We start from the raw sequence: 72089 nt of genomic DNA on the forward strand, positions 1-72089 counted from the left end.
AAATGGCGCCCTCCCCTCCAGCTCCAACCTGTTCAGTCAGTAGCCAGGTAGCTCGAAGCACTGTCTAGGCCACACACCTATTTATTTGTCTGTTATTCTTGTTGAGGAAAACACCACAACCATTGTTGCTAGAGAGTTGATGACCAGGAGAAATCCACTGATAATTAGGTGTGGCTAAACAGTGGCTTTCGGAGCATCCACTACACCAGGTAGGAGAGTCGTGCTCCATAGCCCAGCACATCAGCCAGATGAGTTGCAGCCAAAGACCCTGACCCTGAGTCACCTTGGGGCCCTAAGAGGAGGAGCTGAAAATTGCCAGATCTGCTTTACAAATGGGATGTTGTTTGTGATATAAACGCAAGGACAGTTCTGGGTGTCCTATACTGAGCATTTGCTGGTTCTCTTTAAGGGAATCGAAATCAAGTGACCTGTAATTAACCCTCAGAAGATCTGTCTTCTGTGCACACTGGTAGGTGTAGGGGTGTGTCTTGTGTGTGTGTAAGGGGGTAACCTGGGTATGCATCCTTTCATGCATGTGTATGAATGTATGTAGGGAAGCAGGAGAAATGGAAGAGCTCTCTCTCTCACCCTCTCTGTTTTCATCTTGTTTCTCACTAACCCAGAACATTCACTAAAATAATCATTCTTCCTGCTCATCTTATAATCACTCTCACAGCTCTATAATGTTTGTTTTTATCAGGTATCAAATAGGATGAACAAAGAAACTTTGACACTACAACAGGCTGGATTTGCTACCAGGTATATAAATGAAGAAGGCTCCAAGAAAGAATTAGTGGGGATCGAAATCTAGATAAAGCAAGTTATCACTATCTGCATGACCTTGAACAAATCAGGGATCTTTCTCTAGTTCATTCATTAAAGCATTGTTTTACTTAACAAATATTTATCACATGCCAGGCGCCTGCACTAACCACTGGGGATACATTCATTCATTCAGCAAATATTTATTAAGTCCCTACTATGTGCCAAGCACTGATCAAGGAGTTGGGATACAGCAGTGAATAAAATAGGCAGTGTTTGCGCCCTTATGAAGCTTAAGTTCTAGTGGTGTGGGCTGGGGGGAGATTGTAAACAAGTATACGCTCAGTGTGGCAGGTGTTGAATGCTATGAAGAACAAAGGAGGTAAGGCATAAAGAAGGCCATGGGTGGACTTTATATAGAATGTCTTGAAAGGCAGGTCTCTGGGGAGCTAACATTTAAGCAGACATTAAGCTTTCTTCCCGAAGAAAGCAAAGGAAGGAGACATACAGGTATGTGGAGAAAAAGCACATGACAAAGAGTACAATTGGAATGACTCAATCTATTATACCTCAAGAAATGTGGGGGGGGGGAAGGAATGAATGACTCATTATATATAAAAGCCTTCTAAGTTCTCAAATCCCTTCTGGGAAGAGGAAAAGTGTAAATCACCCATAAATGCCTTACCTACCCAACATGGACAAAACAACCTAAAATAAGGATAAAACGAGATGAATGTTAAAAGATTTTTAAAGGTATAGAAGGCTATATAAATATACAGTAATGCTATTTACTAGTCACTAGTTTCCACTAACAATCAAGATCAAGTATGCATCTATATTTGAAGATCTAATACACAAATTGGTGCCAGCCTGAGTTCAAGAGCTAATACAAGTGCTAAAATTGTCCTAGGATTTGGTGGTTATAGTGAGTAACCGTCTAACCTGCCTAGAACTGCACTCTTGGCCTGTAGTCTGCACACAAATGCAAAGGTAGTCTCATAGTATACCATTTCCTGCTGCATTTGATTAGGCAAAACTGAAATCTTCTAGGCAAGATGTGACCTGAATTTCTTTATTTACAAGGAAATCCCTGGTTAGAAAATTCCTTAGCTTTTGGCAATTAGTCAACCAAATTCATTAGCACAGGTCGATATTTTTCCAGGATTGCTGAAATTTTAATTGAGCTTGAATCTTCCAGCTACAAGGAGACTCTCCTTCAAAATGTTGTTCTAACTTTCCAGCTTCTCTTTAAATCTAACTTAGGGGGATAATCGAGAACATACACACACGAATTCAGCCTGAATGTGGCATTTTGGAGGAAAACCCCAGCTGAGTACACATGAGTGTGTTTCAACTTTGCCAGAAGAAAAATAGTTATGCATTATACATGGACTATAAAGACATTTTTTGTAAGCCTTACTTTAAAATGTTTGAATTTTAGAACTTAAAATGTTCCATGTGTTTAGTATTTCTTGTTCAGTTAGAAGTGGTTGAAAATTTAGTCTCAGCAAACATATTCCAAGAATGTTTCATATATTATTATTTTTGTAGCTATAGCATTTGTAAACATGGCTTTTACATTCATCACTGGTTGTAAAGGGTCATTTATTCAATAAGTATTTATTACCTACTATGTGTCGGGTCCTGTTACAGGTACAGTAGATAAAACAGCAAATAAAGTTCATACATTAGAGGAAACAGGCATAAATGAATTTATAAATAAATATAATATGATGTCAGGTAATGAAGCAATTATTCTTTCTGTTTTATTTAGGAAAAGGGAATGTGGGTGGGGCTGCTGGCTTCCCGGCAAAGCCTCTCCCTTGCAGTGTCATTTGAATAAAGATCTTAATGATTGGAGAGGGGGAGGCTTTTGGTGACTTGGGGAAGAAGTACCCCAGGCAGATAGAGTGGGCCAGGTCCTGTTAGAGCCAGTTCAGTTTTATATGCAACCCCATGTCACAGGGTTCTTGTGCCCACAAAGTGGAATGATCACTGAATGATCTGGCTTCAGTTTTTGGAGGTTCAAGTGATGATAATGAATTGCAAGAAGAGCCTGCTATCAAACTACAATCTCCTCATTAAGTTTCACATTAACACACAAACAAATGGACATTTGCTGTTTTCCGTTCCAGGCCTATTTACCTTTGCATTCCAACAGCCTGAAAAGCCCTTTTTACACCTCTTCCTATCTAACTTCTCCCAGATTTCAAGGTTTAATTTAAACTCTGCCTCCTGGGAGAATCATCCCAACCCTCTGACTGATGCTAAGTCACTCTTCTCACTTTGTAAATGGAGATCTTAACCTAGGACTTCCCTGCCATCAATAGATTGGTCTTCAGAGGAACCCTAACATTGTATGTGAAAGAGTTCGTGTGTAATTCTCTGCTTGTTTTCCCAAAAAAGGGTGTTCATAAATCTCGTGAGATTTTAAAATGAGTTTGTGACTTAAAAAGGTGGAGAATCACAAGCATTCTTGGCCAGTGCTTCTCAAACATTAAATGTGCACATGAACTGTCTCTACTTTATTAAAATGAAGATTCCAATTCAGTAGGTTTGGAGTGAGGTTTGGCGCTGTTGGTCCCAGGACCACACTTGGTAGAAAGAGACTAGAGTGTCAGCAGCACGTGCTTGTGTACACTGGCATGTTGCTCACTGCCCCTTAGGTAGACTGTAGGTTTCTGGACAGCAAGGACACTGCCAACACTACTTGGCTCTTCTCCCAGGTAGGGACTAATAAACAGCCTACTGATGGGCCCGACAGGTGTTCTACAGATATTAGTCTTAACTAGGCTTCCAAGGCTACCACCAACTTTTTTAGGCTAAACCTTTCCAAAATTCAGAGTGGAATCTCCAAAGTCCTAAAATCTCCCTGAAGCAATACTTATTCCTCTCTTTCAGTAGTCCAGTCCCCTAACATATTGAAATCTAAATCCATCAATTCTAAAAGCCATAATGTTTAGTACAGGGAAGGCACCCATTGGAAGAATAATTCACTAAATTGGGGCATTTTTTTTTTTTTCTCACTGAAGGTGGTTGGTACAAATAAATAATGTGGGGCATTAAAGGAATCAAGATAAATCAGTCAACAGTACCAAGCTCTCTCTGGCAGATTCTGGATAAACTGTTAAAAGCCCAGAAGCGAAGCCTCCTTTAAAACGAGCAAGGAGGGAGAGAAAGCTTCTAGAAGGTGAGGAATGGTGTACAAAAGTGAAAATAGGGTTTTAAGATAAAATTGTCATCTCAAACAACTTGCCCACTATATTTGCACAAACTGTAAAATAAGTTATTTACTTAGTCCTGTGGAAATAAAGTGGTTTTAACAGCAGCTAACAATAAAGCAAATGAAAAAATTACAAGGCATATGTGTAAGGAATGTCTTTATGTGTGCAAAAGGAATTTTTCATGTGGTATTTTATAAATATATATACACATACTATTTGGATTTATAAAATACCTTATGTCATGAAGCTATACATAAATATAAAATACCTTTTCTAAGTATGCCAGTAACATTTAATATTTTTCAATAAATTAATATATAAAATATATACATTAGTGCCAAATGGAACATATATTTTGAAACATGAACCCCAAGTTAAACTCTCAGGAATCTGGAGTAGTATCCAGGTACCTGCCAAAGGAAACTTTGGACCAGTTGTCATTTTGAAGAAAGGAAACAATGCCGGGTCTCTTATCTTCATGGACTGTTTTACTTGTCAAACTTCTAACATCCCTTCAGCAACGTTTTGTATTTGACTTCCAACCTCATGGCCGTTTGACCTGCCAACTATTATTTTCTTTGAGGTTTTTTAACGCTCCACCCAAGTATTTTGCTTTCCAGAACAGTTGTGTCCGTTTCCTTTTCTCTTCACCTTAACGTCAGCCTTGGTTTACAACGTCGCCGGCTTAACGTGCGCCCTCTAAGGTTTCAGACAGACCCAGGGCATCGCGGTGATGACCAGAAGCTGATACCGCCCTGGAAAGCCAAGATCCCCTGGAGGTTCTCTGCTTTGTGCCAGGATTTTCATCCAACCTGAGAGTCCCAGCGCAGAGGCCAGGCCCAGAGAGTCCAAATCCCCCGGGTCCCCAACCCCCTCCCCAGGCTGACTGTGCAGGCTGGGACCTCACGCCGGAAAACACCGCCCTTTCCTGTCGCCTACTTCTTCCCCAAGCGGACGACAAGAGGAGGAAGGGAAGGAGACCGATTGAGAAAATTAACATTAATTAACCGGGTTCACCCTCGGCCCCGGGCGTAGGGGCGGGGCGTGCTGCCGCACTGGCCAGATGACCGGCGGGCGCAGGTGCTGCCAAGGGCGGAATTTTACGCTCCCGAGCCGGCAGCTGCGCCACTTGCGCCTCGTCGCACGTCTGGGGCAGCCGCCACCCGCTTGCCCTAGCTTTAGGCAAATCCCTTTGAAAGACCCCCGAGGGAGAAGAAACACCTTCCTCTGGACAGGAAAAACCTGCAGCGTCTGCGGTTCTTCGCGTGCACACTTGCTGGGCCCGGAGCCCCTGGCGTCTCCAGTGTGCCAAATCCACTCTCCGGGTTTTGGCCGCAGCTCGAGGGGAGCGAGCTACTAACTGACAGAACGCGACCCTCCCCCTTCCCCGCCCGGACTGCTAGTGGCCTGGGGAGCGGTGGCTAGGCAGGAAGGGTGGCGCGATCAGGTGGCCCCGCTTCCCTTCACGGCTAGGTCGGCTTGTTGGGGCCGGGAGAGGTGGGCGCACGAAGTTTAGTGCGGGTGTCCGGGATGCGGGCGGAGTCCTTTTGTCCTCGTGCACCCGGGAGGCAGCACCCCGGGATCTCTGTTTGAGCCCAGAGTCCCGCGACCTTTCTTTGTGCCCAGGGAGCCGGACGTGGCTTGTCCTCCGAAGGAAGCCGCATCCTGGAGGTGGCGCTGGGACGGTAACAGGGAGCGCCTATTGTCCTCCGAGGTCCCGCGGGCCCCGCAGCCCGTGACTCCCGAGCGCTTGCGCCCGGCGGCTGGGTAGCCGGGGCCAGGGCACAGGTAGCGCGGCCCGGAGGGTCAGCGCGGCCGCCCGCGCCCTCCGCCCCGCCCGGGCCCGCCCCCCGCGCCGCCGGCCCCGCCCCGCCCCGCCCCCCGCAGGTTCAGTCCTCGCGTCCGGCCTCCGCGCGCTCAGTCTCGCCCGCACCTTCTCTCCGGGCCGTGGGGCCAGAGCGGGCGGGGAGCGCGGCGGTGGGGCCCGAGCTGGGGGCCAGCCCGGAGACCCGGCCGCCGGCCTGGGGCGCCTTCACGCCGTCTCGGAGCGGTTAATGCTGTGAGCAGGCGCCGCGCCTGCCGACCCGGCTGGATCTGCGCGCACCGGCCGGAGCTGCGGCGCCCGCGGGAGGCGTCGGGCAGTGGCTGGGCTTCTCGGCGACTGCGGGTGAGTCGGTGCCAGCCCGGGGCTCCTTCTCTACCTGTCTGTGAGTCTGTCCGACCCGCGGCCGTGGCCGCTTCCGGCTTGTGCTGGTGTTAGGCTTGGAAACCAACAGGGAGTGGGCATACTGAGGGCATCGCTTTCCAAGCCGGTGTCCAAAGGACCGAAGGGTGTGACATAAGGCAAGCCCGGAGGGGGTCGGCACGACCAGGACGCAGAGCTCCACTATTTGTGCCCACCAGTTTTCGGGGTGGGGCTGCGCGGCTGCACTGCACCCTCCAAGCCATTGAAAGAGCCATTCTGGGCGGGCATTGCGTTTTTCCATTTGAGAACAAGCCGCACTTGGCTACCGCGCCCCTCGCGTGGTGGATGGGCACCAGGGCCGCACATGGGTGCACCCTGCAGATCTGCAGTGGCAGTGCCCGCCGGGTGCCTTCTTCTCTCGTGGCGGAGATATTGTAGATATGAGGCTCCAACCTGCAGACCTGACAATGAATATATGTGTGTGTGTGTGTGTGTGTGTATGTATTTTTTTTTTGACGGTGGTTTCTGAACAGCTGAAACGTTTACAAGATTTTTTTTTGCCCTCTTTCTCTTTGAAACTAAGTGTCTTGACACAGGCAAGTATCAGACATGTGAGGACGAATGGATCTGGCCAGTCATTTTTTCGTTATGAATTATTATGCTCCATCCCCCTCTCGACTTTGGGAGGCATGTGTTTCATCTTATAAATAGAAAGTAGCATATTTTTTGGCAGGACCTCCTTTATACTGTGCAGTCTAGGAGAGGTCAGTTTAAAAATAAATATGCACTTGAATGTTACATTACCGAGAGCCAGGCTGTGGCTGGGACAAGCTGCGTGGACAGCAGCATCAAAGCTGGGAGCGCAGCTGTGTTGAAAGGAATAAAAGCACCAGAGTGCAGCCCAGGCTGACAGTCAAGTAATTACATTTTGTTTAAAGAAAAAAAAGTGAATGAATTAAAATGAGGGCGGGAATAGGAATGTCAGGAGGGTACTGCAACATGAATCTTTCCAGCCCTGGTGTATTTGGGGGAGTGGGTTACTGCTGTGTGCTGAGGGTGTGGGAGTTCTGGGAAGGCAACTGATGAATGTGTTAGGGAGACAGAAATTGCCTCCCCACCCTCCAAATCTTAGTCTTCACACTATCAGAGAGTTTCTTGGGGGTATTGCCTTTGAAAAGGAACAAAAATTAGGAGAGTAGCAGATGTCTGTATTTTAATAGCAAAGCCAGTCTTAGGGACTTCCCCTTAACATGGCAGGGAATAAAAAGCTCACCAGGAATCATTGATGATGCCCCAGGGGTATCCTTAAGGCGATTTAAAAGGCTCGTAAAATGTTCGAACTTATAAAAGAGCTTTCATCTTACAACCAGGAAACGCAGCTTCTCTTCTTTTCTGGACAGTTCCAGAAGTCTTCTCTTTGATACCACCTGTATTTTGTATGAGCTCCAGCTAAGAATAAGCTACACTGGTTTGTGTGTGACACAAACCCTTTTCAGAAAAGATCCAAACCCTCAGAACTAAGTTGGGGCAGTTGTGAAATGTTTAACACTGTCACGTGTGAAATAAATGACGAAGGCTGTTTGTATATTCAAGAAATGGTTGCAAGTTCTTCATTAAGTCTCCCAAAGAATGTAGGTTTCCCAATAGGCCTCACCCATTGAATAAAACACTCAGCACCAGCCTCTGGGCTCACCGATAAGAACTGGAGAGGGGAAATTTGGAAGCGTTTCTGGACCCATGGCAGTTTCTGTTTTCTAGTGGTATCATCTGCTAGAGATTTACATTATGAATTCCATGATTGGAACATGGTGCTGAGGCTGTGGCAGTTACAGACTTGAAATAAGATGAGCTCCCCCTTCCCTCAGTCTGAGGAGTGAAATTGTTTTCTGTCTCAGTAGAACATGGAAGGGCAGCTAGAGTAAGAAGTATTGCACAGTTTTTGTTTTTTATTGCAAATTTAAGTGTGGTGCAAGATGAATAAATACAAAGCCATAACCATGATTGCAGAAGGGCTCACATGAGTTAGTTTGTCTTGTCTGTTTCAGTTTTTCCTTTAATGCGCTGCTTTGTTTTATGTCCAACATGTTCCCAAAAGCTGCCCTTTTTCACTTATAAAATTCCTGGTATTCAACAGTGTTGGGGATAAAGTTGCTTTAACCTATATCACCCCAGGATTTTTTTCCAGGCTATAAATTTTTCACAAGCTCTTTGCCCATCAGCCATAGCATTTATCCAGTGGATGGAATATAATTCATAACCTGAAAACCTCCAAGAAGACTGCTCTGATTTATTATTATTTTAGTAGCAGTAGTAGAAGTAAGGTCCTTGCTTTTAGTCTAATTTCATCTAGTTCCAGCCTGATTTCTTTCTAACCAGAATCGTGTGGACCTGTTTTTTTTTTAATTGATTAAGAACTTAAATCTATTTTTAAACATGGTATATCTGCCAGGGAACAAGTATAGCCATTTGAAACTACCAGATAAAGCCAGCCACAAAATCTTTTGCACCTTACCAAGCACAGACCACCAAGAAGTCTCCTAGTATATCATACTGTTCATTACTTTGGATGTTAAAAGTACTTCCTACATGGAGCCCCTTCTAAGTGCCAAGTACTCTTCTTAACCCTTTATTTCTATGAACTCACATTTTTCCAACAATTATTTTATGAAAGAAGAACTGTTTGAGAACAGACCAGTTATATAACTTACCCAAAGTTGTACCGTAAGGAGAATACCTCAACATGCATATGCAATGTGACAACACAGTATGTGCATGGATGAGTGGCTAATCCTACATGAAAGCTCTTTGGGTTAAGGGGATGGGAAAGAACCCTGAGGTTATGAAGCTTCCCCAGGTCAGATTGCCTGGGCGCATGTTCTAGCTCTGGCACTTAACACTTGTGTGACTTTGCGCAAGTTTCTTAGCCTGTGTGTCTCAGTTTATCAGTTGTAAAATGGGGATAATATGTTACCTGAGGATGAAAAGAATTAAAAAATATAGTGTACTTAGAACAGTGCCTGGCCAGAGTAGGCACAATGAAAGGTTGATGTTTTCATTCTTGCTCTTGTTGTTTTCCTACATGCTTAATACTGTTTTTTTCATTTAATATGCGTAAGTATTCTTTGAGGTAGATAGTACAGTAGCTCCCTCTTCTCCGTGATTTTACTTTTTGGGATTTCAATTACCCACAGTCCACCTAAGTCCAAAAATAAGTGAGTACAGGACAATAAGATATTTTGAGAGAGACCACATCCATATAACTTTTATTGGAGTATATTGTATAATTTTTCTATTAGTTATTGTTAATCTCAAACTGTGCCTAATTTATAAATTAAACTTTATCATAGGTATGTATAATATGTATAGGAAAAAAAATAGGATACATAAGCTTTGGTACTGTCCGAGGTTTCAGGCACCCATGGGGTGGGGAGGAGTCTTGGAATGTATCCCTCAAGGATAAGGGGACTATTGTATTGCTCTTCTTCTCCAGATAAGAACACAGGCTCAGAAAGCTTTAGTAACTTGGCCAAGGTCACACAGCTAAGTAAGTAGCAGAATGAGGATTTGAATTCTGGTCTGTTTGACGGTGTACTAAGCACCACAGCCAACCACGGGGAACGAGGGCCACGGAAGCTATTACATCTAATTCTTGGTATGTCTTTTGGCCTCCAGCAAGGAAGTCATTTGTATTACCCTGTATCTCAAATGGAAGATGACAGTAATTCCTCAGGGAATACTCTGTGAATTATTTTATTATTAAAGATGGTTCAATCCCACATGTATGGTAACATTCTTCTCCTACAGTGGATCCAGTATGAAAACTGCTAGAGTTAACATAAGCAGTTTAATTTATACCATAAATGAGATTTACTAGGTGAAAATGGGAGACTTCGGAATGAAGAAAGCATGTTATGTATGCCACAGCCAGGGATGAGGATTTGGGGGGCCAGGGATGAACTGGAGCTCTGGTGTGGACCATATCTTTGTTTCCAGGTTCTAGATGGTCAGGGGTGTAGGATCCAGTAACCACGTCTGGATAGTCACCTCCTTGAGGCCAGGAGCCCCATCCCCGGTGCCTGGTCCTTCAGTACCTGGCACTCAGTGGACGTTTAGTACATGTTTGGTGCTGATGTTACCCCAAGAACTGAACCAAGGAGGAGCCACAGGTGAGATGGGCAGGAAGGCTCTGGGCTCTGTCCTTGGCAGAAGTCAGGCCCTGTTACAGCTCTGCATACGCCCCGGACCCTGCTAGATAAGCTTCTGGTGTGGAAGATAGAGCAAGGAGGCCTTTGAAACCCAGAGGGGTGCTCTGGGTAACCACGTGGCCTGCTAGGCCTTCACTGCCTTTCATGCTCTGGGTTTGTGATTAGCTGTGGGAGTCTGCTCAGGGGCTGCTCAGACTGAAGTGGGGGTTCTGGAAATAACTCATGTTGCCTCAAAATCCAGAGTAATAGCCTTGGAGCTGTCCAACTCCATTTGGAATCTACTCTTCTCCTGTCCCCACCCTTTAAAGGCTGCAAAACAAAACAACGCCCCACAAACCAGAATAAATAAGCAGCCAAATAGTTCTACAGCAACAGTCTGGTGTGTTTCTTTCCTTTTAAAAAAAAGCCTTCTTTGGCCCTGATATACTTCAATGCCAAATTTCGCCAGAGTCACATGATGATGGACTGAGTTTGACAGTACCTCTGGTGGAAAAGCAGTTTTCAGAATTTAACCATACAGTTTTATAACACGAAGCATGACATTGACATTAAAAAGATTATTTCTAAATAGCTAAGCAAACTGAAAGCTGACAGATTTCAAACTACTGTTTGCTTAGTCCTTCCTGCTTGCCTATGTCATGAATTAATAGCAGAATTCTAGAATCCCAAATTTAAAATTAAAAAAAAAAAAGAATTTTTAGTGATTTGAGTTTTATTTGCATATTTGAGAAAGTTATTATTAATATTAGCCTTCTAGGCTTTGGTTCTTTGTTAAACAGTGTTGCAGAGTTCACACACCTGTGATTAGTTAGTAGGGCCCCCCTAAAGTGTACATGGAGACATGAACAGCATCAGAAAAGGATTCTTTGGGACCCCAGTTGACGAAGGTGTCTTTCTGCAGGACTTCTCAGAGCATAAGCCAGTGTGTACGGAGTTTCTCAGGTAGTTTTGCCCACAGCAGCTGAAGGACTAGCCTGTCAGGAAACACGCCCTGGGAAATGCAGAGCAGAAGCCACAGACTGCTGTGTGCCCTGCAGAGCTGAAGGAACCCAGGGACATTTAGGGAACCACAGGCTGTATATATGGGAAGAGAGTCCTAAGAACATACCAGAAGATTCTGGCAAACTATCAAACCAGTTTTGCTGTTTGATAAAACCAATGCAAAACTAAATAGGGGACAATTAAAAGATACTTAACGGACTAGAGATCAACAAACATAGGTTCTGGTCTTAGCTTTTACCCAAATTATGTAACTTTGACCTCTCAGGGTCTTTTTCCCATCCCTAAAATGTGACATTTGGTGCAAGATCATCTCAGATAATCTCTAGCTTTAGAATCAGTGGGCCAGGATCCATGCACCTATTACCATAGCTATCTTACTGCTAATAATGTAAGACCCTGGGTTGAAAAACAGACCAGTGCAGATCTCTGGCAGAGCAGCCCGAGCAAGCATGGAAGGCGGGGAACTTCAAAGTCTAGCCTCTATTTAGACAGCTTCCACCTTTGGGAATCCGTCATGTCCTAGTGACATCTCGAAGGTCCTATTTGTAGACACATCATGCCAGTGATAGATCACCATCATGTGTTCAGCTGAAAAAGACTTGTTCTGTTCAAATACATCATAATCATTTAGGCTACACACATTTTTAAAACAAGCAAAGGCATTTCTGGTGAAATGCAGCTTTGCCATTTCGGAATGTGTTTGATTTCTCTCCCCTTTATTTATTTTTAAAACTTTATTTTTGCCAAGGGTCAGTTCAGAATTAAAACATTGATTTTAACACAGCAGGAGATGAGGCTCCAAGCCTTTGACCAGCTAGTCACAAAGCAAATCCCTCGCCTTCTCTGGGCGGGCTCCATCCCCTCCTCTGTGAAGAAGTGGGGGAGGCCAGAGGCAGTGAGTGGATATTCTCCAAGCTTCCTCCTGACTCTAAACTGTAATCCCATTCCTCCTTTTCCTCATCTCAGAGGTGTTTCCGTAGTGTTTTGTACCTTCTCCTGTCTTAACTGTTACTGTTTACATCATGGTTTGATTCATGTGGCTGCCTGATTGGACTGCTAGCTCCTTGAGGGTAGGGACGGAATCTAGTTCATCTTGGCAGTTGTCTTTTTTACAGTAGGACTTAATGAAAAAGCAGGCACTCTAGTCCTTGCCATATTATCTGATTCTTCCAGTAGCATCATCTTCTTAGTCGTTATCAAGTCAGAAATCGTTATCACTTTCCTTACTTATTTTCAAGTCCTGCTGTAGTGCAGTTATCCCTTCCCAGGCTACTGAACATTCACCTGCAAGGGGAGTCACCCCCAGTCCTTGGTTCTGATGGTGGTGATCATCCAAGGGCACCGTGAAAATCAGCCAGACCCCCACTGGAACCTTCTCAGAGTCTTCTCAGCTGAGAGTCTTTCTCACGCCCCAGAGGTGGTTGTGGCAGCCTGGCACCCATGTGTCCACTCGGATCGCAGAATAAGGGTGGTTGTATTTCCTAGTGCTGCCTGGACCTCTCGCCAGCTGTGACCATGTGAGCCATTTATTTATTGGTATATTTACTTAGCATCAGTCTCTCCATGGTGGAGTGCATCACTGCCATAGCCTCAGTTTCTAGAATAGGGCCTGGCCCGTAGTAAGCCCTCCGTAGATGTTTGTTGTTGAATGAACAGTACCCCAGGGACCAGCCAGGGGCTGGAGGAAGGTTGTCTGTAAAGCCTGCCCCTCACTGCGTGCCTGTCATATCACCAAACCGGAAACTGTTTTCTTGCTCTTAGATGACTTCAGAATGGAATGTCTTCCAAAATAGTGTTGACTTTTGGCCTTACATGAAGTGTGGTGTCACTTTATGCTGGTGAGCAGGCTTTGTTCTGTCTTCCTCGAGGGCTCACCCTCGGGGGGAAGGGGGTGTTTCATTTGCCACCCGGCAGGGCAGAGCGAGCTGCAGAAGTGGAGCAAGCTGCAGAAGTAGTTTAGGGTGGCGTGGGGAGGAAAATAGGACTTCTTTCAAATTCCAGTTTTCTTCTTAGAGTAGGGAGTTAGACTTATCAGAACAAGAACATTGGGGAGTTTTTCACACGATATTTGAAACAATCAGTTTAAGCGGACAGATCACAAGTTCTAAAGGAAATAAGGCTGGAAGACATTCCCACAGTGAGCTTCCGGCCCATCTCGTTCCTTATGCAGCTCTAGGTTTTCTTGCAGTAATCAGTAACAATCGCTGCCTCGTTGCCTGCCAGGTCTTTGCCAGGCACTTGATGTGCTTTGTCTCCTAAGAAGACTCGCCCAGTAGCTATTTCCACTTCACAGATGAGGAAACTGAGGCTTCTAGAGGGAGTCGCTGGCATCGCTCGGGACCCTGAATACCAAGAAAGATGCGAAAGGATGATGAAAATCGTGTAAGCTGATAAAAAGTATTTTGAGTCTAAGAGTAGTCTTACTTTTATTTTTAACGTTACATTTTTTTCTTGAAACTTCCCAGAAGCTAGATGTTTCCACAGATACTAAGAATCCCAGAGCCCCAACATTTCACAGATGGAAGGGACCTTATCTCAGCCCCAGGCTCTCATTCTGACCTGATAAAACGGAGGCCCTAGAAATGTTCAAGCGACAGGCACGGGAGCATGCATTTTCATTCTTGGCCCAGCTCTCTTTCAAACTTTTTTTTTTTTTAAGCTGAGGAAAAGAAAGAAAATCTCAAGCCCTGTGTATGAGCAGATAATAACATAATTTCTTTGGTTAAAGAGGAGAGAGGTTGGCCCTATTTATTAAGTAGTTAAAATAGCAATATGCCCATCCATATTTTCTCTTCTCTCACACGTCACCGATTCTGGTGGGGTCTGTCCGGAGAACCTCAGATGGCTGTAGCTTTTTTTCCAGGCTGTCGGCTCACAGCAAGCACGTGGTGGAGTGAAATGCTCAGGTCCACTTTTATAGGAACTTGCCGGCCCACACCTGCCCCATTCTGTGCTAATGGGATTATATAATTAATTTTAACCCAAACACAGCACTTCCCATTTATCTCCATTCAGTTTATTCCTGTGGGTGTCATCCCACCCCTGCTCTCATCTGTCAAGGTAGTTTTGGACCCAGTTTGTCATCGGCACATTGACGCCCTCCCCTCTTGTCTCATGATATCCATAGGTTTGATGAGTGTGTCCTCTGTGTCTTTCAAGTCAGTTGGCCTGTCAGTAAGATTCCCTTGATGCTTGGCTAAAATCAGCCTATGACAAGTAATCAACCATCTAGCAACTGTGTCACAAAGTAAGCAAACCAAGTGAGGTGCCGGTGAACTTCTTGTAAGTGCCTATTGGGCATACATGTCCTCAGTACTCAAAACCTGGAATTATGCCAAAGATAGATGAGATAAAACCCAAGTAATTGTCTCTTCTCTATTTTTTTGGAAATCACGTCCTTTGCCTATGTATTTTTCCCCCCGAAGGTTCTAGAAAATCATTCCATGATCAAAAGGAGACAAGTATTTGTAGGACCTTAGGATGTCACTTCCTCATCAAGCCTGGAAATCTGGACTCATATAAAGTCCTTTCCTATAATTATTGCTCCACGTTGGGCTTCCATTTTCCCTTGCTGGGGTCAATTATGCCCACCCCACAGCCCCACCACTCCCAGTACCACCAATTTGAGGGTCATTCCATTTCCTTTCCTTCCCTTCCCTTCCGTTTCCCCTTCCCTTTCCCTCCCTCTTCGTTTTCCTTCCCTCCCCTCCCCTCTCCTTGCCTTCTTTTCTTTCTCTCTTCTTTCCTTCCTCCCTTCCTTCCTTTCTTTTCTTTCTTCTTAAGATAGAAAAAAATAGAAGTTGAATAAATCAGGGAACATAATTCACCTCTTTGATCTCAGCTTCCTTTTCTATAAAAAGTTAAACAAAATGAACTGTAAATGGAATTAAATGGATTCCCCCCCAAATCATCCATAAGGTACAGCAGGTCACCAGTAGGAGAGAAAAATATTAGACCATTTGTATGTATTTATGTCTTAAGGGGGGGCTACTATAAGAAATCCCAGTTTAGTACTAACACCTTCATCTGACCGAAAACAGTTGATTGTAATTTTCCCAACTCAAGGAAGTCCTGTTTGTTCCCGAGGAGGAATAACTGCACCTGGAGGTAACAGATGCACGTACAGGTGTGTGAGAAGCTAGCCCAGTCCTGTGTCCCATTGACAGAGGAATTAACTTCTTATCAAGCTGCTGGTAGGAATCTCTTCTAATTGTGGAGGTTGTTCACAGGGTGGATACAAACCATTTTAGCCTCATCTGCAACCATTTTATTGATGACTGATATAGACGACATGTAAGGAGCATATGAACGTGGTTATTTTGGCATTTAGAATGGTTTCCCTCCACACTGCATTTTAACAGATAGTCTGGTTTTTCATTTGGGAAAAAGATAATGCCTTGTGTTTGCATAACGCCCTGCAGATCTTCACACTCAGTTCCTGTAATCTCCTATGGTTATGATAAGGTTTGGGATCATTATCTCCATTTTACATGGGCGGTAACTGGAGCCCAGATGTGTCAGGGGTTCTTGCAGGGCTGGCTCAAAGTTTCAGCCCAGCCTTCTCCTCCCGGAAGGCCTGGAACAGCAGTGAGATAGATGTTTTGTTGACCCATGCAATAGAGGTTGTGTTTGGTAGATGTTTCAGTAGGTTTTTTGTTTTTTCCAAGTATCTGATCTGTGCCAGTCACACACTGATCTTCGAAATAACCCTTTTCTATAGAATGTCCATTGTAGTTTATTGAGGTTCCCTTGTATATTTTATTCGTATAAGCCAAGTTCCCCCCTTAACCCATTTCCTTTTGAAAGGAAAGGTCAGAAGAGGAGGCTCGTTGTTTTTCTTGGGCCTCGTTCTTTAAGTTTGACTTAAGTATTATATAACCAGTGAGTCTGAATCCAGTCTGAATTCAGGGGAATGTATCATCAAATTTTCTTTGAGTCTTACCTCTCTAAGACACTATTTGCACATTGTAGTCATGAATAGAAGTCATTTTCCTTTCCAACAGCATGTCCACAAATACTTGCCCTAATCCCAGAGATCCGTATGATCCTGCAGATTTACTCTGGCTTGTGTTGATACACTGTTAAATCATTACCCTGCTTGAATAGAGGAAGGTTAACATGTCTTATTGATGGAAAAATAAAAGAACACCTTTGCCACAAGAAAAGAGGCGACAGCTTCCTTGTTAAATGATTTGTTTTGGTTTGGTTTTTTCTGTAGGAGTCAGATTAATAGAAAGACTCCATCTTGCAGTTTCACCAGGGCAGGCAGTGTTAAAGAGGAAGAGTTGCATCAGTCTCTTTCAGGCAGCTTTTTCATTTGTTTATTCATTCAACAAACGTTTATTCAGCACCAGCTATGAACAAGATACAATTCTTCCTCCCAGATGGCAGCCCAGTGGGGGAGTGAGTAGTGATTACAGGACAGTGTGATAGTGGGTCTGAGGTGCTGTGGGAGCTGGTAGGGGATGTCCCTGCAGGGGTGGGTGGCCCCCAGATTGCTGAGATGGGCCTCACAAATTGTTTTATATTATCTCCAGGCTACAAGGGCAAGCCTGCCCTGAAAGGATTTTAAGAGTAGAGTGACAAGGTTACGTGAGGATTCTGGAGCGTTCATTCTGGTGTAGGTCAGGAGGTAAAGTGGAGGGCTGGGGGAGGTGCATGTTCTCGTGCAGAAGCGAGATCATGGGGGCCAGAAGTAAAGTGGAGGCAGTGAGGGTGCACCAGGGGACCAGGGGAGGGGCAGTCCAGACAGACTGGCAGGACTGCAGGACTTGATGTGGACGGGGAGGTGAGGAGACAGCTGGGCTTTGGATTCAGGTGCTTGCTGTCACTTACTAAGAGAGCAAAGTGCAGGAGGCAGATGCCTGGGGCAGGCAAAGGGAAGAAAGATGGCAAGTCCCATCTGGGACAAGGTGAATATGGAGCATCTGAGGGAGGCAGAGTAGAGAAGTCTGGGATATAGAGGGAGGAATGTCCAGGGCCCTTCTGTCTGGGAGGGGCCACGTTTGTTTGTTTGCTTGCTTGTTTCATGATGCTACTGTGCATGGGGAATATGCAGCCTGGGCCACATACAGCAGCCTTGCAAGCTCGACAACCCACAGCTCCCAAACTTGTCAGTAGCCTATTCGATGAGGAGAAACCTCCTGGTCACATGCTTGATTGTTATGGCAATGTCAGAAAGTTTCTAAGAGCTTACTTTCAATTTCTGTGCTTATCTCATCATGGACTGGCCGTGGTCCATAGACCCACTTTGAGTAGCACTTGTCTAGACTTACGTAGGTCTGTATGGGATGAAGATACTGATTTGGAAGTTATCATCAGAGAGGTAGTTGAAGCCATGTACAGTGGAATTGTTGAGGGGTGGTGGATGGACAACAGTGATCCAACCTTGTAGAAATGCCAACATCTAAGGCTTTTTCTGTAAGAGTTCAGTTAATATTTTAGGCTTTCAGGACCACATAGAGTCTCTGTCACGACTACTCAACTCTGACCTTTGAGGGCAAAAGCAGCTGTACTAGGGTTTTTCAACTTCACTACTGGATTTGAGGCCAAGTAATTCATTGTTTTGGGGAGTTGTCCTATGCATTGTAGGACATTTAGCAGCATTTGTGGTCTCTACACACTGGATGCCAGTAGCACCACCACCCCCAATCATGAGAATCAACAATATCTCCCAGCATTGCCAGATGTCAAAATCACCCTCAGTTGAGAACCACTGAGCTGTGGACAGTACATAAATGAATAGGCTTGGGTGCGTTTCAATAAAGCTTTATTCACAAAAACAGGCAAGGGGCCAGGTTTGGCCCAACTACTGTAGTTGGAAGACCCTTGACCTAGGGATGGGCAGATGGAAAACTAAAAGAGTTTATTCAGTAAAAGTGAGGGACTTCTGTGTTCCCAGCTCAAGAGGAAAGTTCTATAAGTGATCCAGAATAAAGAGAAGACTTTTATCAGCAATTGCTCTCATTTGTAGCACTTTTACTTACCTTATTCTTTTTGAGCTTACCACATACCTGGAGATATCCGATATTAAAATGACAAAACCAGAAAACAGGAAAATAACAAATCACATAATACAAGCTCTACAGAAACCCTAAGAAGACCTCCAAGCAAGGCAGTAGTGAGGCTGGATGACGTGAGGGGAATTAGAGACTTCCTCCAGGAAGGAAGTGACTGAAGCAGGTCTCAGAGGATGTTATGAATGGTGTTTGATGGGAAGAAGGTGGGAGAACAGTCCATGTAAGGAACACAGGGTTCTTAACGTTCAGAAAGGAGGGAAGTGCGGTGTCAATAGTGAGGGAAGGCAGCTATTGTCCCCGGTGAAAGCCGCGTGACCGTGCGCCGTCCCATGCATGGGCTTCCTCTGGGAAAAGAATTAACAGCACTTAACTAACACTATTTTCTAAGAATAGGATGTTTGTTTTTCTCCTCCAGGTTCAGGGGGCTTTCTTACTTTAAAATTTTCATCTTTTTACTTTAATCCCAAAGTCCAGAACCCTTGTTGAGATTCTTTTTGACAATAGCAAAAATATTGAAAAGTCCTAGTGAGTTAGAGCTGGAGGGGCCAGTGTCCAAGACCCTTTTTACTCCTTCTTGGCCTTGGACAAGGTCAAGTTAGCATCTCCGCCTCTTACCGATTTTGAGATCCTAGCGCGTCATTTCCTCTAGGTGCAGCTGGACATCAAGACAGATAGTCCTAAAGGTGGCAGTCCTCACGGTATCAAATCGGCAGTGGTTCATGAGTGCGGATGAAATCCTAGCTCCTCCACATTTTGGTTGATTGCCAGAGACATGGGCTTCGTCTAAGACTGTTTCTGAAGAGGTGTATTCTGAGTGTGACATGAGATAATACTTACCTGCTGGCCCCTAGCAAGCACTCAAATGTTGGCCATTATTCTTCGCATGTAAATTCCTTAGAGAACCAGGCATTTCAGATTTGCCACTTTCTCGAGAGCCTGTGCAGACTTGCACTACAGAGCAGACCATGTGCAGGGGGATTGTTGAGGGGTGTGGGATGGACAACAACCAGGAGCAAAGCAACCCATCTCTCATGCCAGCAGGTCTAGCGGACATTATGGATTTAACACTTGTAATTTGAAATTCATTGGGTGTCATGTGTTGTGGGAGGCAGAAAGATGACCGAGGCCCAGCTCATGCTTACAGAAGAGCTTTCAGCCTAGTCAGAATTGATTCATTCATTCAACAAATATATGTGTACAGACAAGTATACAAATACTACTAGGGAGTGTGCCATGGAAGTGGGTTGAAAATGGAATGGCAACCACCAGATTCCAAATATACCCAGTGCTGGCTGCTATGATAAAGAGAAGCTATGTTTCAGCCCATCCAAAAGGCACAGATGATTGTAGAGGGCCTGAGCAGGATGGCAGGTTAGCATGAAAATCCCACATCTGTCCCTTCATCCTGTCAGAGAAATGGAGTATTCAAGGGACCTAAGTTTGAGGATGTGGCATAAAGGCAAAAGACTCACAACTTGGCTAAGATGGTCTGGGTCGAGTGACCATAATCTGAATTTCTGGACACCGTCAACTTGTTACTTTGGATATTTGATTTTGCTGTTGCCAGAACTAGAGTTTTGCATGGAATAATTTCTGACTTAAATATTAGTAGTTTGTTGAGGGCAACTAAGCAGCTTTACAAGTTCTTTGCTTTTGAGCAGAGTTTAAAATGAATATTCTGGCTGAATATTGCTGAAAACTTCAGGGTCAAGTTCTTTTCCTGTATTGATATCGGCCTCGCAGCCTTGTAGACCAAGTCAGATCCACTAGTTAGGGAAGCATGTGAGCTGTTCACAGCAAGGGCCTTATTAGATTCATGTCCACCCAGGGTGCCTGCTGGGTGCTTCTGTCCAGCCCGAGGCTGAGTCCCATGGAAAACGAGTCATGATAAATGAACCAGGCATGAGAGAACCTGCCCTCCTCCTGCTTTGTTGTAACTGTCAGGGATCGATGTCCTCATTGAGTCCTCCTCGGTAACTCATTTTTATAAGGAGAGAAAGGTCCTAATGGCCTGTCTTCAAAAGTGCAGACTTTGTACTTTGTGAGGTGGATGTTCTGGCTTCCAATTTTGATCTTTCAAAGTAGATTCTATAAATGAGAGGAGTGTACGCAAATTAGGAATGAGTCTCCCATATGGCATTTGTGGGTCTCTGTATAATCAGAGTTGTAAAGAACAATAAATTCAGGCTGTAGCTGAGTCATAAACGAGAAGTCCATTTATAAATAATGGAAGGTGAAATGTGTCAGACTTTCAGAGTGGGTCTGTAAAATACTGCCTGCCAGGGTCTAGCTAAGTTCATTTGCATGACAGCACCTAGCAGCTGGGAACCCAGCTAATAGTTTCACAGTCTTATGGCATACAGCTATGTCCTCAGTTTAGATGCTATGGAGAGAGGATAAAGAATCTAATAATAGAAAAGGCATCCTCCTATCTTCTCAAATGGGTGGAGTAAAATAAACTAAAAATACTAAAAGTATCCTGCCGTTTACTGGGCATTCATTCTTTGGTTACATTGATTTCTGTCCGAAAATTTCATTTAAGTTCAAGGCTAAATTTCCAATACTATAATTTTTTTTTGCTTGAATTTTAAAACTCTTTGTCTGATTGGAGAAGCCCTCCTCCAGAGGTTTGCAAAATGAGTGCTGACGTCTTAGTGATATTTTAGTGTTTCTGATCCCAAAGGTTGGTTGGTTGTCTCTATACTGGTAGAAACACGGCCGTGTTTAAACAGAAAGCCTCTTTAAGGGAAAGTCTATGAGTGTTTTTATATGGGAATGTGACTTGGGACCATAAGGAAATTGGCAGTGATGGTGTCCCCATCTGGGAGACTCAGAATGAACAGGGACATGACCATCCCCCTTTGCACACCGTCGGGGAGGCTCAGGGTGACTTTGCTCCTCTGTGAGGTCCTCGTCCCATGTCCATACTTTCTGTTCCCTCCTGGCCCTCCCCACGGCAGCCCATTCCATCTTCCAGGAAACCTGGGTTCTTCCCTGGAAAAGCCAAAATCTGTCTCCTTGTAATTCCTGCTTGGTGGCCTTAAGGCCTCCCAGAACAAGTTAATCTCTTTCTCATTACTATTAAATGAATCCTTCAGATCCCTAAAGATTAGTTTTCCCTCTCTATGAGTTTTCTTTAAGCTGCTCTACTCCCTCACCTTCTTCTCACATGTCCCAGTCGACTTCCTTCATCTCCCCGGTGCCATCCTCACAACATGTGGGAACATGTTACAGGTCACCTTTATCCCGTCTAAGTGTGGAGCCCAGGATCAGATATGGTTTCCCTGGGGACTGAGCACAATGGAATTATTGTCTTCTCCTGCTTGGCAGTGGAGAGAAATACCCGAAAGATGGTTGTGGGGTGAGGAGGTGGTAGAGGGTGCTTGACCGAGTCATCATCCTTCCCCAAACCTTCACGTTGGTCCGGATGTGAAGGAGGAATCACTGAACATGTTGGCACGGGCCCAGGTCGTGCAGTGGTGCTGTGGCTGGGTGCTAGAAGGAAGGCTGCCTAGATACGTACTGTGCTAAGGCAAAGTGAAAAGTGATGGAGTGTCCTTGAAGGATGTGACAACCAAGCCAGAAAGGGGATGTGATGTGGTGCGCAGGCTCACTTCCTGCAAGGAGGAGAAAGGTCCCTCAGGACAGGAGCACCCTTCACCCCACCTGCCCGTTTTCATACATGTGTGTTTTATATTAACATTGCAGCATTTTGCAGGATGCAAGAATTTTTTTCACCTTTTCTCTCCACTAAGAATTACCCTAAAAACAATTAGTAAGCAAACCAAACATTCCTTTCTTAAAATGAATGGATTTTTTTTTTTTTTCATCCCAACCTCTGTTCTTTTCAGAGACCTGTGAGTTGCCAATCCAGTCAACTCTAAGTAATTCAGGAACTGAGTTTTCAGTCTGTGATGACCCCTGGCTTTCCCACCTCTTGGCTGCTGCCCTGTTTTGGTGTTTTCAGCATCATTCTTGTTTGCCAAAAGGATGGTAAGGAAATGAAGCAAAGGACCGTTTCAATTATTTTGTTAACTGAGGTATTATTGCTGTGATTATTTCTGTCAGTATCACTGTCATTTATGCTTAAGTCAGTGACAAGAATCTAGAATTGTCAAGCCTAGTGCGGGAATGACAGTTTGGCTCCGTTTCTTACCAAAAGCATGGCTGTAACTTCCTCTCAGGTCCTTTTGTGTCGGGAACCCCTTGGATCTCTCATAAGTACCTGTAAGTGGGAACGTGACCGTTTGCAGCTGGACTCTGTGCCCACACGTCTACGTGCTGGACGTTCTCTCTCACCTTGATAGAGGGTGTCTGACTGGCAAGCCAGACCCTTTTGTTGCTGAATCTTCTCTCTAGTTCCTTGTTTTCAAAGGAATCTAACTTCCCCGATGAATGTTTTCACGAGCATCATCTAAGAGGAGCAGACCATGATCCTAGAACTAGGAGAAAGGGACGAGCAGTCTTGGAACGTTTAGATTTCAGGGTCAAGGGACGGGAAGGGTTTCTGAGAATGGGCTGTACATAGGAACCCTCTGTCTGTCTGTCTGTCTGAAGATTTGGGGACAGTAGCAGGAGTATAAGAAAGATGGCCATGCCAGAAAGCTGGAGAGACAGAGTAAAGTGGAGACTTGGATGCCAGAAAGGGACTAAGGGTGGGGAAAGGAGAGGCCCCAAGCGTGGGTGCCCAGTACCCTGGGATGGCTCGATGCGAGTGAGTTAATGCTGGTGGTAGGGTCTTGACTATACACAAAGCTACTTTCTCTTCCTCTGGCTCCTGGGACACCCGGGAGGGCTCACTCTCCGTCAGTAATTCACTTCTGGCCTGTAAGCCCCTCCTGTTAGCTCTTCCTTTTCTCTTCTCTCCTCTTCCCCCTCCTACAAGCAGGTCCCTCCCTTCTGGACAGAGAGCAGAGCCCCGGGGTGGTCCCGGCTCAGGCTCTCCTGCTCTGTCTGACTGATTCCCAGCCCTGTCTCCTGCCACATTGGTCAGCCACCAGCAGCCTCCTGGAACCCAAGTCTTCTTTCCTTAAAATGATGAGGAGCGGTAGGATTTCGTGTCACAGCACTTGGTGCTATTCTGCAGTAGAAGGTTTTCTGTGTCACTCACCGCTGCCCACCAGAGCCTGGGCGGCTCCACCTGCCTGTGCCTCCCTCCATGCGGAAGCCCTGCCTTCCTGCCGCCCCTCTGACATCCATGTGCTTTCCCTGTCTTGCCCTTTCTCCTTTTCCTCCTGACTAAAAGCACTTCTCTTCTGAGATCTTTTCCATTCGGCAAAATCCAGGTCGATGTTGCTTCTTCCGCGAATGCCCGATCACGGAAGGAAGAAGTGATCAGTCTGTCCCTTGGCCAAGCTCTGGTGGGAGTAGCTCAGCCCTCTTGTGAGGTCTTCATATGTCCACACACTGCCGTCCCCAGTGTTGCTTTTGGGCACATTTTCCTGTACACATGGTGGCATTATGATCAGTAACTCATGGGTTCAATAGGCTTTTCAGGACCTAATGGCCTTGTGTAAAATTGGCTCTCCAAGAAAGCGTAACCTGAACTCTACACATTTATTTAGCTAGTTTTTATTTTTTTAAACAGCTAATTTATTCACATGATTTGAAAATCCAAAATCATAAAAGGATATATAGTGAAGTTTCTTTCCCACCTTTGTCCACTTCGGGGAGTCACTATTATTACTTTCTTGTGTGTGTTTCCAGAAATATTTTATAGATACACAAATCAATACAAATGTATTTACATAGTCCTGCACCTGTCTTTTTCACCTTTGAAGATGTACATCTTTGGGCTTTTTCCATATGAGCATATTAAAAGCCGCTTCATCCTTTTTTACACCCTAATAGTATTCATTTGTATGAATGCACCAGTCCTCTATAGATAGACAATTAGGTTGTTTCCAACTCTTGGCTGTTACAAACTCTGCTGGGTTGAGCAACCTTGTGTGTTGTTTCTCACATATGTGAGTTGGATAGATCCCTGTAAGTGGAATCTGGGGTCAAAGGGCATGTGATTTGCAGTTTTGGTAGATACCAGCAAACTGCCTTGCGTAGAGGTGGGCTGTGTTCATGCTTCTGCCATCAGGGTGTGCACAGGCTACGCCCACCGTCATCAACCCAGCACATTGTCATACATTTGTTTCTGAAACAGACTTTGATAATACGGAAATTCTGAATTCCCAGGGACTGAATTCCCAGGGAATGTGCTCATTAAATGTCACGTCAAGGCTTCAATTCTGGGAGCCTGGCCACCTGGCTTAGTGCATGGTAGCTGTGCGGCCTTGGCAGGGTGGCTCGTTGTATGTGCCTCAGTAGGGCCTCGTTTATAAAATGGGGAGAGTAACAGCAGGGGCGTCATGGGATCTCCTGGGCAAGCTAGTCCATGTCAAAGGTCGGGACAGTGCCCAGCTCACAGAGGAGCCCTCAGTACATACTGACTGTCGTATTAATGGCCACCGCTTCCCAGGAGGTGCTCACACCCTCTCCGGGACCAGCCACTTCTTGCCAGGGAAGAAGCCACCCCGTTAGGTTTCTATATAAGCAACTGGCAGAGACGAAGCTGAAAGAGCAGTCGCTCTGGAGAGCAAGAAGGGAAAACTGACAAAGCTGCGTGGACTTAGCCCCGCGTATCCGGAAGGGAGAGGAGGAGGAAGCGTCGGTGTAAGAAATCATGGGTGTCAGGCTGCCTCCCCGCAGCCAGCACAGCTGCGCCTGCGCTGGAGGAGCGAGGATGACAGCCGAGGTGGAGGGAGTAGGACCAGGTCAGAGCTGCCAGCGTCGCAAGCATCAACTCATCTCAAGTTGTAAAACTGATGTTTTTGCCCCAAATTCCTTCACTTTCTGTAACTTTCAAAGTATTTGGGAGGCATGTAGTGGAAATTCAATGCAAATTATGATTTCTAAAGTCCTAGAAGCCTGCATCCCTGTCACGCAGTGCATATGATGTAAATATTTGTAGAGAGAAAGGAAAATGCCTTTGAAGGTGCTTTTTCTTTACTCTCCCACTCTCCAGAATCCACTGTCTGCGGCATAGGTCACCTCCCCACCAACTCTTTTCTTACCTTTTTCCTTATTTTTGGCCACGTCTCTCCATACCACTGACGTAAAACCCAGCTTCAAGCAGGCTGAGCGAGCCCCTGGCTGGAGGCTCCAGAGCTCATGACCGTGACGGTGGCCGGGCAGGGAGTGGAGTGACCGACGGCCAGGGCCTGGCCTGCACCTTGGCCCCCCTCAGGTCCCAGCCAGAAGGCCTGAGGACTGGGCCCGCGTCCCTGCGCTGTCAGAGAGCAGCAGATGTTTCCCCTACCCCTTTCCTCTTCCTCCCCACCGCCCCAAAGCCTTGTTTAAGTAAAGGGTGGATGTGAATGATCCAGTCAGAGGAGTAGGGAACTGCTCTCTGGCCACATCTTCATAGGACTTTTTTTTTCTTCATAATTTAGAACACCCTGCCCTGGGCCCTGGCCTCGCATAACCCTGGCTCACCAGCTGACCACAGACACCCGCCATGCCCTGAGTTGCGGTGAACACACTGTGTCTTTCTGTGGCAGCTGCTCTCCCAGCCCTGTGTGCTGAAGATGCCACTCCAGCGGGCAGCTGTTCCTCAGGGCTGTGCAGCTGCTGCAGGCAGAAAGCCACACAGTACCCAGAGAGGCAGGAAGGCCACCTCTGGGTGGCAGGGCCCTAGGCCAGTCCCGGGTATTGTGCATATACGTGGGAAGGAAGTCCTGATGTTTTAGCAGGAAGACCCCGTGTTTCAACTTTTGTTACTCTGACAAGACCCAAATTAGAGCTAGAAATGTGTGAGAGACAATGTCAGGACCCACAGTCGTGCCAGGCTTGGCAGCCCATGGTCAGCCCACTCCACGTGGGTGCAGACCTCATACTGCCTTGGTCTCCTCGCACACCCAATGCTGGAGTGGGGCTGGCTCTCCCCAGCTCGTTGTTCTCGGCCTTTTCAGGCCTGCATTGCTGGATGCTGACACGCTGGGCAAGCTGCTTCCCAAACAGAGGTCATTGTTACTGTCCCAACGGGCAATGGAGAATAGTTCTTGTCACCTGCCACTGGTAAATGAATTTATTATAAAACTCTTGCTGAAAAGGAAGAAATACGGGGCAGATGCAGACAGCCTCCAGCTGCTTCAGAGCAAATGTGGCTCCCTCCAAGCCATCAGCTAACTCAGCCCTTGAAGTATTTGCATGCTCTGCGGCCGGGGTGGGAGAGGTCACAGCAGAGCTATTTGGGGAGTTCTTGCAGTGAGGAAGGTAGTAGCTTCTCCATGTCAGCTAGTGAAGCTAAAGAGATGGAGGGTTATTTTCAAGAGATGAGAGTGTCTCATCAGTAAAAGAGGGCCTAACATCCCCAAAGCCTTCTTCTAGTTCGTTACTTCTAATCTGGTCATGTATGTGCAGGGAGGATGTGTTAGTTTTCTATGCTGGTAACAAACAACCACAAACTTCAGGGCTTTCAACATCACCCATTTATAACCTCACAGTTTCTGGGCGGGGCTGAGTTCCAGGGTCTCACGGGGCTGTAATCCAGACGTGGGCCAGGGCAGTGGTCTCATCAGAGGCTCAACCGGGGAAAGATCCACTTCCGAGCTCCTTAGCACTGTTGGCAGAATTCATTTCCGTAGGCCCTCGCACAGCCTGCTTACTTTTTCAAAGCCAGCCAGGGGGGCCTCTCCCTCACCAGCTCAGATGGAAACTTCTAGAACATAACCTAATCAGGGAGTGACCTGTCACCTTTGCCATGTTCTCTTGGTTAGAAGCAAGTCACAGGTTCTACCCACAGAGGCATTAACACCAGGAGGAAGATCCTGGGAGCTCCCTTAGAATTCTGCCTGCTCCCGGAGGGGGAGCTACAAGCCTGATCAGCACTATTTCAAAAATGTTCCCAAGGGAAAGCCCAACCTATTACACGTGATCACAATGCTTTTTCTTTGAAATGAACCAGTTTTTTTCTTTTCTTTCCATCTCAGAATGCCTCCAAATACAGAAATCCTTGACAGCCCAGTACTCTCTGCCACAACTTGATTCCAACTCTAGCTCTTTTGTTTACTTGCTATAAGTTATTAAGAAAAGGTGATTTTTTTTTTTAGGGGGAGGGGTTTTCTGGATCTCAGATTTCTCATCTGTAGAATGCATTCCACTAAGATTTTTTTTGGACACTAGCATATAAGTATTGTCACTTAGTAAATGGTATTTCCAGCTCTTTCCTTATAAGAGTATTCATTTTATTGCATTAATTTTATTTATATACAGAACTAAATGACAAAATATTATCAGTCTTGCTAGTGTATACACCAAAGCAAAAAAGAAAATAGATTTTAAAACAAATCCATTTGTATCTAAGGAGCTGAAATCACTGGTAATATGCTGACAAGCAGTTTTTAGACTAGAGGAAAAGGACTAATATCCTAGACACTTCCAGAAAATTGTGTCCACAGCCATGTCGAAAAAATGCTGATGCCAGGGGTCTGGGGTTTTTAAGTCTCACTCATGCTCTCCCTGTCTTTGTTTTTTTCTTTTTCCCTCTGGAGTAAGAGTAAGATTAGTGAACCCTTGTTAAGATTAAAGTTTTGATCCTGCTCAATGGAGGGAAGTAATAAGATAAAGTTCAGCTTTAGTTGGGAGCTGGCCCTGACATTACACACAGGCTTTTGTGAAGAGGCAGCCCACTGGGAACCCTGACGGTAGAGTATGACCTGCTTTGGTTTCTTCTGCAGGTTTCTCCTTGTCGTGGAAGGGACTGGATGATGTAACTGGCTCTCCAGGAAGCCCCGTTCGGCCATAACCTCGGGACGGTCTCTTAGACCCCATCTCACTTCAGAGCCACTTCTGAAGCCACTTGAGAAAAATGATGTGACGGTCTCATCAAAAAGGGTTTTTCAGAAACGTATCACATCTGTGAAGAAAGTGGCCCCTTTTCCCTCTTGCAGATAGACGTTCTCAGATTCCAAGATGCCAGCCAAGACCCCGATTTACCTGAAAGCGGCCAATAACAAGAAAGGAAAGAAGTTTAAACTGCGGGACATTTTGTCTCCCGACATGATTAGTCCTCCCCTCGGAGACTTCCGCCACACCATTCACATCGGCAAAGAGGGCCAGCACGACGTTTTTGGAGATATTTCTTTCCTTCAAGGGAACTATGAGCTTCTGCCTGGGAACCAGGAGAAGGCATGCGTGGGCCAGTTCCCCGGCCATAACGAGTTCTTCCGGGCCAACAGCACTTCGGACTCCATGTTCACAGAAACGCCCTCCCCCGTGCTCAAAAATGCCATCTCCCTCCCGACCATCGGAGGGTCCCAAGCTCTCATGTTGCCCTTATTGTCACCGGTGACATTTAATTCCAAACAGGAGTCCTTTGGGCCGGCAAAGCTGCCCAGGCTTAGCTGTGAGCCAGTCATGGAGGAAAAAGCTCAGGAGAAAGGCAGCCTGTCGGAGAGCGGGACAGTCCACCAGGGGGACACCTCGTGGGGCTCCAGTGGTTCCGCCTCTCAGTCCAGCCAGGGCAGGGACAGCCACTCCTCCAGCCTGTCCGAACAGTACCCCGACTGGCCTGCCGAGGACATGTTTGACCACCCTGCCTCGTGCGAGCTCATCAAGGGAAAGACTAAGTCGGAGGAGTCCCTCTCTGATCTCACGGGTTCCCTCCTCTCCCTGCAGCTCGACCTTGGGCCCTCACTTTTGGATGAGGTGCTGAATGTCATGGATAAAAATAAGTAACAGGATGCCAACTCTCTTCCTTTGGGGTAAAAGGTACCAAACAACAACAACAAAACTAAACTAACAACAGTCGCACAGTTGAAAGAAGGGCTTCCTGGGCTGTATTTGCAGTTGTGTGATGGGTTTTCTAAAATAACGTTCCTACAAAATATTTGGGTTTTTTTTACCTGTTTGCAAAAACAATTCAGAAAAAACAAAAAAGCAAAAAAAAAAAAAAAAAAAAACACCACACAAAAACAAAAACAAAAAACCCACAAAACCTGTCCTGGCAAAAAGAGGAAGTGAGTGAGTCAGAGCCCATTTTCGGCATATCAGCTCACTTTTGTTGTTTGCAGACACGTAAGAAATCTGGCTTGGCCAGGATTGGCACTAGCTATGAAGGGCTGGACGAGTCACATTAAGGAACTTTACAGAACTTCACGGCACTCTGACATTTTCTGAGCAAAAAGAAGTCAAAATTTATTTAACACCTAAGCCTTTTTTTCTAGACTCTTTTCTATATTATATTGTTTGGGCTCACCATAGCAAATTTGCCAGTATTAAAATTTTTCTCCGTTTTCACGTTTGAACAACTTTGTGGGTTTTGGGGATTTTCTTGTAGTTCTTATATATCCCTATATATTATATCTATATCGCAAAATTTTGACTGTCAGCTACATGTTGGTAAGACACAAGCAAAGTATTACTGTAACTAAGTTATTTTTAAAGTTAAAATATATTTTTATGTGCCTTTGGCTTTTTATTGCAGAGTCTACATTTTATAGATAATACATCAAATGTGGTCATTTGACTTGTTTCCGTTGGGGTTCCATTGTAAGCTGTGTATGTGTGTGTTTGGAAAAATGTATTCATTCTTAGCTTTATTTTTTTTTCTTCATCTGTTATCATACTTCTAACAGCAGCCAATAATGGATTGTAAAGCATAAAGGCACAGGTTACTCATGATGCTTCTGCAGAGACTGTGGGCTAAACCACGTAATGTAATGTGGAAATATGGGTATTTTAGTACAGTACATACTTGCATTACATAGGTACTTCATACAACACAATAAAGAGTAAATGTTAAATTGAACTTGCTCGTTTATAGTAATAAAAAAAATCTAAGAGAAAAAAATGTTTTCTTTAAATCTAGCTAGAAAACCTGCTGCTCTAGAATGTACATGAGCCTTTAAAATAAGGTAAGAGATGTTTTCTATCCACTCTAATTTTGATTACTTCCTTAAGGTTTGAGATTCTAGAAACTGGGCCCCTCAACTCTGGGAAAAGTGAACATATGAGATCAGCACTGAAGCCACCGTCTCGATGCTCATTCTGGCTACTCTTTCCTGACTTTGGCATCCTCTACTGCAAAGCTTGCAAACTCAGTCTCATCCCTGTAGGACAAATGTTCGTCCGTGCAGCTAGTGCCAGGTAGACAAGATTAGGGAGGCTATAGAAGGAGGGCAGAGGAGGGAACTTGCCTATCCCAAGGAGCCAGGGATACCCTGAGGATGTTGGTAACAGAAACAGGAAATGTACACACCGATTCCTGTCCCTTTGTCAACCACTCCTTCCCCCCAAAGAAACACTTGCACACAGTAACTGCCAGCTCTTCCTCTCAAACTTTTGTTTATCCTTGAAATGTATCCCTGAAATGACCTTTTCTCCCAGCCACTTCACCGGGTTTGGAGTTGTTGCAGTTCTATCATCTGAAATAACCTTTGGACTGCAGGAGAAATGCACTTAGGACAACTAACCAAGTAGAAAAGGAAACAAGTCCCCCTAGAGCCTCAAGTGCTTTCCTCAATTTCCCAATTGTATTTCTTTATCCCAGGACCTTGCACTCTTCTAAATCATGTTAATGAGGAAGAGTGCAGTGTATCTCATCATTTGTAGCCAGTGTTAGCCAGACCCTTTAAATAGCTTCCCATCTGAATTATTATGGACCATATTCAATCTCATCTTACTCTTCATCTGTAGCATGAGCTCAAGGAAAAAATTAAACTATTAGGCGAAATGAAAAAGTGTGTCTGTGCGTTTTCTCTGCTCGCTCTCTGGTAAGTGTGGAGAACAGCCCTGGCGGTACTGGATTTGTCTGATAGAGTCTAATCACACACCCTGCATGCATTTAGCCATTTTGCTTTCTCCGAGCCCTTTCACATACACTCTTTCCCATTAGATTAGGTATAATTGAGATGGCAACAAATATACCCCTATTAGAGGGAACAAAACTACATCTGGCTGATAAATGATTTTGTTGAGTCAGGTTTCCCCTGGCAGCCCTTCTGATGCCTGGTCCCTTTGCCAGAGAGCAGGTGCACAGCTGGGGGTGGCTTTCTCTCCTGCAAAGAGGCACTTTAGACTCACAGCTGCTGAGAGCTGAATTGATGTTCTCAGACCATGAATTCTCAGCCTGTGAATATTCTCCCACTTTTAACCCAATTTGTCTTTACTTGCTTAAAGGTAGGGAAACCCAAGATGCACATTATTTGCAAACTCAAAGAGCATAGCAAACCACCTGTGACCCAACAACCAGAAAAGAGACCTTGTGATTTGTATAAATAGAGACCCTTCTTGTTGAGGTAGGCAAGCTTCCTGTGGGTGATTCCTCCCCACCCCCAGGCAGTGAGACCTAACAACAAGCCCTATTATTTCTGCTTAAATTATCTGCTTAAAAAATATCAAAATATTCAGGGTACTTAGCTCTTCACGAATATGAAGTCATTAATTATCACATTTCAGTGAGCCGGAAATCACTGTCAGCAGCACACACAAAAGACTAAACTGGCTGAAACAGAAAAGAGAACCCACGTTTCCAGAATCACATTGCTTTTTATATTCCTACAAGCTACCATTTTTTGCTCAAGCCTCTCCAGAAACACTTGAAGTTCTGGAATTGAGGAAATCCATGAGTCCATGAATGAATTAACTTCACAAATATTTTAGAATAGACAAAAGAAAATTTTCTTTTTTCTTAGACAAGTCAATAAGCCATACCAACAGGCTTACTGACTGTACCTAAAATGTTGCATACTTTATTCTGATGGTACACCATTTTATCCAGTGAGCTTTCCATCCAGAAATGTTTAATTTTTACCTTATTCTTAGAGCAAGTAGGTCTAAATATTTGTTAATGGAGTTGTCAAGGAGTCATTATTCTGTGGTAAAATGCTACAAAGAACATCATGTGGAAGCATGGGAACTATGCTGATTTTATGAAATGATGTATAACACAACAAAATCTGTTTTACAACTGCTGTGCTGCATTTAATTATCTTCCATTTTTACTTTGAAAAATCCAATAGTGATGTCACGTCTGTTGGCTTCCAAGACAGGTCAATAATCTTCATCCTTTGAAGATCAGCCAAATTTCCTTCATGGAAAGCAGATTGACATGGGAGATAGATAAAAACACCTGCCCAAACCAAAGCCACCGTGCAGAATAGAGTTAATATTCTGACGACTTATCATACAGACAGAGATGTCTGCCATACACCGAAATTAGCAAAGCTGAGTAAGTGAGGTAGGCATTATGCTCACCATAAAGTGATTGTTGGAGTATGTCATAAAGTATGCATGTGACTAATTGCCAAAAGGATCACTGGGAAAAAAGGGCTTTTGAGTTCTGGGGAGTGTGAGACCTGGGGCAGCTTCATGGAAGAGAAGGAACCAAAGGGGACCTCAAGGGGCTGATGAGATTATTTTAGGGAGAGGGAGCATTCTTGGGTGGAAGAATATTACAAGCAAACAAAAGCATACACTCCCATCCTAGTAGTAGACTTTCTATTCAAAACAGTCCAGGAATAGGGACTGAGGTTTTTTAAAAAATGCTCATTTCCAGGCCTAAAAGATTGGACCCACTCCTGAGAATATTCTCCCAGTGGGAGTGTAAAAGATTCTGGAATCAGAGTGCTGAACAGGTGGTTCCCAGGGTTAAATATTTATGGGAAATTATCTAACATCTTATGAAAGCTCATGCCCAGTCCATAGTGCCCATTCCGTGACCTGAAGGCCACAGCAGGGGTGCTTCAGTGGTGAGGCTGATGTGAGGTGTTCAGGGAAAGTCATTTATGATGATGAAGGAGGTGAGAAGCTGAATATCCCCTGAAACAGCTCCCGATGAGGCAAGTCCGTGTTACGGTACCCGGACTGAACACGCCCGGGCAGCTGTCTCGCCAGCAGTACCCACAGGAACTTCCTCACACCTCCCCTCAACCCATCTTTTTTTCCGCTGGCTCATACTTTTTGACTGAGCATCCCCAGGATGAAGGCAGAAAGTTCCTCAGGAAACAGGAGAATCCAAGTGTCTCTGAAGAGTCTCAGCTGAGAATTTCTTTTTCCTGGATCCCTGGAACCCAAGAGGGTCAGGGGTTCTAAGTACAAAGTAGGAAAACCAACTCCATGGAGTAGAAACAAACAGCCATTGAAGTTCTCTCAAACTCCTGAAAGTCCAGACTCACAAAACTAAGGCCCGGAGAGAGGCAGAAGTCCTAGACTTGTGAGAACCTGCCTCTTCTCGGAGGTGATTTCTAGACTGTCCACCCCTCAGGGAAGACCACATTTACTCCAAGGGTGAGCCCTTAACCCTACATGGCCCATCAAGAAATGGTCATCTCAGTACAGCACAAGGTTGCCAGCATTTATACCACAAATATGTAAAATACAGATGGTCCCTGACTTAGGACAGTTCTAAGTTGAAAACGTGCTTTCAACTTAGAATATTTTCAACTTACGATGGGTTTATTGGGATGTAGCCTCATCATAAGTTGAGGGGCATGTATAGTGAAAAGATTCTTTCATTACATTTGGGTCTTGAAAATCCCAACAAAGAAACCCTTTGAGGTACTGCTTCCATAGAAAATTCCCATCTTTAATGTCAGTCATAAGAAACATTCATTAAAACTCCAAAGGATGTTGTCCTCAGACCCATGGCCAGCCTTGTTTGTAAGTGAAATAGGCAGAACCTGAGTAACCCTGGAAAAACAATCCTGGTCCAAACAATTTCTCCCCCACTCAGCTGTCCTGGGGCTAGAAAATCCACTGCTGGAGATGGTTCCTTTGGGTGAGGCATTGCGTTAGGAACGGAGTCCCCTTAGAATAATCCCAGGAGTGACAGCATCTGCAAGCCACCAACAAGAGGATGTGAACTCACTTATCAGCTGCCTACTGTGGGAGCACAAGTCCCTAGCAACTCGACCAGGGCAAGGGAGCAAGAGACACCAGGAAAAGCATGAAGAGTGAGTTCACACGATGCATAATTTTGCCTGGGACCCAAAAAAAAAAAAAAAAAAAAAAAAAAAAAAAAGAGAGGGCAGTGAGGAGATGGGCTTTTCTAAGAGCTTTACCTGTCACCAAATGTGGCCTTCGCTGGAAGAGATAATGAAGGTTATTGTTGGCTGGTCTCCCTGGTGCCAGAGGAGTCCATGCAACCATTGCAATTAAATCTAATTTTGAATCCACCAAATTAGATAGTACAGAAGATTAATACAAAGCTCTCGGTGACTGACATGGTTCCATTCACCCTACAGGCCACAAGGCTTCAAGGCATTAATTAATGCCTTTGACGCCAAATGTTGATGTTTCTAAATCACTGTCTGATCTTCCCTCCGCCCCATTTCGCCCTATTAACAACAGCATCTTAGTGACATGATTTCCTTGAGGAGATTATGATTCTATCCTGAAGTCTCCTTTATAATAGTTCTTTCTGCATATTAAGGTAAGCCATTAGCAATGCCCCGGGAACACATAAACTTTGAAAAGCCTGAAACGACCTTAAAAATTACATATTGACTTTTTTCAGAGTGAGCAGTAATGTTCAGCCATAACTTTGTGAAGTAAGCAGGGGCATTGTTAAAAGTGGGAGAAGAAAATTGGTCATTATCTTGCAGCCTCTACTCCCATTGCGTGAAAATGAAATTGAGATGGAACTAGAAACAAAAAACAAAACATTTACGGTGCTCTGGCAGCAGATTTTTCTCCATAAATGGCAAGAAGGAAGAGCAGAGGAACACAATCTTAGATATTAGATTAGTGGCCAATAATGTTCTCCCATCCTAGTATCACACCAGGGCTCTTGTGACCAAATAAAGCACTGTTTGTGAAGCTTCACTCTGCAGTAACCTCTCTCTCTCTCTCTTTTAAAGTAATGGGTTCACTGTTGATTAAAATTGCTCATTTTCAACACAGCTGGCTCTCTGGACTTCATAAACACGTTGAATGTTCATCGGATATCTTAGATATTGAAGAGGAGAAACTGTGTTGTGATAGCAGAACACAGACAAGAGGCAGATTCGGTTGCAGAAGACCAGGGGAAGCAGGACCTTCGTACTAGAGTCCGCACTCCTGGAGTGTTCTAACCACAAGTAGATGAAGTAGTGAAAGCAGAAGTCTTCCAGGAGTGGGTGCCCACCCCTCTAACCAGCCATGAGATAGGAATGCATGGGAGAAACTCTCCTTCCCTCTCACCTCCCCAGAGAGACTCCACAGCCCCCCCAACCCCTCTGCTCAGGCCCCAGAAGGAGGGCACGGAGAGGTCAAAGCCAGGGGTCTAGGGTGCGGAGGGTGCGATCCTGCCTGGACACACCCAGCAAAGACATCTTTGAGTCTCCTGCCTGTCCAACAAGGGCCCTCCTTGTAGGTTGACTCCACTACTAAAACATCAAGTGATATTTTATGAAAATATTCCTATGGTAGGCTGAGTAATGGCCCCCAAAGATATGAGGTCCTGATTTCTGGAACCTTATTTGGAAAAAGGGGCTTTACAGATACGATTAACTTAAGGCTCCTGAGATGGGGAGTTATCCTGGATTATCTGGGTGGGCCCTAAATGTAATCACAATTGTTGTTACAAGAGAGGCAAAGGGAAGTTTGACCCAGAAGACACAGTGACCACAGAGGCAGAGATTGGAGTGATGCATCTGCGAGGCAAGGAGTGCTGGCAGCCCTCAGGAGATGGGAGAGGCCAGGAACAGTCTTTCCCCCCAGCGCCTCCGGCGGGCGTGAGGCTCTGCTGACGGTTGGATTTCAGCCCAGTGAAGTTGATTTCAGGCTTCTGGCTTCTAGAACTGTGAGAAAATTAATTTCTATTGTTTTAAGCCACCCAGTTTGTAGCAGTTTGTCAAAGCAGCCATGGGAAATTAATGCAACACCCAAGCAAAGGAGAGCATACAGAAAAATGGAGAATGTTTAGGGCAGAAAATGTTATGGACTGAACCGCGTTCCCCTAAAATTCATATGTTGAAGCCTTAACCCTCAACATGATTATATTTGGAGCTAGAGCCTTTAAAGAGGTAATTAAGGTTGAGTGAGCTCACAAGGGTGGGACCCTAATTGGATAGGATGCATGTCCTTATGAGAAGAGGAGGAGACACTAGGGGTGCGCATACAGAGGCAAGGCCATGTGAGGACTCTGAGAAGGTGGCCAACTGCAAGCCAAGGAGACAGGTCTCAGGAGAAACCAAGCCTGCTGGCACCTTGATCTTGGACTTCCAGCCTCCGGAACTGTGAGAAAATAAATTTCTGTTTTTCTGGCTGGTGGCAAAGAAAGGGAGAACATTCCAGGCAGGAGATCAGCAGGAGCAAAGTCTACCTGCTAACATTTCCAGAAAGCATCCCCCACTAGGAGCGCGCAAGAGAAAGCATCTTTCATGTGCCGCATGTTCAGACAGGGTAACACAGGTGTGATGCCTGAGCCCACAGGCGAAGTCAGCTACCTTCAGGAGCATCACTGTCACTCACAATTGATTGCTGCTGGTATAACCTTAGTCAAGTGTATGCATGGTGGGCAGACTTAAGGGAGATGGTGGGGAAATAAAAGGTTTAAAATATGTTTTGAGACTTGTTTCCAGCCCCAGACAGCATTTAATACGTGTAGAGGCCAGATTCCATCCCTGTCATCCAGATAACAACAAAAGGGACACAGAAAAGACTGCAGAGGGGGTGCTCAGTTGTTGCTAGGGAGATATTCTTCCAGCAGAAGCAGAAAGACAAAAAGTATTCCTTCCCACGCAAATGCCAGGCACAGTTAAATAGGCCTTCCCAGTATGCACAGGGCACATCAAAGAGGGGGCCAGAGGGTTCCCTGGGCCCCAAGAGTGATGTGAGGGGCGTTAAATACCACGCAGAAAGCAAAGACACAGCCAGTGTGCTGGAGGGGGAGCCCCACGGGCAGCACTTCCCACATCACGGCACACAAAGAGAATTATGACATTGGAACGGCCCCGTGGGGAAAGGAGAGGGTGTCATGGCTGACCCAAGCCCCACCCACCTGCCACAGGTGCTGAGGGTTCCATGCCTCTGCACCCTCAGAATACCTTTGACACCCAACATTTGCACTGTGGCTTCATGTCACCTCATTGGCCCCTGGCTATTTATGGGATTACCCTGAAGCCCTTCAGAGAACTCAAAGTCCTCTCTGAAGGCACAAGCGGCTGAAGGACAAGTGTAGCCCTTAGAGGGGATGCTGATGCTGAGTGTCACACCAGGTGAAGCACAACTTGATCTTGGTGGCAGTGGGGGTGGCCACAGTAGGGACACAGCAAGTCTTTCACCTGTGATGGGGGAGGGGAAAGGGGGCAAATCCAGAGCAGCCTGGGAGCTCTGGGGGACAGCTGGTGAGCCGAGAGAGCTCCAAACTGCAGACGTGCTAGTCTGACAGCAGGAGGAGCAGAACTGAGACTGCCGACTACCTGTCGGGAAAACAGTCTCCAGCCTGGCTGCCTAGGGGCTCCTGCAGACAACATGCTCTCCCTCTGAAACCAAACTCAGCCCTGCCTTTGACCGTGAGCCACTTCCACACCTCTGCATGTCTGCGTTGCCTCACCTCACACTCACTGAAGCCACTGTTGCCTGGATCTACTGCCACCATCCACTGAAGCGGCCACAGTCACTGATGAACTGTGCTCCTCAAGTCACATTCTCCACCCGCCTCCCTCCCTTCTCTACAACATCTGACTCCTCTCACCCCCTTCCCTCTGCTCTTCCTTCTCCTTCTCTATGCCACCCTGAACACTCTCTGGTTCTTCTTCCGCTTCCTGCCCTGTTGCACCCCAGGGTCATCCTCACCCTTCTTCTGTTTGGTGATGTCTGATTTGAGAGCTGCAACTCCCAGCTGCTTACTTAGGACTCCCCAGTGACCCAGACTCAACTTCTGAGCTTCGGACCTGAAGAGCCAGCTGAGCCCTGGACATCTGCACTTCTTTGGCCCACAGGAACCCCAAATGTGCCAGATTCCAGACTGAGCTCACCACCACCAATACGCTTCCCTGCCCTTTCCCCTGTGCTTGTGAGTGACACTGCCATCCAGCCAGCTGCTCGGGACAAACCCTGGGAGGTGACTCCTCCCCCATACAACCCTCTCCCTCTGCCTCCTCAACATTTCTCACATACAAGCTCTTCTCTCCATTCCCACTGCCACCACCTTCTTTCAGGTCCTCATCATTCCTTGCTTCTGTTACAGCGACAGTTTCCTAACCATTTCCCTGTCTTCAGTATGTCCCCTGGCAATGTTTTTGTTTTATTTTGTGTGTGTGGTGAGCTCTAAATGTATTTTGAAATACTTTATTTTTAAAAATATTTTAAACTTCTCTAAATGACCATCTGAATTCCCAAACGAATAACCTTCAGACACTCTCCTTTACCGAATAAAGCCCAAACTCTGAAGCAGGCTTCCAGGCCCTTCATAAGCTCTTTGTGCTAGTGGCAGAAGCTGGACATAAAATCCCAATTTCATGAATGACACTTGGATGCTTACCCTCCCCAAAACCCTAATCCATACCCAGGAGGTGGAACTGGATCTATGCTGCTGAGGGTTAAGTGGGAGGAACAAAGAAGAAAAACATCCTTGCTCCTAGGTGGAGTACGTCATTCAGAACTTCTTCCTTTAAGGTTCAGCTTTTTAAAACTTAGATCATTTCTCTCTCCTCCTTTCATGGCAGCTGATGGGGTAATACGGGTCTGAGGCTCCCTTATGATTGGAAAGCACCATCCTCTTTTTTTCCTTTTCTTAGAAAACCAAGCAGGAACCAGATAGTCCAGGACAGAGGAGCCAAGGATATTGTCTTGGGATGTTGTCTTTGAGACAAAGGGTCCTCATAGCTCACCCACATGCTCATAGCACCCTCATAGCTTGGCCATGTGCATGACCCAGAATAGGCACTGGCGTAAAGTGTTAGGGATAAAGCCCTACCTAGTTGGTAATAGCATGTCCCTTTCCTGGAGTCTTCCTCAGGGACTTACAGTGGTAGCAAGGAATAGGATAGGATTTGGGTTTTAGGATTTTATCTGTCTTCTTTTTGTAGACATGACTAACCAGTAGGTCTTCAAACTGCTACCAAGTAGGCATTAACCTTTGGGCCACTCAATGTTATACTAGCTCTCCTAAAAAATTTCATGTATCCCTAATAGCCTAGGGCCCCACGTGGATTGATTTCATTGCAGCTCACCATGGAAAAAGCAAACAAATCATGATGTAGCAACAAAGAGTAATTAAGTATTTTTAATACTTATATTCTTCTCTTAAAGAACACCAAAGGAAATCTAGTTCATAATCCATAGCTCTGCCAGAATTTTCCTGGACGGTGTGAAGGAGAAGGGGAAGAGGTGTTATGACTTCTTATATGTTATCTTTTATATCTATTATATTTCATAATAAGTTAGTCTAAATCACATAGAAGGTCCTTGTCTTAAGTGCTCATTCCCTCTGACACTATTGTCAGGGCCTCTGATTCCATTACTGCCCACTCTAAGTCACCACCCTGACTGCAATACTCACCAGGTCCCCGTAGCTAGGAGACAAAGTCTAAACTCTTCAAAATGGAACCAAAGGCCTTCCCCCTTCTGGCTTCAATCTATACCTCACGCCTCATTCATACCACCAGCCCAACACGCTAAGCTTCCATCACAATGACTGTTGCTGAACTCCTCAAACACCAGGATTTTCAGCTTCTGTCTTTGCATGAGCATCTTCTCTTTTTCCAACCCATTGACACCTCTATGAGAAATGTCACCTGCTCTGTGAAGCCTGTATCCCCGGCAATCAGTCATTGTCTCCTTTTTGGCCACATCACACTTTGCACAGGCCCCTCTATTCAGTGGGTTTCCCATAGTTTTACAACCAAGTCCAAGGTCCTGATGAGACTACACATTCCCCCAACCTGACTCTCAGCCCAGCACAGCGCTGTGGTTGAATGAAGGAAAAGATGAAAGCATGAATAAACAGACAAAAAGTAGAGACTAAAATTAATGCTTACCAAAGAAGAGGGGTTTTTTAATTAGTCGCCCAGAAATGGCTTCTCAGGGGTCTTTACTGGATACAAGAAATGTCATAAATTCTGAAAAAGAATTTTTGAGAAAAAGAAAGTACTATGCATTTCTCCAACCTATTAAAATGATATAGAGATTAATAGGACTGAAACATTTTTAAAAAATATATATATACTTGCAAATGTTTCCATGGATCTAGATTGTTTTTCCATATTTACAAGTTTTAGTTATTTACCTTATAAAAGAAAATAGCCCTATAGAATTATTACTCGTTGCTTCAATAAGGTACAGCCATTACAGCAGGCTTTTAAAATGTTGTTGGCTTAAAGGACAAGAATGTGATTTGGATCCTGTAAGCACTTAGAGTCCTGAACAAGCCTAAACAAACATTTTTAATCAGCATTAGTGCTTTAAGAAATTTTTAATCTGCCACTTAAGAGACACTAATGTACAAGTTGGCAAAAAAGAAAAAAAACCTGTCACCTTTACCATACATTATCTAAATGTGCTAAAGCAAATGCATACCCTGCCCTGCTGTGCATGAACACATAATTGGATAGGAAGTCAGCAGCAACGAATTTTAGATCCTAATCGGTGTCATTGGCTATTTCTAGGACAGCCAAGTAGTGTTAGGAATAAAGACATATAAATTATCTGTAATAACAAAGAGGAACAACATGTAAAAATTAACTGTTGTGCCTCCTGGTGGGAAGCAAAAATTGGATCTTAGGCTATCCAAATATTTTTAAATTATATAAAATATGATTTTAGTTCAATAGCTTTCTATAGTCCAAATGTAGACCAAATGTAGGTGCTTACACATAGCACCCAATTATCTCATCCAGTACCGCAGCTGTCAAAAGCCACGGGACATTTGATCCATAGGCAGTAAAGAGTCAAGTTCTCACCACAGTCACTCAAGAGCACATGACAGGGCATATAAAAGAATCTCTGCTTGTGCTGTCCTGGATGTCTTCCTGTCCTTAGCATGCTATAACCCGAGTGTCCAGACGTGAGATCCGAGAATGAAGGAATCCTGGACTCTCTTTCCTGTGTCAAAGATGTAGCCCTCTATTTCAAGACTTTTATATAGGAACAAATTCTACATAAACATGCTTCACAAACATGTTTCATAAACATGTTTCAACAAAATGTTCATCAGTTGTGTGTATATGCCCATGATGTAGTGTGTATGTAGTACGTGTGTGTGTGTGTGTGTGTGTGTGTGTGTTAGAGAGAGAGGGAATGACTGACAGACTAAGACAGGCAGATGACCAAAGAGACAGAGAAAGGGTGGCAAAGTTACCTGCCTGGGAAGAAGTTGAGGGCTACAAATATCGCAAAGCCTAAGTTGATTTTTGAAAAGGAGACAACAGAGAAAGAGCAAGCTAAATGAGAAGAAAACACGGGAAAGCACACACCTTCTGAAGAAAGATAGAAGCAACTGCAAGCGAGTGCAAGAGTGACTTCACAGAAAAGAAAACACGGTGGCACCAAGCACGGCCGTCCCTAGGGTACGCGTCCCTGGCAAATATTTTTTGCAGGGTCCCTGTCTATATTCATGGGTCTATGTGAAGCATAATGATTTATCTATGATTTACCCATCAGAATAATGGATAAAGAAGAGGTATTTTGTGTTTCTTATTGGTTAATCCGTGTAAATGAGGATTATTCACAGTGTCTAAGTACCTGCACAGTGTCTCTTCCTGTGCAGGTGCCAGAACCATCTCTTTGTGTTCTTTATGGTTGTGCTAATTTCACCTTTCTCACTGGGAGAAAAAGGTAGCAACACTGTTAGTACTCACACCACCACAGCTCTTCAGAATTTGTTTGTATTGAAACAACATAGGTTTTGTTGCATTTCCCTAATGTCATTTATCTAATGCTGACTATATCGTCACGCATGATGCTGCATCATCTGTCCTGCCACCCGTGAATCCTGGCTTCCAATGACTATCCCAAGGGTTGTCACTGTGCTTTGTAGATGATGCCCACAAAGTCAAGTCTTGCCCAGAGCAGGTAGGAAAATGTGAATGTTAATTCATTTTCTGATCATGTAAAATTTATCGTTTGAAATTTTATAGCATACACATAGAACAGCACATTTTCCAACCATAGCTCCTCTGGAACTCTCCAGGGCGATCCCTGCAGTCCTCGAATGTGGTTTCTCTCAGTGCTGGCAGCACCTCTGACTGCCACACCACCACCGCCATTTTTTTAGTCTCACTATTTTACAGTTTCCCTGTACATACTTGAAAGAAAACAATGGGTGAATAAATGTTTCGTTACTTGAATTCTTCTTTATTATAGTTATTTTTCAAAACCTCTTTTTAGAGTTATTTTCCACTGGAAACTGTCATTGTCTTTGAAATGTATGAGTCAACGGAACTAATGTCTCTTAGTGTAACTTTATTATATATTTGAAGTACAATATTTCCATTCCGTCTTATTTCTATTTCAATAATATAAAATAACAGGACATTTTAGATGCTAAAAATCAGTTTTTTCAAACCTACATTACATTTATGTAATGCATAAACAATCAGCTTTCTTATCAGTTGTTCGCGGTTCCCACAGCCATTTATAGTATGGTTTATCTGGAATCTACACTTTGCTTTTGTGAACAGCATTTCTTGTCTTTGGGCAGTGCTCCCTGGCTCCATGTTATTCCTGTGGTTTGAAACGGCTGCCCTCAGCGTGCACTGGTCTCAGGGCTGAGCACTGCACCCAGGCCGTGGGCTGCAATGGTCGGCAGCTTCTGCTGGTCGTGTTGCTGGCTGTCGGGAGGACGTTTGTCAGACAGAATGGAACCAACAAAGACAGAAAAGCAGCATCCAGGACGGAGGGCCAAAGGCTTATGGTGTTCAAATCCTCATCCCAGTTATCCCTGAGGTCCAGCCCCACCCCTGTCCTGCCATAGTTTGGGTATGAGAGACAAGGAATTCCCCTTTTGCCTAAGCAAGTTTCGGTTGATCTTGGGCTGTGACATCACCCTCAGTCAATATGAATCACCCTTACTTGGCTTTTCCCAAGGGAAACCTCTGCCACTCACCAAATATGTGCCTTTGGCACCACAGAAAGTAGCTTCTAGGGATTAACGCTCACTGGAGGGCAGAACTCAGCTCAATATTTTACATTTCTTTTATCCAGAAGACCAGATGGAAACAACGGGGTCAAGGAGAGAATGACTTTAAATAACCAGGCAGGGTGTCGCATTTATCTTTCATAACTTATGCAATTGGGAACATTCATTGTACCCAATTAGAGAAAACAGATAAAAAGCTGATATCACTAGGGTAAGAGATATCAGAGATCATCTTGTAGCAAATGGCCTGTACTCAGGGGGTTGTAGGAAAACATAATTTTAGGAAAACTTAGTAAAGAAAATAAGTAGCGGAACTCTCTGATTTTTTTTTAAGTTTTTATAATTTGTCCCTGGTTTCTAGGAACTCATCAAATGACCATTTGGTGAGCAGATAACAGATATGGCTATACATTTGGCGCAAGGGTCCAGTTCTCCCTGTATCCCCCAGGGCAGATTGCTGATTTTTACAGATTAACGTATTTGGTGTCCATGAGGATGAGAAGAATCAACTCTGCAAATATATTTCCATCTGCTGTTCAGGCAGCAGGTGCGAAGGAAAGAGCCCTCTCAAGTCAGAGATCTGGGTTCAAGACTCTTTATTTAAGCGGGCTATTTACATTTCCTGAGCCCCAGTTTCCTCTCTTACAAATTGAGATGGTGAGATTGTTCGCTTCACAAGGATGAATAGGATAATATATGCAAAATGAAAGACCTCGAATATTCTTAACCACTTGACTTTCAAAAATCTTCTATAGTGAGTAACCACTTTAATTTTCTCACCCCCCAAGGACACCAATCATTCACATATTAGTGTGAATTAATCAATCTATTTGCTGCTTCTGGGATTAGCCCTGAGGAAATGGACATTCTGAAGAGGTGGGAGGTAGGGACTATATGGGAGGTGGGGTACTGCAAAAGGAAGGAAGACTTTGACAGCCTTCCAAAGGAAGTTAAGTTGAACATTTAGAGAATAGGAAGAAGGGATGGTGAGAATAAAGGGGTTATGGAGGAAAGGGCCCCAAAAGAATACAGGAGGAAAAGAAGTTGGAGGTCATCAAAAAACAGCTTCATGGTTTTCCAAGAATCAGAGCTGAGGACTGGGCTCCTGGCTCTCCACCAAGGCCATTATGCTCCCCTCTTTCCCTTGCGACCCAAAGGAAGGCAAGAATTCCTGCCATACCTTCTAGTGATCAGTGCCTCTGCGGCAGGAGAAGGCGAGCAGAGATTAGAGGGTTTCCTCTGGCCGAGGCCCGCCACACCACGACCACACCTGACCCGGGAAATTAGCGGGTCACGCTCAGGGCCGGCCGTAGTCTGCCAAGCTGCACAGCAGATGCTGCCAAGCCGGCTTTTCACCGTGTACCTCTCTGCCAGGAAGTGCTTTTGAAAGGCAAAGAAACAGAGAGCAGACACCCAACTTCATAAAAACTAACAAGTGTCTAATCCTCACAGCAGCTTGCTTGTACAGCTGTAGCGGGGGTGTGCGACATCGCCCTCACCCACACGCCTTCCAACCGTAACACTCTAGCAGAACCGTTTCATAAGGGGACCGGGTGAGCCAAACGCCACCAGGGACTCACAAAAAATGATCTGAGAATGCCCTTCCTCTCAAGAGTACTTGGTCCAACTACATTTATCTTCCTGATGTTCTTCCGTCAGAGATGGTGAATTTCAGAGGGCAAAATTCTATTTTCCAGAATCTTCCACATTGTAACTGCCTATTAATTACCTCCGCTTTGTCAGCTGGCCTCACACACAGGGCCTGAATGTTTAGTCTGCAGTTTGTGTAATCATTCTCCTGCTTCATAATTAATCTCCAGAATTACTCAGCTCTGAAGGCACTACCACAAAGTCTGTGCTTTTCATCTTCTTACAAAGGTGTATTATCAGGTCTGCATGCATAATTCCTTGCTCAGGGGGTGGGGTACTGCACCTCAGGTGTTGAAATGAATCTTTATATAGTAATGGTTTTTAGAGACAGAATGTCACTCTGTAGCCCAGGCTAGAGTGCAGTGGCATCATCATAGCTCACTACAACCTCAAACTCCTGGGTTCAAGTGATCTTCCTGCCTCAGCCTCCCAAGTGTCTGGGACTACAGGCATATGCCAGCACACCCAGCTAATTTTTCTATTTTTTGTAGAGATGAGGTCTCACTCTAGTGCTCAGGCAGTTCTGGAACTCCCAGGCTCAAGCAATCCTCCCACCTTGTCCTCCAAAAGGGATTACAGGAGTGAGTCACCGTGCCTGCTTGAGTACTGGTTTTTTGAACAAGTTCCCCATGTTACACCTACTTCTCGGGGGCATGGGTCGGGAACCAGGTCAGTGGGTTCTGGGGGCAGTGGAGGGTAAGAGAAGCCCTCACTGTTTGCACTACGCACGTGGAAGAAGGAGTTTCCACACATCCTAAGGCAACAGGGTGTCCCCACTCCATTTTTCAAACTGGCCCTGACCAAGTTGGAGTAGGAATGAACTTTGAGGAGTCCCCACCATGGTCTAGCACACCCATCTGCCATGGCTCATCTTCCATTGGACTTGGCCCAGTGGAGCCAGGAAGAATGGGCCTGCCCAATGGGAATAGACTCCTGGCTGCAAGGGAAAGGCAGAAAGGAAAGGAGGCCCAAGATGGCTCAGAGGGAAAGGGGATTCAGAGGTGGCTACGGTGTCTGAGTGGGTCTCTCATGGTGCATGAAGAAGCTCCTATCCCACCAGTCAAAGCCCTCTAGAGTCCAACACACTAGCTATTTCTAGCACTATCTCCAATTATTCACCATCCCGAAACTTCATTTCAGCCACATTGGCTTACTCATCTCACTCTTGCCCACATGGATCTGTCACCACCTCCATCATTCCACTCATGCCTCCTGCCCACCTAGAATGCCTCTTTTCAATACTCAGCTCTAACCTACCTCCTCCAGGGAGACTTCATTTTCCTGCCAGCTCCGAGTAATCTCTTGCCTCTCTGAAACAACTCCATGCATGCCATTTATAAATTAGCCATGCTCTATTCTCTTCTTCCCTTCTATTGTTATCCTAAAGCATCATTCATACTTGTATGATTACTTAACTTTGCATTGTTGATGTATTTTCTTTACAATTATAAGGATCTTGTCTTGCTATCTTCACATCTCTCACAGCATCAACAACAATACTCAGTAAGTGTCTTCATCTGATTTAGTTCATTTACAAGTTCTTTGCCTTCCTAGCAGATGCCAGAGTAGGAAGCAGTGGACCTGTGATTCAGCCCCTTTAGCAATGACATTTAGATGTTTAGTTCATTTATTAATTGATACTATAATTTTAGGAGTTGCATTTATTTTCTTACCCCCGCATTGTAATTGTATGCCTACTACCAGAATGTGTATAGAAAACTTTTTTTTTTGCTAGACTGAGAGCCAACTTCTCACTACTCTGTAAAAAGGGGAATTAGTCACGGTTACTGAAAAAAGGAGAACATATTCAAAGTAAATATCAATGCATGAGATTGCTTTTCACTCAAAATCGGAACACCCACAGGAGACTGAATTTGTAAATATTTACTGAAACTTATGTTTTAAAATATTGGCTTCCTAAGCTATATTGCTGCCAAAATATTTCCCGCACGCTTACCCAGAGTTTTTGCTGCTAACAACATACCCTCTGCCTTAAGTTACCCTAATAGCAATGGTAAAGCTTTAAGTGTACCCATGTGGTGAGAGGGAGAGGGAGGGAGGGCTGGAGGGAGGGAGGGAGAAAGGTGGGGGAGAGAGAAAGAGAGACAAAAATAAGAAACATGAAAAAAATAAAAATGGCAACATAGCTAATGACAAAAGTACTATTTTCAATGGTGTCTGAAGTCTACTATCTGAGTCAAGTGAAACCTCAACGTAACAAGTGCAAAAGCTTTATAGAGAGCTGGGCCAGGATGACTCATCTCCAAAGCTGACAATTTCACAGCTTACACAGGCTTCATTCTGCTCAAGTGTGGGGAACATCCACCTTCCGGCACCAGTCTGCAGCCACGTAGCAGCCTTGCACACGCATTCTCAGAACCTTGCAGGAAAAATAAGGATAGAACTGGAATTCTCACTGAGGTCACACCACCCAGAGTGGGACCAGCTGCCCACTGTGCCCCCACCATCCTCCACACCCATCTTCTCGCTCCTGAGCCTACATGAACAATCTCTGTTTTCATGTCAAATCAACCTGGGTCCAGAACTTGGCACTCTTTTGAGCTCCACAAAAAATCCACTGACACAAAATCATGAGAAACAATATCCCCTTTACTGAAGATGCTATGGAAGAGTCAGGAAGAGTGAAGAATGTTACATTGCAGATCTCGTAGCAACAATTTACACCGTCAGGTACTGCAGTCCTCCCTGCAGGCCCTTTCTTGGCCACGTGACCACTGTGAATTATTCTCTCAGCAGAGCCAAGCCTCTACCCATCACCTGGTTCTAAAACCACTTCCACATTTTTCAGGTATTTCTAATTAGCAACAGCCCTGCTTCTCAGTACCAATTTTCTGTTTTTGTTTTCTGTTGCCATAACAAAATACCACAAACTGAGTAATTTATAAAGAAAAGAAATGACAGTTCTAACAGTTCTGGAGGCTGGGAAGTCTAAGGCCGAGTGGCCACATCTGATGAGGGTCTTCCTCCTGGCTCTTTACTTGGCAGAGGGCAGCACATGGTGAGAGGGCAAGAGCCCAGCCTGAATCCTCACAAGAGTGGTTAGATATGAAAAAAGACTGGCCACGTAATTTGTAGGGCTCAGTATAAAGAGGAAATGTGGGGTGGAGTCCCTTGTTCAAAAATTAACAGTTTCAAGACAGTGACCACAGAGCATTAAGCCAAAGATGGGGCTGTCATGAGCACGGGGCACTGTGGGTCTACATAGGTCACATGTTCATGAAGTAGCCCTGACATGAAAAGTCACAGGAATTGCAGCCATTTGCATGAAATGTGTGCCACTTGTGACCAACTGGTGTGCAGCACATTAATAATTGTGCATTTCATAATTATATAAATGAAAATATGCAATCATTACATAAACACTGCTTTGTAACAACACAATGCAAGGTATTGTTTTTATCAGCTGTAGGGTTTACTTTGTTGAATGGCATCTTGATTGTAGAATCAAACATTGTTCATATGCAAATGGTCTTCAGAGGGACCTGGTGGCAACGCATCTACTCACAAATTTTAATTTGAAGAGGTTATGGATGATGTGACTTAAAAAGGCATCTCCTTAAACAACACCAACCATGACCAGCAATAATAGATTTAGGAGCTGAAAATAAATCTTCCATTTAATTCAGGACAAACTAGCTAACTGAAATTATACTGTGGGTCATATTAAGAGAGGTAGTTCCTAGACTTTTGGATTTTATAGACCAGTGAAATTTCCAAGAAATTTAGGAGATAGATATGAAGTTGACACATTTTAATTGTGTCATGTAAGCACATCAAAAATCATCAATTCATTTAAAGGATATTTATGACAAAGATTAACAAGAACATTATTTTAAAAGAAAGACAGTTCTTTGAATTAAATGAATTTGGCATTTTGAACAACTCACGCTGTCCCAGTTTTTACTCTCTTAGCCAGAGACAGGTGAGAGCTTTTCATCCGTCAGCATGGTCAGCACCCTGACACCTACAAACCGTGGGTCTAAGCACCGGTGGCTATAGGAATGTCTATGAAGAGGACTGAAGTATTTTGCTTTAACTTGGGTAATTCCTTATGACTCATAGCCAATGTTTGTTTTGGAGAAATAATTCATTTTGATATTGTTATCCAGATATCAGCTTTATCCTCCCTCTGCTCCCCTGCTCCAATCCTCAGAGATTTGGTTAAATTTGGCCCAAACCCCCAAATCTATGTCTTCAGACTCTCGGAAGTGCTTTTCATGTTTTCTAAGTATCTGTGCCTTGGTTCTGTCTTTGTCTCCAAGCTTCCATATTCACATGGAGTGTCTCTAGTTCAAGTCCATTCATTCTTTCCATTTTTTAAAAATATTGACTTAGTCAACTTCTTGGAAATTTGTTGGGCATGTGGTCTTCAGCCATCTTTCTCAATTCACTTCCATTCTCCTTTTCCTCATCCTTTATCTTCCTAGTACAACAGATAAATTCTTCTCCTCTTGCAGAACAGTTCTGCCCCCAAGCAGATGCCTTGAGTGTTTAGCATCTACAACAGCTGAGCTTCCGGAGTAGGATTCCATCTCTGAAGGAATTCTGGTGTATTTAATGTTTCCCCATTCATTACTTGGCATTAAGCAATTCCACATACTCATTGAAACTTTCCCTGGTTACTTTCAGTGATCTCCTGCTCCTTTGAGTTTACACATTGCTAAGGGTCTGTACCACATCATGTGATCTTTGTCCTGTATACTTTACTAGTGTCTCATGTCCATTTGTCTTGCTCCTCAATTAGGTTTTAATGTGTTTGAGAGTAAGGACAGGAATTCTTACACTTCTAATTATTCATTCAGCAAGCAAGCCTTTGCATGTCCATGATGTACCAGGTACACTCAATACAGATGGCAACATCTACCCTTGAGGAGCTCATCGCTTAGGTAGGGATAGAAGCAGATGTATAATCAGATGAATTACAATACACTGTGGAAAGTGCCATAATATAGATGTGAAGAAAGTGTATAGGAGCCCAGAAGAGGAAATATTAACATTATGCAGGGGAGTTGGAAAAGGCCTCTGAAGGATGCACATAAGATCACAGGAGAAGGGCATTCCAGGCAGAAAGACAGATATGCACAGACACAGAGATAGAAAAGGGCAAGTGACGTAAAGAAAAATCGGAGTTCAGTGCAACTAGGGCTTGGAGCTTTTGGAGCAGGTGGAAAAGAAGTAGAGATGTTGTCAGGCAGTCTATAAAAAAGCCTTCTGAATTCCTCAAAGCTCTTGGTCTATCACTGGATTTATAGTTTGTGTCTAATAAATGATAATAGTGTACCTTGATGGAGCAGTTCACCATCTTCAAAGAATTTTTACATTAATAATCCTTGGTCTTACAACAACTCTATAGAAAAATAATATCTCCTCCAAATTTACAGATGATAAAATTTAGGCTCAGAGAATTTTAGTGACGTGCTTCAAGTCACCCAGTTAGGTAATGTCAGGTGAGACTAGTTCTTCTATTAATAAATCCCAAACTCTTTCCACCACCCAGATCATGGGTGAGCACCCAGATCCATGGCTACCATCATTACAAAGACCTCTAGAGTGAGAGATAGTACAACTTAACAGAAAGAATGAGCTCGAGAGCCATGACATCCAAGTTCAAGTCACTCACGACCTGTGTGACCTTAGGAAAGTGACAAAATCTCTGAGCCTCTGTTTTGTCTCACTGTCAACAACAATACATGGCAAGCCTTCTTCACAGAATCATGGATGAGATCAAAGTTGTACATTGTAAGTTGCAATATGAACATAACAAAGCTATTTTTAAGTGAGTATTCAACAGACAGAGGAAATTTTAATTGCACATTACCTTTCAAAAAATAAATATAGACTTATTTTAAGTTATACCAAATATTTTTATTTTGGTCCAAATAGTCTGATGTGCCCGTAAAGCTACTCATTCTTCCTTATTTTTCCTGGACTGTACTTTATGGGCTCAGCTTTATTCCTAAAATGAATTCTAAACTCGCTTACATATGAATCATTTGCTGTCCTCGTTTCACACCACAAGGTCTATTTTTGGGGGGCAGAGAGGGAGAATTGACAGTGAATACAAGCTTCTGTAAGAATTTGTTATTTGCTCAGATAAAATGGCTCCTTTCTCCATGGGCTTCCTTTTGAAAGAAATTGGTTAAGAGGCGCCCTTTTGCAGGATCTTTGTATCACTAAACTACTGCCACTAGGGTGCATGGTGGAGGAAGAGGACACAGGGAAATGCCATGCAAATGTCAGTGGATCTGTCAACACCCACCCCAGCACTTTTGCAGGCCCGTTAGTCAGCTTTCCCTCCAACTGTCGACATTCAGAAAAACCACGCAATAGACTTAAAATTAAAAATTACCTCAAAGACCCACACAATGGTAGAATAATGAGACAGAAACAGCAGTGAAAACAGGAACCCTTTCGATGCACCCCAAATTTCATGGTCTAATTTTTATATACTCCTGCAGCCCCCTCCCCAAATAACTAAGCTTCTCAATCAGTGAGTGCCATCTAGCATGGAAAAGAAAAAAAAAAAAAAAATCACAGCTCTCACAGCCAATATTTTCCACTGAGCCAGCCACCCCTCTTTTTTTTTTTTTCCTTGCCTGAAGTTAATAGTGAAAGCCCTGTTTGTTTCACAATGCATTAATTCTTGCTGCTTGCAAGAAATTATTTTTGGAGGTATCATATTTTAATGTAAGTTTCCATGAATCTTTCCACGATTCCCTTGCTTTTAAGCACTGCCCTCCCAGCCAGGCTCACCCAACAATGCCCACGCTTCATACACCCTCAGCCCTGGGACAGGCCAAACACTGTGTTCACCACCTAGACCACAGCCCTGGGTGCTGCCAGGGAAGGAGAGAACATTTGAGGCTGAGCTCGAGTGTCATGGTGGTTTTCAGCTGGCAAAAGCATCTGAACATAGTCATAGCACTTTTCATGCTCATGAAGGGATTTTCCAAAAATCTCAGCTATGTTTTGAAATCTGCATTATTATGGGGTATGGCTCCTTCCTCTCCGTTCTTTCTCCAGCTTTCTGCCTCCCAACGGTTCAGAGCAGAACTTTTTGAAAACACAGCCGGAGGAAAGACTCGTTTTGCCAAAGATTAAAACAAGAGGCTGATTAAAAGAAAAGTCGCATTATATTCTTTCATATTTTGATTAGCCTAATTATTCTCATTTTTGTTTACTGACTGGGTCCTCCATTCAAAATGCCAGAATTAGAAAGGTTGGCTGCAAATGCAAGAACGTCAGTCTTGAGGCAGGAAGGCCCTCAAACACGCTATCCGCTCAGCATGGAAGCCACTGGCTAGTACCTTTCTTCTTCCCTTCTAAATCCCAAGGGCTATTTTTGCATTAAAAATACATTCTTTTCCTTTTTTTCCCTTCATTTTTCTAGGTACCACACTTTGATGTCTTGGATTGGGAACTTGGAAACAGAATGATCAGCGTTTGAGCTTACTCTTGTCATTTAATCAGGTGAGTTAGAGTCTCTAAGCCACAGTTTCCTCTCCTATAACATGAGAATAATGCCAAGCTGATAGCTTAGGTTACTATAGTGATTGAAATGTTATATAAAGCCTGTAACACATTGACTAGCACGTGATCAATGCTCAAAAAATGAAAGATATCATTACTATTACTATTACTACTGGTGTGGTAGACTGCTACATCGTGGCTTCCCCCACGAACGCTCTTCCCAGTATTCACTCTGGTAAAGTCCCCTCCCACGTGGACTCCGTGCTTGATCATGTGACTTGACTTGGCCAATGAGACCTGAGCAAGTGAGGTACAAGCACAGGCCAGACAAGCACTTGCAAAATGAGGTTTGTCTTCTTAGAAAGTTCCCTCTTGGATCCCAATGGCGGAGAAAATCTAGGCTATTCTGCTGGAGAGAGACCACGTGGCAGTGACCTGGAGGATGAGATACCACATGCAGAGAGAGGCCATGAGGAGGACACCTGAGGTCCCATTGAATGCAGTCAACACCACAGAGCACAAGAACTGCCACAGACTTGTGAGAACTAATAAATCATTGCTGATGGATAACTGAAACACCTAGGAAGGAAAAACCACCCCACAAATTTAGAAGGTAAGTTCTACCCAATTGATGAAGACAGCCTGGCGATACTAATGAAGAGCATGGACTTTGGAGTCACAACAGCCATGGCTTGAATCAATTACAAGCTACGTGGCTGTAGGCAATTCATTCTCGTCTCTAAGCCTCAGTTTTACCATCTGTGCCTGAAAATAATAGTAGCTACTTCATGGGGTTATTGAGAGGATTAAACAAGATAATCCACTTAGTTCAGTGCTGGGCATATAGCTAGCATTTAAAAAGTATAAGTGATATTATCATTGTTTTCATAAGGCAGAAATAGAAGCATAGCAATGGTGTTCAAAATACTGGGATACCTTGTTAATAATGAGTTGGCAGAGGACACTGACCAACTTTGTGACCCTAAGGATACACTGAGCAGGTAAAAAAGCCAATCACTGATACCCAGGTCATGTCTGCTCTGGCAACTAAGTTAAATGACTAGGGTTGTGTACACTGTCTTTTCCTTGACTTTAAAGGAAATATTGACTTTGAGTTTTCACAGGTGCTTTAGATTTACTCACTGGGGCCCTTATGCAATCACCTGTCCTTGTTTTTCTTTTACCCGGTGAAGAAGTCATGCTAACCCCAGCAGACCTGGTTTAGCTCCAGGAATCCAACCCAGGAGAGAAAGAATATGCATTGCCTTTCTCCCAGTCATAAGAAGAGTTCATCAGAGCAAACACATCAGGACCAGGTTCGGGGAGATTTAACTCGCCATGTATCATTTGGGCAGTAGGCATAGTTTCAGTCCTGACCAAAGGCCAGGATTTTACTAAAATCCAAGCATTCCTGGAACCACATAGTCAAAAGGAAGGGAAGTTGAGAGACTGTGTTAAGAGAGAGGCCACCAACAAATGCAGGCAGTGCATATTAGAAGGCACCTAAAAGATACTATTTTAAAAGAAATCAGGCTTGAGCAGGGGCAGTCATAAACCTCAAACATCCATTTCACAACTCATAATCCTGCACATCTTTAGAGGAAAGTATTATCTTTGCTGGCAGCATGTGCCTGCTGATAAGAGGCCACTGGATATTTTTCAGGTGAATATACTATTCTCTGAGTGACTTGGAAACTTTTTGTAGGGAATTGGTAAAATGGGTTTTCCCAGAATCCTAGGACTAGAAGGATTACTGAGCTGATATCCACAGCCCTTATTGTTTTGCTTGGAATGCTTAAATACTTTAAAATGTAATGGTGGCCAGTTCTTTCCTCGGTGTAATTCTCTCTCATCTTAAGACAATGGGCAGTTTGCTGGACCCTGTGGACTCTTGGCAGGCAGAGCCTGTGTTTGTCTAAGGCAGCACCTCCCTCCTCTTAGCCACTCGGTGGCTTCTGTCCTGCCCTGGCTCCTTCCTCCCAGCAGACCCCTTCTTATGTCTGCATATCAGCTCACACGAACTTCCTGAAGGCCCATTTTCCCTGGCTGCGTAGATTGCCAAGGGAGGCTCTGCTCAATTCACAGAGTCACCCCAAACACTCTCAGTCTAGTGTGTGAAAGGGGAAGATGTGGCTGGGTCAGAACAAAAATTACAGAAAGGCTGGTGCCACCAAGAAGCCAAAAATCCTATGAAAAAGGCAAAGATGTTGTGACTGCAAAGAAGAGAGCAAGGCCTAAGAGAAGGAAGGGGAGCCAACGGCAAAGAACAGGAACAGGAAAGAGAGAGGCTGGCACAGGCTGAGAGGGCAAGGCCTCCGTTTCTGCCCACCTTCCTCCTGTAAGCCTCTGGCAGCATCTCACTGGACCAAGTCTCTGCCAGCTCCACACCCCATTATTCACATCTGGGCCACCAACCCTCTACCACTAGTGCTAAGAGGACGTTAACTGAAGTCCCCTCTGATTAAAATGCCAGGCCACCAGTATGTGACTCCAAGATGTAGAATTCATAGTAGGAATGTCAAGTTGGGTCATTTAAGAGGTGACCCCACCCTGGAGTACCTTCTGGAAAGGGTATGGTGACCACAGCAAAAAGGGTAGAAGCTGCAGTTAGTGGGACCCAGCAAGAGACTCTCTTGAGGACCCACGGCCAAGAGGAGACCAGCGCCAGATCACATGAGGGCCACCAAGCAAGAACTTTCCAATCCCTTCTCTTCCTCTGCCCCTGCCCCAGCCCTGGGCCATCCAAGGCAACCCAGAGAATTAAAAGGGAATAGTAAAAGTGCTCCAGGGGAAACGCAGAAGGCAGCCATGCCTCCCCTCCCCACAGCGCACAAGTCTCCAGGCAAAAGCCGGCCTGCTCAAAAGATAGCAGAGCTTCTGCTCTAGTTGTGACTATTATGTGGGCCTGGACATTTTGATTACAAATAAGATGTATTTTTGTGGCTAGATGTAACCAGAGGACTTTTTCACTATCTGAGAATGACCAAAAAGAGAACTACGTCTATATGAGATCTCGTCCAAAGGCAGGAGTCAGGAGAAAGGAGCCAAGATGAGATTTGCTGGCGCAGTCAAGAAAAAAACCATTACTTCCTGATCAAACAGATCAAACTCCAGTTGTTCAAGGTATCGGTCAAATGTTCATTAGACCAGGCAATCTCTGGTGAGCATCTCTTGGAACCAAATCTGGCTGGGAGAGAGCAATGCAAAGGCAGCCCAAGCTGAAAGATCGAGTTGCTGAAGTTTGATGCCTTCTGTGGTTGCTGGGGTGGGGGGACCCTTCCTTGCCTGCTTCACCTCTGTCCACTCCACCCCCGTTTCTCTAAGAGCTTCCTCCTACTGACTGTGGCCAGCCCTGCTGGCCCCTGCATAGCTAACCACCCACAGGGCCTGAGACCAGATTATTTCAAGCTTTTTTAAATAGGAAAACCTTTCCTTCCTTCAAAAGAAGTTGTTGGAATTTCAGAGAACCAATACAAAGCATCTGTGTCTTATCAGCTCACATTCAGAACCAATAGAAAGGAGTGGAGATCAAAACATCATTTTTGTTACTGGTGAAGCCACTGGAGACTATGGCTGGGGTGTGAGGACCATAAGTATGGCAGTATTGTGCCCCAAATTAAGTGTATCCACAGCATCTGTAGGCAAACCCCAAGTCTCCCATGAAGGAGTCCGCCCTGGTAAAACTACAGCACAAAGGAAACATGACGACCAGAATATACAGCCTCTGAGGCAGGCTGATCCCAAAGCTAGAAAGGAGAGGACGAGTCTAAGCCCCTCATCAGATAAATCACTTCTCCTCCTCCTCTGAGGCAAGAGAGTGAGAGGGCGGAAGTGTTAAAACCGCCAAGTTCCTCCCACAGGGAAACAAGAGGAGTCATGACTGAGTGTGCACTTGTTGCTGCCACATAAGTCTTACCATTCAACAGGTCAGAGCTGTGCTTCTTGGTTGAAGAGGATGGGGAAAGTGATGGCCCATGCACCCCACGCCTCTCAGCCATGGTGCATCCTGAGCCCACTCAGGAGACTCATTCCGACTAAGCATCTTTGCTTACAGTCGACTAACACTGTTTCAGGGCTCCTGGTAACAGATCCTCATGTGGACTCAGGATGTGCGGCTGCTGTGACTCACTGATACTTTGGTAGATTTCATTTCTGTGGCTTGACACCCAGCTCCTTGGGTTTCATGGGTGCTCGCTGCTGCCTTTGGCCCAGCACCCCGCTGCCCCATCGACTCCTATGCACAGCCCCGCCCAGCACAGTTGCAGGCATCTCTGTGCCTGGGGCTGTGCCCTGCCTGTCACCCAGCCCTTCCTGTGAAACCAGGAAGGGAAGGGCTGAGCAAGCCAGCTCCCTCTGCCTCCGCCTCATTCAGGCGCCAGGGTCACCTGCTGAGCTCAGACCTTCCTCAGGTCTTAATCTAACTGCGGGCCTCCTTTGGGATCTAAAACCAGCCAGTCGTGCCTTGCTTGGAACTGACTCCATTCATAGCCATTTATCTACTTGCTTGGTCAGAAGAACAATTCCTGGGAGAGGTAAAAAATGAATGACAAAGTTTACTGACTGGGGAGAAAGAATTGAGGGCAGAGCTGTGTGGATTCATATCATTGGATATTTACTTCCAGGTCCCTTTAATCTGGTAATTTTCAACTTTCAGGTAGGGGAGCAAGAGGAGAATCGTGAATTCCTTGATAAACTAATGAAAGTCCGAGGCACTTTATCTCCAAAATGTACATACTCACATGATGTATATGTATGTGCCTATAAATGTGTATATATGTGTGTTAATATATATACACATATATATTACTTTATATATAAAGCATGTATAATACATATTTATATATTAAATATAAAGTATTATATACATATATATGTGTATATATGTAAAATATAGACTCCCTGGAAACCTATATATGTATCTAGATGTATCCCAGAATAAAAACCCCTGCTTTAAGTCATACAGAGTTTTAGAAATGCATGGGACATTAAATATAGTTTGTTGCAAAACAAGGTTTCAATCGAACTAAAAACATTATTTTTCTTTTAATAAATTGATATCCTATGCTTTTTAAAAAGTTTAAATAAAGATAATAAAGACAACTAAAACCACGTAAAAGATGTGGAGAATTAATTGTATCAGCAACAAGATTGTTATTGTAATTGAACTCCGTATATTTAAGTCTGAACTTCCAGGCAGCCAAGATAAACAGAGAAACATCAGGAAAAGTAACCTATTATTAAGACTATGTTAAGTTTTCTAAGAACTTTGAAGGATACAGAAGAGGTTTAAAACATGATCCTTCTCCTTAAAGAGTAGAGAATAATTTTTATTAGAAAATTCAGAAGCTAAAGGCCAGGAAAGGGATATGTGATGTGTTGCATGTTTCATGCTATATAATGGAGGTTAGGTTCTATAGGAGACAATTAGCACAGTTTGATAGAGAAAAAGATAACATTGCTTATTGGGAAACACTTGTAAGATTCAGGAAAAATATTACAAATAAGCTGTGGGGAAAATCCAATTTGTAAGGTGAGGCATTCTTTCAACAGATTAATACGGTGCCTCCAGGAACGATTCCAAACCTCAATGATCCTTCTGGAAGACAACTGAATGCTCATGGTCAATTTTTTTCTTCTCAAGGAGTATTTCTTAAGAGATAAAGATATCATCATAGCCAAATGCACTTTCTTTTTATTTATTTATTTATTTATTTTTTATTTTTTTATTTATTTTTTTTTTTTGCAAGTTAAAAACAATAGTTTCATATTTTTTTCCCCACCCCCCCTTTCCCGAGTCAGCACCTTCAAGTGTTACCACTCCCCAAACGGTGCGCAATGCACTCATTGTGTAGGCATACCTCCATCCCCTCCCCCACCCCCCACCTCAGTCTGATGTCCAATTGGTGTCGTTTCCAGATTTGTATTTAGGTGATGATCAGGGAAACCAATTTTCTGGTGAGTACATGTGATGCTTGTTTTTCCATTCTTGGGATACTTCACTTAATATAATGGGTTCCAACTCTCTCCAGGAGAACCATAGAGATGTCGTATCTTCATCATTCCTTATAGCTGAGTAATATTCCATGGTATACATATACCACAGTTTACTAATCCAATCATGTATTGATGGGCATTTGGGTTGTTTCCACATCTTTGCTATTGTGAATTGTGCTGCTATAAACATTTGGGTACACGTGCCTTTGTTACAGAATGACCTTTTTTCCTTTGGGTATATGCCCAGTAATGGGATTGCTGGGTCAAATGGCAGGTCTACTTGAATCTGTTTAAGATACCTCCATAATGCTTTCCACAGGGGTTGCACTAGTTTGCAGTCCCACCAGCAGTGTATTAGTGTTCCTGTCTCTCCACACCCACGCCAACATGTGTTGTTTTGGGTTTTTTTGATAAAGGCCATTCTCACTGGGGTTAAGTGATATCTCATTGTGGTTTTGATTTGCATTTCCCTGATGATTAGAGATGTTGAACACTTTTTCATATGTTTGTTAGCCATTTTTATATCTTCTTTTGAAAAATTTCTATTCATGTCCTTTGCCCACTTTTTGATAGGGTTGCTTGATTTTTTCTTGCTGATTTTCCTGAGTTCTAAATAGATTCTTGTTATCAGTCCTTTATCTGATGTGTAGTATGCAAAAATTTTTTCCCATTCTGTAGGTGGTCTGTTTATTCTCTGTACTGTTTCTTTGGCTGTGCAGAAGCTTTTTAATTTAATCATGTCCCATTCATTTATTTTTGTTGCTGCTGTGATTGCCTTGGGGGTCTTCTTCATAAATTCTTTGCCTAGGCCAATGTCTGTACGAGTCTTTCCTACATTTTCTTCTAGAATTCTGATTGTATCACGCCTAAGGTTTAACAAATGCACTTTCTTTAGAAGAATCAATTCCAAAATACCTGATGGATTTTACATTTTCCTCAGGACCCTAAAAAGTCCAGTTTCATTCCAGCTGGTCCCATTCTTCAAGGGAATCCCTGGAAATGCTCTTTTATGAAAAGTGCCTCCATCCCCCAACTCTGTGGGATTCAGCTGCTGCTGCGAAGAGACCACCCCCTCCACCTTCTCTAGAAGCCATGGAAACCCGGCTGACCTGCTTTATCCTGTGACCTGACTTAGCCACCTTCCCATTTCCACCCTGAGTAATCATTCAAAAAATCACTTACTAATAGCCCTACAGACTTTGAAATTATCTACAATTTCTAATAATTTCTCCCATGAAGTAGCATTCTCCAAGAAATTTGCCTGCAAGGAGGCCAGTCTTTTTTGTCAAAATATTAAGGGGGTACAAATATTTTTGTTACATGAATACCTTGCTTAAGTCAGGGCTTTTAATGTGGCCATCACCAGAATAGTGTTCATTGTACTCAATAGGTAAGTTTTTATCTCTCAGCCCCTTCCCACATTCCCCCCTTCTTGGTTTCCGATGTCCTTTATATCTCTTAGTGCCTGTGTGCACTCATCATTTAGCTCCCACTTATTAGTGAGAACATCTGGTGTTTGTTTTTCCATTCCTGAGAAACTTCACTTAGGATGGTCTCCAATTCCATCAGCATTGCTACAAAAAACATTAGTTCATTCCTTTTCATGGCTGAGTAGTACACCATGATGTGTGTGTGTGTGTGTGTGTGTGTGTAATATGTTATTTATCCACTCATCAATTGATGGACACTTGGGTTGATTCTGTGTCCTTGCAATTGTGAATTGTGCTGCAATAAGTGCAGATGTCTTTTTGATAAAATGACTTCTTTTCCTTGGGGTAGATATCCAGCAGTGGGATTGCTGGATTAAATGGTAGGTCTATATTTATGTTTTCAAGGAATCTCCATACTGTTCTCCCTAGAGGTTGTACTAATTTGCAGTCCCACCAACAGTGTATAAGCATTCCTTTCTTTCTGCATCCATGCCAGCATCTATTGTTTTGGGACTTTTTAATAATAACCATTCTGGAACAGATGTGGTGGCCCATGCCTGTCATCCTAACACTCTGGGAGGCTAAGGTGGGAAGATCACTTGACCTCAGGAGTTCAAGACCAGCCTGAGCAAGAGTAAGACCACATCTCTACTGAAAAAAAAAAAAAAAAAAAAAACCCAAAATATAATTAGCCAGGCACACTGGCACTTGCCTGTAGTCCTAGCTACTTGGGAGGCTGAAGCAGGAGGATTTCTTGAGCCCAGAAGTTTGAGGTTGCAGTGAACTATGTTGACTCCATTGCACTCTAGCTGGGGCAACAGAGCATGACTCTGTTTCAAAATAAATAAATAATGCCCGTTCTGATAGGGGCAAGTTGATATCTCATTGTACTTTTAATTTTAAAAATTTCCCTGATAATTAGTGATTTAAGCTTTTTTTTATATGTTTCTTGGCCATTTGTCTATCTTTTTCTGAAAAACTTCTCTTCATGTCTTTTGCCCACTTTTTGATGGGGTTGTTTGCTTTTTTCTTGCTTGATTTGTTTGAGATCTTTGTAGATTCTGGATATTAGCCCTTTATCAGATGTATAGTTTACAAATATTTTCTCCAATTCTGTAGGTTGTCTATTTACTGCGTTGATTATTTCCTTTGCTGTGCAGAAGCTTTTTAATTGAATATCTCTACTGAGAAGTCTGCTGTTAGCGTGATGAGTTTTCCTTTGTAAGTTAGTTGCGTCTTTTGTTTTGCAGCCTGTAGAATTTTCTCTTTCATTTTGACTTTTGCCAGGTTGATGATGTCCTGGAGATGTCCCTTTTGCTAGTAATCTTCCTGGTGTTCAATGACCATCTTGTGTCTGGATATCTGAATCTCTGTCAATGCCAGGGAAGTTCTCCTCAATAATTCCTTCAAATCATTTTTCCATGCTCTTTGCTTTTTCTTCTTCTCCTTCCAGGATACCTATAATTCAGATATTGGCTTGTTTCACATAGTCCCATATTTCTCTGATTGATTGTTCATTCTTCTTTATTCTTTTTTCTGCATCTTTGACTCACTGGTTTAGTTTGAAAGCCTTGTCTTCAAGGTCTGAGATTGTTTCTTCTGCTTTATCTGGCCTGTTGTTGAAGGCTTTCTGCTGTAGTTTGAAATTCTGTAAATGACTCTTTCATTTCTTTAAGTTTTCTTATATTCTTTCGTATGTTGTCTATCTCTTTAGTGAGTTTTCATTTTTTTTCATTCATGTCCTGAAATGTTTTTTTGGCTTCTTTCTGTTGGTTTTCACCTTTTCTTCAATTCCATTCATCTTATTTGCCATCCATATTCTGAATTCCATTTTTGACATTTCAACAATTTCCTTTTGGTTGTGTCACACTAGCTTGTTTTTTATGTTTCCAGAATTATTTTGCTGGTTTCTTCTTATTGGTAACCTCTTCTCTCAGCTCAGGGCAGATAGGTTTGTGGTGCACCTGTTCTCCTTTGCTGGGAATTCTCCTACTTAATGAGATGACAGAGAAATTCCCTAGATGGTGCTTTTTTGTCCTACTTCAGGATATTGACCTGGCAGGAGTGGGGAGGATGCACTGAGGGCCTGTAAGGCAGCTGTTTTTTGTTTTCCCTTTCCCCTATGACTGTCACAGTACAAGTCAGTGTGGGATGATCTTCATGAGGAGTGGTGGGTTGTTCCCTAGGCCACTACTAGAAGCTTGGGTGGGTGACTGTGTAAGTCCCTCTCCATGGAGGCTGGCATTACAGGAGATTGCACTGCCCAGTCTCCACATGGCAGTGGCAGTGACAGCTGGGTAAGGCTAACCAGGCAGTGGTCATGGGCTATGGGCATTCACTCCACCTGAGTCCAGGTGCAATGGCAGCTCATGGGTAGTGGGTCCCTGGTGGAACATTGGACCATGAGAGTGGTTACTACCAGGCAGTGGGTGGGAGTCACATGGGCAGGGCTGTGGGGCCAGGTGACAGTGCACGAGCCAAGGGGATAGGGTCATGGAGCCGGGGCTGCTGGGAAGCTGGGCCTCTCTCCCTGCCCAGGTCCCACTGAGGCATTTGCCACAGTGCTTCTCAGGTGGTATTAGTGGTGACATTCTGCTGGAATCCCTTGGAGGGGAGGGGGGTTCAGCTCCCAGTCACGGGGTGTGTGAGAGTGTCTGTTCTTCCTGCTCCCTCCCCAGCCTGGTGTGAGTGATGCAGAGGTGGCTGTAGCAAAGCCAAGCCATCTATAGACCAGGTGTTCTGGACCTGAGAGCTCAGAATGGTGTCAGTTGCAGTGACCTGGGAACGGAGGCCACCAGGTCCCTACTGTGCCCACTCTCCTGTTCAATGTCGCTGCACAGACTCCAAGCAGCTCCCCAATCAGTCTGGAAGTGTGTGGTGGCGATAGAGGCCCCCCCCCCAACAGCTCAGGTTGTAGCGCCCATGGGGGCAGCATGGAGTTCCAGGGTTTTCTCCTCCTGTCCTTCCCCATGTGTAGATGCCTCTCCCAAATATCTTCTGATCTTGCCATGTGGACCACCCCATCGTTGTCTCCTTCACTCAGTGTCTCCCACCATTTCTCTGATAATTCACAGTGCTCTCTCCATGAAGGTCCATCCATAGATGAGCATTTACTTCCAACTTTTGATCCTCTCCTTGATAGCAGTGTGCACAGGCTGCTTCTCATTTGTCATCTTATTTTTTCCAAGGCCAGTCTTTCTAGTAGAAATTCTTACCTTTGAAAGTTGTTAGTCCATCAGCTTAATGGGACTTCAAGGTACCAGCCAAGAAATCACAGAAGAGCGTCTACTCCAAGTTTCTGCCGTGTTAACAAATAATGCTACTGAATATCATCAGGGACTAACATCACTTTAAAACAGCACATATACATGCTTATTTAACAAGCACTATGTAGTGCTTACCATATGCCAGGCCCTGCTCAAATGTCACTCATTTGCCTCTTTTAACAAGTCTCTGGGGGGACTACGAATACTATCCCCATTTGGCAAACAAGGAGATTGAGGCACAGAAAAGTTAAGTTGCCTATATTACTCTGTAAGTTACAGAGGCAATATTTGAAGTCAGGCAATCTAATTGCAGGGACATGTTCTTATTCATTATGTTAGTGGTTTGGAAACTTCAACATGTATCAGAATCCCCGGAAGGCTTGTCAAAATGCAGAAAGCTGGGTCCCATCCCTGGATATTCTGGTTCAGTAGATATGGGATGGGAGCTTGAGAATTTGCATTGCCAATAAGGTCTTGGGTGATGCTGATGTTGCTGGTTCTGGAAACGCATTTTGAGGACTGCTTATGCTCCCTAAGCCATCAGTTGAAAACTTTCTGGCCTTATCACTTGCACACTCTGCTTAAATTGTTCTTAGTGAAGCCTGATCATTAATCATTTTTCCACTTTCCTCCAAGTGATGCTAACGTGCAGCTAGGAGGAGAATCCCCGCTCTGCTTGAAGCCAGCTTCTCAGTTTTGGCTGCACATTGGAATCACCTGGGGGATTTTCAAAACTACTGATACCTGGTGCCCAGCCTCAGATATTCTGATTTAATTGTTATGGCTTTTAAAAGTTCCCGGGCATAAGGTTCTTAAAGATTTTACAAGTGATTCTAATGTGCAGCAACAGTTTGAAGATCACTGCTCTCAATTCTTTTCACTTTCAGAATCCATAATTTGCTGATGATCAGTTGCCTGGGTCCTCAGGAGTCTTCAGTGGTCCTCTCTAACGCATGGTGATAAAGTTAGCCCAGGCCACGGATTAGCTGCTGCCACAGGACAAGCTGCCTTCTAGTATCAATAAATGTTTCAACTTAGGGCCCCAGATTTTTCTTTTTTTACCAAGTTAGTCCGCTCACTAAAAGGGTCAAGCAAACTATTTCTGACTCAGATAGTAACTTGATTTTGGCAGACTGTTGAAATTCTCTCTCATTGTGTTCTCCCAAATTTGGACTGGTTTGAATTACAAAAGGATTCTCTGTTTTATGAGGGAATTCCTGGCAAGTTTTCTTGAAAGTTGTACTTAAAAATAATATCTGATTTGCACTCACTCATAAATTAAGGTCTGGGCTTTAAATGATGATAGTTTATACAGCCCCTGATATTGGCAGAAGCGTCTTTCAAGACATTGGTTTGTTCTCCACTCTAATGTCTGATCCCTTCCCTTCTGAGTTCCTTTGTTAATTCTGTTGTCCATAAAGCCGTGGTGACTGATAATACTTTCAGACATCACTGAGCTGTTTGACCAGACCTCTGTTACCAAAACAGATATGGACAAAATTAAGAGAACAATTCAGGTGATAATTTCTTTTGCTAGGGAAAACTTAGTCCAAGTTATTCATTCAGTAGTCTTCTTGAAAGGTTCTTGATACAATAAAATGAATTTCACTCATCAGATTATACTAACAGAAATCAATTTACTTGCATGATTTTTGAACTCAGAGTAATGTATTTTCCTAGAAAAATCCTGCAACAGATTCCTTGGGAGAAAATTTAATAAATGGCATCATCACTTTCCCCCCCAGCTTTATTGAGGTATATTGACAAAAAAGTATATATATTTAAGGTGTACAATATGATGTTTTGATGTATGTATACATTGTGAAATAATTATCACAATCAAGCTAATTAACTTATCTATCACATAACATTGTTACCTTTTTTTGATAGTGAGAACACTTAAGGTCTACTCTCTTACCAAGTTTCAAGTATACAATACAATTATTAACTATAATCACTATGCTGTATATTAGATCTCCAGAACTTTTATTCATAACTAAAACTTTGTACCTTTCGACCAACATCTCCCCATGACCACCCCCTAAATCTCTGGAAAGTACCATTTTACTCTCTGCTTTTCTGAGTACAACTTTTTTAGATACCATATGTGAGTGGGATCATGCAGTATTTGTCTTCTGTGTCTGGCTTATGTTGCTTAGCATTATATCCTCTAGGTTTGTCCGTGTTGTAACAAATGGTAGGATTTCCTTCTTTTTAAGGTTGAATAATATTTCATTATATACATACCACATTTTTTATCCATTCATTCATTGACAGACACTTAGATTGTTTCCATATCTTTGCTTGTCTTCTGTTGAAAAAATGTCTGTTAAGGTCCTTTGCCCAGGCTGGGCATGGTGGCTCACACCTGCAATCCAAGCACTCTGGGAAGCTGGGCGGGGAGGATTGCTTGAGGTCAGGAGCTTGAGACCAGCCTGAACTAGAGGGAGACGCCACCTCTACTAAAAAATAGAAAAAAATTAGCCGAGTGTGGTGGTGCACACCTGTAGTCCCAGCTACTCAGGAGGTTAAGGGAGGAGGATTGCTTGAGCCCAGGAGTTTGAGGTTGCTGTGAGCTAGGCTGGCACCATGACACTCTAGCCTGGGTGACAGAGCAAGACTCTGTCTCAAAAAAAAAAAAAAAAAAAAGAAAAGAAAAAGTCCTTTGCCCAGTTTTAAATCAAGTTACCTGTGTTCTTTACTATTAAGTTATTTGAGTTTCTTATATATTTTGACTATTAAACCCTTAACAGGTATGTGGTTTTCAAGCATTTTCTCCCATTACATAGGTTGTCTCTTCATTCTGTTGATTGTTTGCTTTGCTATGCAGAAACTTTTAGCTTGATGCAATTCCATTTGTCTATTTTTGCTTTTGTTGCCTGTGCTTTTGGGATTGTATCCAAAAACATCATTGCCCAGACCAATGTCAAGAAGATTTGTTCCTATGTTTTCTTCTAGTAGTTTTACAGTTTCGAGTCGTACATTTATATACAGTGTAAATTAAGAGTCCAATTTCATTCTTTTGCATGTGGATATCTTTGTGTAGTATGGACAATTTTACAATATTAATTCTTCCAATCTATGAACACAGGATGTATTTTCATTTCTTTGTGCCTTTTTGAATTGATTTTGTCATTGTTTTATAGTTTTCAGTGTATATAGATCTTTCACTTTGGTTAAATTTATTCCTGTTTTATTCTTTTGATGCCATTATAAATGAATTTTTAAAAATTTCTTATTTTAATAGTTTGTTGATCTTTTCTATTGTATAGAAATGCAACTAATTTTGTGTATTGATTTTATATCCTGCAACTTTACTGAATTTTAGTTCTAACAGGTTTTTGGTGGTGTCTTTAAGGTATTCTATATACAAGATCATGTCATCTGCAAACAAACAAATTTTACTTCTTCTTCTCTGATTTCTATGCCTTTTATTTGTTTTTCTTTCCTAACTGCTCCAGGTAGGACTTCTAGTACTATGTTGAATAGAACTGGTAAAAGTGGGCATACTTGTTTTGTTACTGATCTTAGAGGAAAAGCTTTTAACTTTTCTCAATTGAGTATGTTAGCTGGGATGTATGGACAACCAGCTCTTACAGGAAATAATAAAGTAAGAACTCACTCACCTTCCCCCGAGGGAGGGCATTAATCTATTCATGAGGGATCTGCTCCCATGACCCAAACACTTCCCATTAAACCCCACCTCCAACATTAGGGATCAAGTTTCAACATGGAAGTTTAGAGGGGCAAACAATATGTATGCATAAAAAGATGGGCTGTAAAATTATGTTCCTCTAATGTTAACAATGACTTTTTTCTAGGTGGAAGACTTTGGAGTAAATTTTTTCATCTTTTGAATTTGTTATTATGAGCACATACTTCTATAAAAATAATAGTATTTTTTTAAAAGCATAAGTATACCTAGATAAATATTTAATACTGAGAAGTGAAAATGTGGACGATTATTTTTTTTTGTACATTTCTGTATTGTCTAAATAAAAATATACATTGATAAATTACTTCCTAGTTTTTTTAATGTTGTTTTGGGTTTTTCAAGGGGTGGGGGTGTTCTTACATGATATTTCCTCTATGGTTTTTGATAGAAAAATTGTTGCTCATCCCTAGTTTAGGTAGGGATTCATTTAGAAAGGAAAAAAAAGCAACATCTGAAAATTGTTGATTAATAATCACTCAAATACATGATACTTCACTTACATTAGCAAAATGAAAAAAATGGGTTCTGGAAAGCTGTCATCTGAAAGAAAATCATTTTATTGTAAACTAAATAGTAATTGGGCACATAAAGCAAAGAAATTCTTCCAGTGAACAGATACACTACATACTAAGCATCTCCCAGATACTTTGTCCCAATATAGGTTAATGGAATTATGCACCATAAATCCAGTCCCTTCCCCTAAAAGGAAAATGTTTATAGGCACCAAAAATTTACTACGTTCTATGTAAAGGGAAATACCAACACAGATGAAATTGCAATACATGTTTCTGGCTGATATAATGTAAACTCTTTACCACATTAACTGCCATGTGAGTTATAGTTAATTCACACTAGTTTTGAGCCCGGGGCCTCATGAAGCACATGTAACTCATGTCTCTTCACCTTGGGAGCCGTGAGAACTATTTTTCAAGTTGCATATAATTCACGCACAGAAAACAATAAAAAATAAATTTTTCATTAAATTAGAAAAGATCATTTTGTTTTTGATGTTTTTATTCTATTTTCATAATAAAACACTGTGGCCCCAAGGAAAAAAATTTTTTCTAGTGTTGCAGTCAATGTGTTAAAAGTATTGCAAAAAGGAAAAAAAGTCGGTGGTGGAAATAATAGAAATATCCAAGGTAAGTTAAGCTGATCCTCAAAATTAAGGAAAATCAAATTAAAGAGTTAAGAAAAAAAACTTGCTGATAGATATTGGCTCATGTAAGTATATCTAATTTCCCCAAACCAACTCAGAGTAGCATATTTTCACTTTATAGGTTCAAATTGTGAATTTACACACATGACTTGTGTTATAAACTTGGTCAAACTAAGAGCTCACAGCTCACATATGTGCTTTCTACCTTCCTCTGACCTTAGTATTTGGTTTTCCGTCATTTTGGAATATTGCATCTGTTGGGGTTTTTATATTTTGTTGGAGCAATTTTAGAAGGCAGAGAAGGGAGGAGTTGGTGGGTTTAGCGGTTAGACCAGTCTGTAACATTGTCAAAATAATTGTTTTCTCAGAGCATGGTATGGTGCCAAATGGAGCAACCAAGATGTCAAAAGTATTTCACAATGTTGAAGCTTCTCTTCATGAATCTCTGGATCCCAAAACTTGTTTACTACATCCTCAGAGGAGCTCAGGAATGCAGCTTAGAGTCCAAGCAGCCACTGGATTCTTTTCTGGAAGGTGGTACACCATGTTCCCCTGCATAGATGGGGTGTTTTAAGTCTTCTCTTTCACTTAGGATCACAGCTCTACCACACAGGGGAGACAGAACAAGAGAGGCTCAGATGCCAAACAGTTACAAGGATTCTGCAGGAAGCAATTTCACTACCACAAAAATGTCCTTGGGCCTCTCCCTCTACAGAGCTACTCCAACCCCTGAGGTATTCTCCTTTAATCTCCCTGGGCTCCCCGCTTCCTAACAGGATTTCTAGCTGGCCTGTCTTCTCATTAAATGACCATTGACATTCTTTGCCTCTCTCCCCACCCCTCTCTCTCTCTCTCTCCACACACACACACCCAACTATATGACTGATTCTATTCTCATTTTAACATTCCTGGTGCCTTGTTTTTAAAATGGGAACTGCTTTGACTTTTAGTTTCTTTCCATTAACTTCTTTTAAAAATGAAATAAAAAGGAAGCCTTATGCAGAGAAAAATTCATACACATCTCAACAAATTTCAAACTCAGATATTAATCAGAAAAAAAAAACCAGAAGGAGCCTTGCCTTTGACAAACAACCCATGTAATGAGATAGTTTGCAGGGGAACCCAGTGGTTTTGTTCCTGAAGTCCTCATGTTATACACAGCCAAATACAAAATATCTTCACAGAAGCATCCTGCTGTGTTCTGTGTGTATACCCACACGGTTGTTTTAGGATAAATAAGAAATAAGTCTCTCTCTGTAGATCCATGAGGAAATATCAAATGTCCCTAAGGCTTAGAGATCAAAGTAGAACCCAGGCCCAAAGCAGGCGTTGGCAGTAAGAGAAGAGAAGTTTCAGGTTTAAAGTAGGGGTCTGCAAACTTTTTCTTTTAAAGGCCGAAGGGTAAATATTTGAGGCTTTGAGGGCCAGAAGTTCTCTGTTACAGACACTGAACTCTGCCACTGTAATGTACAAACAGCCACAGCCAGGTGAATGCGCAGGGCTCTCTCTCTCAATGAAACTATGGACACTGAAATTCGAATTTCGTACAATTTCACTTCTTCTTTTGATTGCATCTGACCCCTTAAAAATCCAGAAACAACCAAAACAGGAGGGGGCTGTATTTGGCCTGTGGGCTGCAGTTTGCCAGCCCCTGTTTAGAGGAAACTGCACACCAGACAGGAGGTAAGTCTTCCCGCCCATCTGACACAGGTATAGTGATTTCTGTCAGCCAAGTGCTTTCTCATACCCTGCCTCATGCGATCCTCATCACAATCTGGGATATACATATTGTTTTCACATAATGGGTGAGGAACCTGAGGTTCAGAGAAGAATAGGATAATCATTAATTCATTTAACATATATTTGAGGCCATTACTAGTTTCGGTGGTAGGCTTGTGTCAGGCCCTAGGGGTGTGGCAATGACTAAGGCGCAGTTTCTAATTACTTTTAACCTACTGGGACAACCCTACACAGGACAGGTAATTCCAACTCAGTGTAGAGGCCAAAGGGAAGCATTCAATTCAGTTTAGAGGATCAAGGAAAGCATTCTGGAGGAAGCGACATCCAGTTCAGATGAGAAAGGAATAGATAGGTGAAAAGAAGAGGAGGCAAAGCTGTTCAGTTACGAGAAATAGCATGATCAAGGTCACAGAGGTGAGAGAGGGCATGACACATACAGGCACTTCTCGTTATCCAGTACATTCGCGTCATAGAGCATATGGTATATATGTAGGGGGCAGGACGAGAGCAAAGGAAATACAACTCAAGAAGGGTGAGCAGGGGCCATTTTATGTCATGGTAAAGGAGATGGCTTTATCCTGGGAGCAACGTGGAGCCAATGACCAGGCGGAAGCCAAGGAGTGATGTGGATCAGGTCCACATTTCAGAAAGACCAGCCTGGCTAAAGAGTAGAGAATGGATAGGGAAAGAGCCAAGTCCAACTTTATCATTTCATCATTTTTAAAAACTGATATCCTCATAAACAATACTGCTTGCTCAGCTTCACTGAGTTGGTGAGTCACAAAACCAGATCTGCAAATCCACGTCCAGTGCTCTCTGTCCACTTGAGGGTGGGGCCTTTCCACACATTCAGGAGTGGACAGCACTTATCAAAGTCATAAATGCAACTGTCCGTGAATTTTGATAGAGAATGGTATTTAGATCTAGACCCAACATAGGTTGTGTCCGTTGCAACAGGGGTGTCATTACTTCTTAGGGCCTTTCAGTTAATGAAACTAGGAAAATAACCATAACACCATATTCCCATTGAGCTAATATTATATGAATAATGATCCTCAGTTAGGGCCTGGAAGTGACAAATTCTCTGCCAAAGGAGATAAAGAAAAAAAAGGAGGATTGCTTGGGAGAGAGAATAAATGCACTGGAGATGCCAGTTAAAATTTGTTAACTGGTAGAATTGTAGAGGCCTAACGGTTTATACCAAGGGGGCTTTATAACAAAGGGTGAAGCGTTTTATCATTCTATAATGAGGGACAAGTGCTAGGATAGGTTTCTGAGCAGATGATCATAATAATAGGTAGAAGCTGAAATTTTGGGTTTTTTTTCTTTGTTTGTTTTTGTTTTTGTTTTAAGCTCAGCACACAACTGTCACGGAAATGACAAGAGTTAAAAAAAAAAAAAAAAAACACCTTGGTGATCACTTAATCCCATCTCTGTATCTTGCAGATTAGGATCAAAACTATAACACACATGGGTTAGAGTCCTGTCTCTGGAGTCAGGCAGACCCGAGTCTGCGTCCCTTCCCTGCCAATCACTTGCTGTTTGGTTTTATAAGGCTTTAAGCAAATGACTTAATCTTTCTAATCCTAGTAACCTCATTTAAACCTCTTAGGTTTGCTGCATTTAAATGAAATAATGCATTTTAAGTAATTTAGCTCAGTGCTTGGCATCTGGAATATGGAATATGCTGTATAAATGATCTTTACAATAGTACTAATTATAACAAACCTTTCTAACTATAATCATTAGCATTTATAAAGCACTACATTACTACAGTTATTGCTATTGTTGTTATTTACTCAAGGTTGCAAAAACTAAGTAGTAATTGGACTAGAACTAGATTCTATGTTCTAGACTTCAACTCCCACTCAAGACCTTTTTCCACTGTAATAGTGACTTTCAAACTCTGTCCCATCAAATCTTAGGGGTGTGGGGGGGGGGCTAAAGAAGAAGCTGGACAGACTGAGCTTCAGACCTTCTGTCCTCACTTTTCTATATTTTGCATTTCTTTTGAAGCAAGAGCTCCACTGCTAAACAAAAAAGAAACGGAAAACCATTGCAAACCGTGATTTCCACAATACTGTCATTAAGAATGAGATCAGTAGCAAGCAGAGGATGGGACCTTATATGGCAGGCCCCCCATATCCGCACAGGTTCTGCATCTACAGATTCAATCAACCGCAGATAGAAATA

The 72089-nt window shown here is 43.5% G+C and overlaps 1 protein-coding gene across 2 annotated transcripts; it reads left to right on the forward strand.

Moving 5' to 3' along the window:
• The first annotated feature begins 5901 nt into the window (after window positions 1–5901).
• CDC42EP3 (CDC42 effector protein 3) lies at window positions 5902–30256 on the forward strand. Of its 2 annotated transcripts, XM_069494293.1 has the most exons (3): window positions 5902–6153; window positions 22249–22390; window positions 28126–30256. In XM_069494293.1, the coding sequence occupies exon 3, from the start codon at window positions 28361–28363 to the stop codon at window positions 29123–29125; it is 765 nt and encodes a 254-aa protein (XP_069350394.1). In that variant the 5' UTR covers window positions 5902–6153; window positions 22249–22390; window positions 28126–28360; the 3' UTR covers window positions 29126–30256. The 2 variants fall into 2 exon arrangements, with proteins under 2 accessions (XP_069350394.1, XP_069350395.1); XM_069494294.1 differs by lacking the exon at window positions 22249–22390.
• The last annotated feature ends 41833 nt before the right edge of the window (window positions 30257–72089 follow it).

This window comes from Eulemur rufifrons, chromosome 19, assembly GCF_041146395.1.
Source record: "Eulemur rufifrons isolate Redbay chromosome 19, OSU_ERuf_1, whole genome shotgun sequence".
Taxonomy (NCBI): domain Eukaryota; kingdom Metazoa; phylum Chordata; class Mammalia; order Primates; family Lemuridae; genus Eulemur; species Eulemur rufifrons.

Excerpts from the sequence above, each read along its gene's own strand:
- CDC42EP3 (XM_069494293.1), top strand. The coding sequence starts at position 28,361 with ATGCCAGCCAAGACCCCGATTTACCTGAAAGCGGCCAATAACAAGAAA.